General features: G+C 38.2%; 2 protein-coding genes and 1 pseudogene across 10 annotated transcripts; 2 read left to right on the forward strand and 1 right to left on the reverse strand.

Annotated features, from left to right (window-relative positions):
- Positions 1 to 992, forward strand: part of LOC107829002 (subtilisin-like protease SBT1.8) — a 2,635-nt pseudogene extending 1,643 nt beyond the window's left edge.
- Positions 993 to 37,916: 36,924 nt separating this feature from the next.
- On the reverse strand, positions 37,917 to 42,685 carry LOC107828500 (importin subunit alpha-1a). 9 transcript variants are annotated; one of them, XM_016655824.2, is made up of 9 exons: positions 42,666 to 42,685; positions 41,947 to 42,128; positions 41,560 to 41,691; positions 41,293 to 41,472; positions 40,983 to 41,212; positions 40,820 to 40,850; positions 39,921 to 40,058; positions 38,647 to 38,771; positions 37,917 to 38,559 (listed from the first exon to the last, which is right to left on the reverse strand). In XM_016655824.2, exons 2-9 carry the CDS (start codon positions 42,097 to 42,099, stop codon positions 38,178 to 38,180), a joined length of 1,371 nt encoding a protein of 456 aa, XP_016511310.1. In that variant the 5' UTR covers positions 42,100 to 42,128; positions 42,666 to 42,685; the 3' UTR covers positions 37,917 to 38,177. The 9 variants fall into 9 exon arrangements, with proteins under 9 accessions (XP_016511310.1, XP_016511309.1, XP_016511315.1 ...); XM_016655823.2 differs by lacking the exon at positions 42,666 to 42,685 and adding an exon at positions 42,253 to 42,654; XM_016655829.2 differs by lacking the exon at positions 42,666 to 42,685 and adding an exon at positions 41,777 to 41,841 and having other exon boundaries at positions 41,947 to 42,653.
- A 3,737-nt stretch (positions 42,686 to 46,422) lies between these two features.
- LOC142177349 (uncharacterized) lies at positions 46,423 to 47,223 on the forward strand. Its single transcript, XM_075245824.1, has one exon. It carries the CDS (start codon positions 46,423 to 46,425, stop codon positions 47,221 to 47,223), a length of 801 nt encoding a protein of 266 aa, XP_075101925.1.
- The last annotated feature ends 24,866 nt before the right edge of the window (positions 47,224 to 72,089 follow it).

The following is a 72,089-nucleotide window of genomic DNA, read 5'->3' on the forward strand; positions in this document are numbered from 1 at the left end:
CATCCCCTGTTGTCGCTAGATTTAGCTCAAGAGGGCCAAATGCAATTGCTCCTCAGATATTAAAGCCTAATGTCATTGGTCCTGGAGTGAATATCTTGGCAGCTTGGCCTGAAAATGTAGGGCCAACTTCACTTGATGTTGATACACGAAAGACTTCATTCAATATCATTTCTGGCACTTCTATGTCTTGTCCTCATATTACAGGAGTTGCTGCATTGATAAAAGCTGTACATCCAGAATGGAGTCCAAGCGCGATAAAATCAGCAATCATGACAACCGCGTACAATCACGATAACACCAACTCCTCGTTTCGTGATTCTGCAGAGGACGGTATATTTTCCAATCCATTGGCTCATTGATCAGCCCATGTAAATCCCCAGAAAGCACTCTCCCCGGGACTCATATATGATATCAATATTTAGGATCATATCAAGTTCTTGTGCTCCTTAGACTACCCTATGGATCAAATACAAGCTATTGTCAAAAGAGTTAACTTCACTTGTGCAAACAAGTTTGCAGATGCTGGGCAGATCAATTACCCTTCGTTTTCTGTCTTGTTTGGAGTTAATTCAACGGGAGTTGTTCGTTACACTCGGGAAGTGACCAATGTTGGAGCTGCAGGGTCAGTGTATGAAGTAGCCATTGATGCTCCTTCATCTGTTACGGTGACAAGCCACCAAAACTTGTATTCAAGAAAGTAGGAGAAAAACTCCATTACAGTCACCTTTGTGTCCAAGAAAGGTGTTAAAACAGGAAATGCATTTGGTTGGATTTCATGGAAAAATGCTGAAAATCAAGTGAGGAGTCCAGTTGCATATTCCTGGATGACACACCTCAATTAGATTGGAAACGTACCTTTTTCCCAGTGCAACATTTGCTTGTATGGTGCTAATTAATGCTTTTTTAACTTATGTGGTACTCTTACTAGCATATTGTACAACTACTACAAAGGGATGTATGATAAATAATTGCATCTCTGTTTAGTGGAAATGAAATAGCTAACTCTCTGAAATCCAATACGATTTTATTGGTCCCTCATCATTTTTTTCTCTCATTAATTTCTTATCTTTCACATCAATTTATTCCTGTCATGATTTTTCTTTAAAAAATTTCAATTCATGTAAATTAAGATTCCTTTTCCTAATATTTTGAAAGTTTATATTAATTATTTTTGTATTAGAATTTATATTTATTATTTTAAGTAAAGATACATTATTGGCATTCAGTTGAGAAAATAAATACACTAGTTTTTTTGTTTTTTTTTATCGTCTTCTTTTAATATCTGGAGTGGAACTTTAGAGACAACTTATTAATAATCAGATATGTATTTTAATTTAACATCTTGAAAAAAAATAAAGAGAAGATCTGATCCTTTAACTATTTTAACTGCATGTTTTCAATCTTCATGGATTTTCCTCTCCTCTTAGATAATAAGAGCTTAATCGAAAACTAGTAAAATCAGTAGGTCAGATTAACATCGAACCAAAGAAAACAAATTGAGAATTACTTTTCTTTTATAACCGTGGTGTCCGTAGTAGCTTGCGTCCACCTAGACTAATTCCACATGTATCTCCCATCACCATAGGTACGGAATAACCATGTTCACCAAGACTTGGACAAATGGGAGAAAACCACTGTGATGACCCAAAATGTCATCTTTAAATTAATAATTAATTATGTGTTCTAAGACCTTAAAAAGTACTATTTATTATTCCTCGACTTGCATGCGCAATCCGTAAAATTTCATGGAAAGTCATTATGTGAAAAAATGAATTTAAAATGTGGATTAGAGCTTTAAAACTCAATTGAGTTGACTTTGGTCAACATTTTGAGCAGACGGACTCGAATCAGTATTTTGACAGTTCCGGTATATACGTATCGTGATTTGGGACTTGGGCGTATGCCCGAAATCAAATTCCGAGGTCCCTAGCCCGAGATATGGAATTTTGAAGAAAAATTAAAATGTTTAAGTTCGAATAGTGACCGGATGTCTAATTATCTGAAAACGACCCCGGAATAGAATTTTGATTATTTCAACAGCTCCGTATGGTGATTTTGGATTTAGGAGCGTATTCGGAATTTTATTTGGAAGTCCGTAGTTAAATTAGGCATGAAATCGCTAAAAACAAGAATTTAAGTTTGGAAGTTTGACCGATGAGTTGACTTTTTGATATCGGGGTCGGAATCCACTTCTGAAAATTTTTACAGCTCTGTTATGTCATTTATGACTTGGATACAAAATTTGAGGTCAATCAGACTTGATTTGATAGGTTTCGACATCGAATGTAGAAGTTGGAAATTCTAAGTTTCATTAAGCTTGAATTGGAGCATAATTTGTGATTTTATCATTGTTTGATGTGATTTGAGGTTTCAAATAAGTTTATATGATGTTTTAGGACTTGTTGGTATTTTGGGTTGAGGTCCCGAGAGTTTCGGATGGTTAACGGATCAAAAGTGGGACTTAGCTGCTGCAAAAGCTGCTGCAATTTTTCTGCTGGAAATGCTGTCAAAATCGGGCTGCCAGTTAAAATCGAGCTCCCTGACAAAATCAAGCTCCCTGTCAAAATCGAGTTCCCTAACAAAATCGAGCTCCCTGACAAATCGAGCTCCCTGACAAAATTGAGGTCCCTTATAAAATTGAGGTCCTTGACAAATCGAGGTCCCTTACAAATCGAGGTCCCTGACAAAATCGAGGTCCCTGACAAATCGAGCTCCCAAGATCGAACTGGACAGATCTGTAAGTTATAAAAACAGTGACATTCAACATTTGCCAATTTTGACAAACTTCAGCTTGAACAGAGGCGACTTTTGACAGACTTTCAAGGAAAGACATTTGGGGTAAGTGATTCCAACTCGGATTTGATCTATATATACAAGTATATCATTGTTTTCACCATAAATTAGTGTTTTGAGATTTAAATTTGGGAAATTTTTAGAAATCTCATAGAAACGAATTTTTGAGATTTCGGTATCGATTCGGAGTCGGATTTGAGTGAAACTGGTATCGTTGGACTCGTAATTGAATGGGTTGTCGGATTTCATAACTTTTGCCAGATTCCGAGTATGGGTAGTTTAGGACTCAAAGCATGCCTTACTTGTGTAAATTGAATTCTTTGATTAATAAATATTAATTGATATATATCAATATATTGTGAATTGTTAGATAAAGATATTAAAGGATGGAAATCTCATATGCTTAATTTTTGTTTAAATCAATTAATTATTAAAAGAAATTATTCTCCTCCCAAATTTATCTTATAATAAACATACTCTCCTTCCGGAGGCATATAAGAAAATGTCCTCCTTTCTTGTGGAGCGGGCCGAACGCCTCGGCAGGATAGATGCATCTATGGATCGCGCCGTATGTCCCTCAGCAGTGTACACGACACTCTGGATTGGGCCGTACGTCCTCGGCAGAAATCGTGCTTAATAATAATAATTACACGATACTTTAATAATTTATTTCAGCTTATGAAGCTAGTTAATAAATTGAAGAATCTTTGGAATTTAATGAATTATTATTCTGCATGTTAAGGAATTAATTGTTACTCCCGTGAATGAGGTTTACTTGATAAATTGGAAATTATTTGAATTGAGGGAATTTAATTAATATATTGAGAATTGTTACATTTGAAGGAAATTTGATTATTTCTGCTGATTAAATAGATTATTATAAATTCTGTAAATCATGCTGATTTAAATATCCTAGTTTTATTTCAGTTATTATTATTGACCCTTGGTAAGTGTCAAAGTCGGCCATCTCGTCTCTACCACTTCGAGATTAGGCTTGATACTTACTGGGTACACGTTGTTTACGTACTCATACTACACTTGCTGCACTTTTTTGTGCAGGACCTGAGACAGGTACTAGTGGAGGACCTATCATCACATACCCACGTCATTCCGAGGCATAGTGGTGAGCTGCCTTTCTGAGCCATTCTGCAGCTACCAGTGTCTCTTCTTATATTTACATTCTGTCTATTTCATTTCAGACAGTATTTGGAGTTTTGTATAATCTACTAGATGCTCATTCACTTGTGACACCAGGTCTTGGCACACACATTGGTAGAGTTTGTGTTTATATTTTTTTGGTTTTAAATTTTATCAATGTATGTTTAATTTATTAGTTGTCTTGCCTAGCTATAGTGTTGGGCGCCATCATGACCTACAAGTGAAATTGGGTCGTGACAACATGGTATCAGAGCACTAGGTTCACGTAGGTCTCACAAGTTATGAGCAGACCTAATAGAGTTTTGCGGATCGGTACGGAGACGTCTGTACTTATCTTCGAGAGGCTATATGGTGTTAGGAAACTACCTTTCTTCATATTCCATCGTGCAATTGATGTAGTACTAAATATCCCTCTCTTATTCTCTCACAGATGGTGAGAATACGCTCTAATGAGATTTCAGACCAGGGAAGAGCTACTCCCCCAGTTGCTAGAGGCCGAGGGAGGGCTCCTGCCCATGGTAGAGGGCGAGGACGTCCTAGGACTATTCCGGTTATGTCGCCAGTGGATCCAGCAGAGAATCCCATTATTGAGAAGCAGGGTGAGGTTCCTGTGGCAGAGCCAGCTCCGGTGGACTTCACATCTGCACCGGGATTTCAGGATATCATGGGTCATATGCTGCGATTCATGGACAATATGACTCAGGCCGGTTTATTTCCGGCAGACCCAGCCACATCTCAGGCGGGCGGGGAAGCACAGACCCCTACCACGCAGGCTCATGGACAGGCAGCTGCTGTATATCAGACCCAGGGTGCACTACTCGTGGGTGGAGTCCAGCCAGTGGCAGCAGCTACACCTGAGCCCAGGCCAGCTGTAGCCGCCGATCCTCAGAAACTATTGGACAGATGGACTAGACTATATCCTCCTGTCTTCGGGGGTGAGCGACATGAGGATCCACAGGATTTCTTTGATCTTTGCAAGGATAGAATGTACAACAAGAGGATATTGGAATCCCATGGGGTTGATTTCGCTACTTTTCAGCTAGAGGGTAGAGCCCGTAGATGGTGGCAGTCTTATGCTCTTGGCAGACCAGCAGATTCTCCTCCCATGACTTGGGACAGGTTCACTCGTATCTTCTTGGACAGGTATATTCCACCCTCCCAGAGGGAAGAGTTGCGGTTTCAGTTTGAGCAGCTCCAGCAGGGTCAGATGTCAGTGACTAATTATGAGGCGAGGTTTTCTGAATTATCTCGCCATGCACTAACGATTCTCCCTACTGAGGCGAAGAGAGTGCGAAGGTTTGTAGCTGGTTTACATACTGGTATTCAGGCCGCTATGGCTCGAGAGGTTGAGATGGGTACTTCTTATGAGCGAGTTGTGGAGATAGCTCGGAGGATTGAGGGTGTACGTCAGCGGAGCCGAGAGCAGATTATGAGAGATAAACAGTTCAGGTACTCTGGAGAGTTCAGAGGTGCTCCGTCCGGGGGCAGAGGTCAGTTCGTGAGGGGACACTCCAGTAGACCCCCATATCCAGCACCACCACCTCCTCGAAGTGCTCCAGTAAGACCTTATCTCAGTGCTATCCCAGAGAGTTCTTATCGCCCACCAGCTATTCAGGGTTCTTTCCGTGGGTATTCCGGTCCCCAGGGCCAGACACTTAGTCAACAGCCCATCGCACCGAAGAATTGTTACGAGTGCGGGGATCCCAGTCACATGCGGAGGTTTTGCCCCAGGCTTCGAGGTAGACCAGTACAGCAGGGTCAGCAGCCTATGCTTACCGGACCAGTTTCTCCACCAGTAGTCTGAACACCGAGAGGCGGAGGATAGGTGGGTAGGGGTCGTCCTAGAGGTGGAGGTCAGCCAGGCGGAGGCTAGACAGTTGGCGCTCCAGCTCGGTTCTATGCTTTTACGGCTAGACCAGATGCAGAGGCCTCAGATGCCGTGATTACAGGTATTATTTCTGTTTGTGGCAAAGATGCCTCAGTATTATTTGATCCAGGATCTATGTATTCATATGTGTCATCTCTATTTGCTCCATTCTTGGGCGTTTCTCGTGAGTCCTTGAGTACTCCTGTTTATGTGTCCACTCCTGTAGGCGATTCTGTTATTGTGAACCGGATCTACCGGTCCTGTATTATTACATTCTGTGGTTATGAAACTAGAGCAGATCTCCTATTGCTTGAGATGACCGATTTTGAAATTATTCTGGGCATGGACTGGTTATCTCCATATCATGCTATTCTTGAATGTCATGCCAAGACTGTTACCTTGGCTATTCCAGCATTGCCTAAGTTGGAGTGGAAGGGTTCGCCTGTTAGTTCATTTAATCGAGTTATTTCTTTTATAAAGGCTCAACACATGGTTGAGAAGGGTTGTTTGGCTTATCTAGCCTATGTTCGGGATACTACTGCAGAGACTCCTGCTATTGATTCAGTGCCTGTAGTTCGGGAGTTCCCCGATGTATTCCCGTCAGATCTTCCAGGTATGCCACCTGATCGTGATATTGATTTCTGTATTGACTTGGCTTCAGATACCCAGCCTATATCTATCCCACCGTATTGCATGGCTCCGAAAGAATTGAAAGAATAGCTTGAAGAGTTACTAGCCAAAGGGTTTGTAAGACCGAGTGTATCGCCTTGGGGTGCACCAGTATTATTTGTGAAAAAGAAGGATGGAACAATGCGGATGTGTATTGATTATCGCCAATTGAACAAAGTCATTATTAAGAACAAGTACTCCTTGCCGCGTATTGATGATCTATTTGACCAGTTTCAGGGTGCTAGGGTATTGTCTAAGATCGACTTGAGGTCGGGGTACCATCAGTTGAAGATTCGGGATTCGGATGTTCCGAAGACTGCTTTCCGTACAAGATATGGTCATTATGAGTTTCTGGTGATGTCCTTCGGTTTAACTAATGCCCCGGCAGCGTTTATGGATCTGATGAACAGAGTATTCATGCCATATATTGATTCGTTTGTCATTGTCTTCATTGATGACATCTTGATCTACTCACGTAGTAAGGAGGAGCATGATCAGTATATGAGAGTAGTGTTTAAGACATTGCGGGAACAAAAGCTATATGCTAAGTTCTCTAAATGTGAGTTTTGGCTAGAGTCTGTAGCATTTTTGGGACATATCGTATCGGGCGAAGGTATTAAAGTTGATCCCAAAAAGATTGAGGCAGTTCAGAATTGGCATCGTCCCACTTCGGCGACGGAGATTAGGAGTTTTCTGGGTTTGGCAGGTTATTATCGTCGGTTCGTGGAAGGTTTTTCATTTATTGCAGCACCTTTGACCAAATTAACCCAGAAGGGTGCTCCATTCCGATGGTCCGATGATTGTGAGGTGAGCTTTCAGAAGCTCAAGACATCATTGACTACAGCACCAGTGTTAGTGTTGCCTTCCGGTTCGGGGATGTATACAGTGTATTGCGACGCTTCGCGCGTTGGCTTGGGTTGTGTATTGATGCAGGAAGGGCAAGTTATTGCATATGCTTCACGTCAGTTGAAGCCCCACGAAAAGAATTATCCGGTACATGATTTGGAGTTAGCTACGATTGTTCACGCTCTTAAGATTTGGAGGCATTATCTTTATGGGGTGTCTTGTGAAGTTTACACTGATCATCGCAGTTTGCAGCATTTGTTCAAGCAGAGGGACCTAAATTTCACACAACATAGATGGCTGGAGTTACTAAAAGATTATGATATTACTATCCTGTATCATCCGGGCAAAGCAAATGTGGTTGCAGATGCCTTGAGCAGAAAGGCGGAGAGTATGGGTAGTTTGGCTTTCATTTCAGTAGAGGAAAGGCCATTAGCCTCAGATATTCAATCCTTGGCTAACAGATTTGTGAGGCTGGATATTTCAGAGCCCAGCCGAGTTCTTGCGCCCAATCTTCACTATTTAAGCAGATCAAGGCTCTCCAGTATGATGACCCACACTTGATGGTTCTTCGTGAAACGGTACTACGAGGTGGTGCCAAGGAAGTCACTATTGGTGCAGATGGTGTTCTGCGACTCCAGGATCGTCTGTGTGTTCCTAATGTGGATGAAGTGAGGAAAAAGATCTTGGAAGAGGCACACAGTTCTAGATATTCTATTCATCCAGGTGCTACGAAGATGTATCATGACTTGAGGCAGCATTATTGGTGGCGACGAATGAAAAAGGACATAGTTGATTATGTAGTTCGGTGTCTAAATTGCCAGCAAGTTAAATATGAGCACTAGAGGCCAGATGGCCTACTTCAGCAGATGACCATACCAAAGTGGAAATGGGAACGAATTACTATGGATTTTGTAGTTGGGTTGCCGCGGACCTTGAGGAAGTTTGATGCAGTTTGGGTGATTATTGACAGGTTGACTAAGTCGGCACATTTTATTCCTGTTGTGACTACGTATACTTCAGAGAGGTTGGCCCAGATTTATATTCAGGAGATAGTTCGGTTGCACGGTGTACCAATTTCCATCATATCATATAGAGGCCCTCAGTTTACTTCATATTTCTGGAGAGCAGTACAGAGTGAGTTGGGGACCCGTGTAGAGCTCAGCACAACCTTTCATCTGCAGACCGATGGACAGTCAGAGAGGACAATTCAGATTTTGGAAGATATGCTCAGGGCATGTGTGATTGACTTTGGAGGTCAGTGGGATCGTTTCCTGCCTTTGGCCGAGTTTGCTTATAATAACAGTTACCAATCCAGCATCGAGATGGCTCCATTTGAGGCTTTATATGGTCGGCGATGTCGTTCACCTATCGGATGGTTTGAGCCAGGTGAGGCTAAGTTATATGGTACTGATTTGGTAAGGGATGCCTTGAAAAAGGTAAAGTTGATTCAGGAGCGACTTCGTACAACACAGTCCAGGTAGAAGAGTTACGCAGATCAGAAAGCGCGTGATTTATCATTTTTGGTAGGCGAGAGAGTTCTCTTGAAGGTTTCGCCGATGAAGGGAATTATGAGATTCGGGAAGAAGGGCAAGTTGAGCCCAAGGTTTATAGGCCCATTTGAGGTGTTGAAACGAGTTAGGGAGGTTGCTTATGAGCTTGCATTGCCTCCCACCCTATCGAGAGTTCATCCGGTCTTTCACGTATCTATGCTCCGAAAGTATTATGCCGACCTATCACATGTGTTAGACTTCAGCACAGTTCAGCTAGATAATAGATTGGGTTATAAAGAGGAGCCAATTGCCATTGTTGATAAATAGGTTCGCCAGTTGAGGTCCAAGAGGGTTTCTGCAGTAAAAGTCCAGTGGAGGGGCCAACCAGTCGAGGAAGCGACTTGGGAGGCCGAGGAAAATATACATAGCAGATATCCAGATATATTCAGCACTTCAGGTATAATTCTAAACCCGTTCGAGGACTAACGTTTGTTTAAGAGGTGGAGAATGTGATGACCCAAAATGTCATCTTTAAATTTAATAATTAATTATATTTTCTAAGACCTCAAAAAGTACTATTTATCATTCTTCGACCTGCGTGCACAATCCGTAAAATTTCATGGAAAGTCTTTATGTGAAAAAATGGATTTAAAATGTGGATTAGAGCTTTAAAACTCAATTGAGTTGACTTTGGTCAACATTTTGAGCAGACGAACTCGGATTAGTGTTTTGACAGTTCCGGTAGGTCCGTATCGTGATTTGGGACTTGGACGTATGCTCGGAATCAAATTCCGAGGTCCCTAGCCCGAGATATGGAATTTTGAAAAAAAAATTAAAATGTTTAAGTTCGAATAGTGACCGGATGTCTAATTATCTGAAAACGACTCCGGAATAGAATTTTGATGATTTCAACAGCTCCGTATGGTAATTTTGGACTTAGGAGCGTGTTCGGAATTTTATTTGGAAGTCCGTAGTTAAATTAGGCATGAAATGGCTAAATACAAGAGTTTAAGTTTGAAAGTTTGACTGATGAGTTGACTTTTTGATATCAGGGTCGGAATCAAGTTCTAAAAATTTTTACAGCTCCGTTATGTCATTTATGACTTGGGTGCAAAATTTGAGGTCAATCGGACTTGATTTGATAGGTTTCGACATCGAATGTAGAAGTTGGAAATTCTAAGTTTCATTAAGCTTGAATTGGAGCATAATTCGTGATTTTAGCGTTGTTTGATGTGATTTGAGGTTTCAAATAAGTTTGTATGATATTTTAGGACTTGTTGGTGTTTTGGGTTGAGGTCCCGAGGGCCTCGGGTGATTTTCGGATGGTTAACGGATCAAAAGTGGGACTTAGTTGCTGCAAAAGCTGCTGTAATTTTTCTGCTGGAAATGCTGTCAAAATCGGGCTCCCTGTCAAAATTGAGCTCCCTGTCAAAATCGAGCTCCGTGACAAAATCGAGCTCCCTGACAAATCGAGCTCCCTGATAAAATCGAGGTCCTTGACAAAATCGAGGTCCCTGACAAATCGAGGTCCCTGACAAAATCGAGGTCCGTGACAAATCGAGCTCCCAAGATCGAACTGGACAGATCGAGCTCCCAAGATCGAACTGGACAGATCTGTAAGTTATAAAAATAGTGGCAATCAACATTTGCCATTTTTGACAAACTTGAGCTTGAACAAAGGCGACTTTTGACAGATTTTCAAGGAAAGACATTTGGGGTTAGTGATTTTAACTCGAATTTGGTCTATATATACAAGTATATTATTGTTTTCACCATAAATTAGCGTTTTGAGATTTAAATTTGAAAAATTTTTAGAAATCTCATAGAAATGAATTTTTGCGATTTCGGTATCGATTCGGAGTCCGATTTGAGTGAAACTGGTATCGTTGGACTCGTAATTGAATGGGTTGTCGGATTTCATATCTTTCGCCGGATTCCAAGATGTGAGCCTCGCGAGCGAAGTTTTAATTAATTTCGGGATCTTTTCTTTAAAATATAGTATTTTTTTTTAGAATTGATTCCTATAATATTTAGTGATTGTATCGAATTATTTTGGCTAGATTCGAGCCAGACGGAGTTGGATAATCGTGAAAAAGGCCTTATAGTAGATTAAATAGGAGCAAGACGAGGTAAGTCTCTTGTCTAATCTTGTGAGGGGGAAATTACTTCATATGTGATTAAGATTAAACAATTGTTGCTAAATTATGGGGGCTACGTACGCACGAGGTGACGAGAGTCCGTGCGTAGCTACTATTAATACTAAAGTCCGGATAGTTTAGGACTCAAAGCATGCCTTACTTGTGTAAATTGTATTCTTTGATTAATTAATATTAATTAATATATATGAATATATTGTGAATTGTTAGATAAAGATATTAAAGGATGGAAATCTCATATGCTTAATTTTTGTTTAAATCAATTAATTATTAAAATAAATTATTCTCCTCCCAAATTTATTTTATAATAAACATACTCTCCTTCCGGAGGCACATAAGAAAATGTCCTCCTTTCTTGTGGAGCGGGCCGAACACCTCGGCAAGATAGATGCATCTATGGATCGCGCCGCACGTCCCTCGGCAGTATACACGACACTCTGGATCGGGTCGTACGTCCTCGGCAGAAATCGTACTTAATAATAATAATTACACGATACTTTAATAATTTATTATAGCTTATGAAGCTAGTTAATAAATTGAAGAATCTTTGGAATTTAATGAATTATTATTCTTGCTTGTTAAGGAATTAATTGTTACTCCTGTGAATGAGGTTTACTTGATAAATTAGAAATTATTTGAATTGAGGGAATTTAATTAATATATTGAGAATTGTTACATTTGAAGGAAATTTGATTATTTCTGCTGATTAAATAGATTATTGTAAATTCTGTAAATCATGCTGATTTAAATATTCTAGTTTTATTTCAGTTATTATTATTGACCCTTAGTGAGTGTCAAAGTCGGTCATCTCGTCTCTACCACTTCGAGATTAGGCTTGATACTTACTGGGTACACGTTGTTTACGTGCTCATACTACACTTGCTGCACTTTTTTTGTGCAGGACCTGAGACAGGTACTAGTGGAGGACCTATCATCACATACCCACGTCATTCCGAGGCATAGTCGTGAGCTGCCTTTCTGAGCCGTTCTGCAGCTACCAGTGTCTCTTCTTATATTTACATTCTGTCTATTTCATTTCAGATAGTATTTGGAGTTTTATATAATCTACTAGATGCTCATTCACTTGTGACACCAGGTCTTGGCACACACATTGGTAGAGTTTGTGGTTATATTTTCTTGGTTTTAAATTTTATCAATGTATGTTTAATTTATTAGTTGGCTTGCCTAGCTGTAGTGATGGGCACCATCATGACCTACAAGTGAAATTGGGTCATGACAACTACCTAGTATTTTCTCCCCCACTAGTATTGAAGTTGAGACCTCAACATCAACGAGATTATGAAATGAAAAAGGATGAATTTACCGTATTAACTTGCGACCTACCAAGACAATGACTCAAGAACTCATTATTTATTTTTTCATCAAATGTAAAATGTTCGATTGTTTAAGAGAAACATTAAACATATTGATACCGTAAAATGTACTGAATCAACAATTGTCAAAACACAGTAGGAACCAGGGGCAAAGCCAAGAAATTCAATAAGAATGATCAAATTTTTAACACCTTTTGCCAATGGGCTATGCAAGGGTGTTCAAAGTCTATTTTTTGATAAAAAATAAGTAATAGTTTACCTTATACATAGTATAATTTTCGGTGAAGGATGTTCAGAAGACCAGCCTTCGTCGTACATAGCTTCCCCCTAGTAAGAACAACTAGCAATTACACCATAAAAATATTAAGAAGTCCAAACATAGTGCTAATGGAAAATGAAGCCCTAAGGTGGGTTGATATACCTAAGGGTAGAATTATAATTTTAATAAAGTTTATTGAACCGTTAATAAAATTCGGCAAACCGAAACTCAAACTGATTATCCAAATGTCAAATAACACAAAATTGTTACCTAACCATTTTAATTAACCCAATAGTAATAATCCAATAAGTTTTTTTCGATTTCGGTCCATCGATTTTACTTGATATATGCCCCGCCTTAAAACAGAGGTCCCGATGGAAACATCCAAAAAGAATAACACACTTATAAATTTAGAAACAATTAACTTTATATTTCCTGTCTCTCTTAACTTTATAACCACATGTTTAGGGCCACGAGTCTCAAATTTTAAATCACAAGTTTCAATAATTTTCGTGTTTTTCTTTAAGAAGATTTTACATAGAATACAACATAATTAAGACTTATTTAAATAACTTGCAACTACTTCTCAAAAATTATATATAATACAATTTATTTTAAAATTTCACCTTTTTAATTAAATTATACATAACTTTTCATCCCTAATATCTCTCTTATAACTCATTATTGAACCTAAAAAATAGGGATTATACCAATTAAAGCATGTCACTGCATTAAATTTAAAATTATCATATTTTCTCTCTCATCAAATAATATCTCACCAGCAGTCACTCTCATATCAAATTCTCAAACTACTTTCTTATATAGAAAAGGCAAAGATGGTCAACCAAGGGCAGACTTGTCATTATACCTGCCACCATCTTTGCCTTTTTAGTAGAAAAGACACAATGGTCGACCAAGAGTACCTTTGTCATTTGTTTCTGTCATAAAATCTATTAAGACACCTGTTCTCACTCCATGGTCATTTTTATTTTTTTCATAAATCTAGAAGTATCAGTTTTTTCATCCAAGCAATAGATACAGCATGAATTCAAGAAACATTGATTCTTTCATCGGTTTTCTTCTGGCTTTCAAGTACAGCTCTTTGAGCTCTTTTCATCTTCTCAGCAGTTGAGTGTTGCAATTTCAGGTTATTTCTCTCTCAATTTTTCTCTTATTTTTTCCCGGTTCTCTTCTAATTTTTTAACTTCATGTTTGTTGTTGGTTATTATTCTTCTTTTTTCATCCTTAATCTACTTTCATTCTGTCTTTCCAATTTCCATATATAGTCTTCGCTCGACATTTTCTATCTATAGATGGAAGGAAAGATTGGAACTTAGAGGAGAAGGATTTGTTATGGGTAAAATGTAGGAGTGTCTTTGGAAGTAGACAATGATTAAAAAAAATATATTATGGTAGTAATTTTATTTGCATTAAGACATTTTTCTGAATTTCGAAAATATCCCTTCAAATTAAAGGAATAGACTAATGATATTCGTTTCTAGATAGAATAGCTGTATTTTTTTCAATTTGATTTGACTCTTTGGACCAGAAATTGGAACTCTTGAACAGTAAAAATGGTGGTCTTTTTTGCTATGGGTTTGAAAGATGATTTTTCGGATTCCCAGGTGTTGGAAATTAGAAATATAAATTGATATAAACAATAAAGATGCTAAGATCACCTTAGGCTTTTTTTCCTTTTATATTTTCATTAAATTTTGTTTCTTAGTAATAAACTTATCATATTTTCCAACAGATACTTATGGTTTTCTTTTTTGAGCGTTTATCGCTTTTGAAACACCATAGACTTCTCAGACTTTTCAATAAAACAATAATAGTTGTATCTAATTTTTTCTTTTTCTTTACACTGCTTCAAGTACCGTGTTGCTTCATCTATCTTCGGCAACTCTTACAGCGTGACCAAAGTGGTATCTACGTTATCAGGTACTTTTCTGTCAGTTGGCATACTTTTTTTAAACAATTTTCATATTGATTTTTATTCAATTATTTGTACTTTCATTTCCTTCTTTTTTGAATTTGTAAATGAAAAGGATTAAATATTAATGCCTTTGGAATATGATATAGGAGTTCACTGACTTTTCAATTCTTGCACAAGTAAAATGGGATTAAATACCTATGGTAATTGTTGAGTAGAGATTAAAGATGATACCGAAGTAGAGACGTACTAGAGTGCTTGTGCGTCTGTTTAAATATTGTAGTCACCATATTCTATGAGGTAAAAAGTAACATATCATATTAGATGGAGATAGCCATTGTGTATTTCCCTACGTCACTCTTTCTGGACTAAATTCTGAATGATAAAGTTTAATTGTGATTGTACAATTAACTGGTTTGATGTTATTGCTGCAACTCTGACTTCCTGACAGTATATTTATGTTGTATGATAGAAATTGAGATGTCACAACTTATATTTCTACTATTGCCTTCTTAATACTAATCTGTCAATTGATTCATTCAGCTATTAAGGTCATTCAATACTTTCTTTACGTACTCAGCACAAAGTTGCATTATACTCCGAAAGCTCGAGTTGCAATGACATGCTCGACTTTCTCTAGGAAAGCTAGAGTTGCAAATGCCAAATGACATTTACATATTTTAATAACAACTACAATGCAGTTAAAAGCGTTGCATCTTGCGTTGTACGCTCTTTGACAATTATCAGTTTTCTTCATGGATTACATAGTAACCTAAAGAAGCTTCTAGCATTGATAAACAATTGTTAATTTCTCTTTCCTGTGTTATTTCTGAACTAACAATATGCAATATGCTATGTGGAATATCAGTACCATATAACAATCTACCTTGTTATATTACCGGTAAATCTATTCTCCTTCAATTCAATGGAACTTGTTAACTCGAATAAACATGTTTACGCCAAATAGAAATAACACTATGTTCTGTATTTCATCACTTTCTCAACAAAAAAAAAAAAACAAGACCCATGTTTTGTATTTGATAATATTTTTAGGAAGCTCTTCTACCCGATCCAGAGCAAGATTATACTTAACCTCCACTTATGATATTTACGAAGATTAGAATGTACTCTTAGTTGTAAAATACCATAATGTCAATTGATTGCTCTTTCAAATTAAAGCTGGTTAGATTCGGCAATTTTAGTAGTAATATTTTTCATTTGCTGATGCCAAGTGTGCGGAAGAGTTCCCTCCAAAGTTGTTGTTTCTTTATGGTGATATTTTCTTGGTAAATGATTTTATATTTCCAAAGTATATCAAATTTTTAGTCAAGGGTTTATCTCATTCATCTTCTCCAAATGTAAGATGTATTGTTGTTTGGATCCACCGCCCTATTTAAGAAGTTTCAAATGCAACATCTTCTTATGACATATTCTCTCTTTAGGTAAGGAGTCTCTCATTATGGTTTACAAGAGTTAATAACTCCAAAATCTCATCAAGTAAGAGTTAATAAGTCTAGAGCCTCATTAAGAAAATATTTCTCAAGATACAGTTCTTTGACATGATGATTCTTTTTCCATATATGCAAGAATTACCTTAAGAATTCCTATACAAATTCGTCGCCCTTTATGATTCAGGTTTAATATCTTTTGTCCCATTTTTACACTCTTATATGCAAAAGTTACCAAGAAGTTTAAACCAGCAAGTTGTCATAAACAAATTTGCACTTGAATTCTAGGGTAGTGTTCCCGTGTACTCTTTTTTAAATAATGCGATGAGAAAAAAAGTACCATTGTTAAGCATAAAAGACATAGTCAGTTAATTTATCTGATTTGTTTCACTTGATTTCATGAACCATTTTTACCACTTTGTTGGTCTACATTTTAGGCCTTAAGGAGAACGCACAGAGGTAAAGAAAGGTAATATAAAACAGTATAGAAGATAAAGTGGAGAAGCACTTAGCTTTTTAATGTTATTCTCGGTATTATGTTTCAGTACTCTGATTGCTCTATCGAGTATTTTCTTTAGCTTCATTAGAAGGTGAAATAATAACACGCTTATGTATTATTCCCAATTTTTTTGTGAGACTGAAGTAGGAGTTGTAATGTGATAATCTAGAAAGAATCGAAACCACTTAGATATCTATGTGTCTGTTTTGTGAGAGGGTAGACACTTGACAAAATACATTCAGGCCCCAGGGAGGATTGTGGCACTTCATTTTTCAGAAGAGTGTCACAGAGGTTTTGGAGACGTCAAGCATGTAGTCGAAAAGAATGCGCCTACTTTTCAACTTTTTTTGTTGTAAGACTCAGAAGAAGTTTAAAAAGTACACATGCAAAATGTAATATTTGAAGGGAAGAACATTAATTAGCATTTTGAATCATTTCAGATAGTGAAGTTCCAAAGAGTTTTATTTTTATTTAAATTGAATTACTGCCTGAGCGTGGGAATCACTATGAAACTCAAATAGGGAATACATGCATTACAAATAGTCAAATATAATTACTCTTTCGCCTATCTCTAAGCGTTTTCTTAAACAACAGTCATGAGAGTCAAAATCAGGTTTCGTAAAGGTAGAATCACCCAGCTCTGTATCACTAAAATCAAAGTTCTACTTTCGAGCCCCGAAGTCGTTTCTTAACAAGGATCACAGAAATTTTATTTTGTCCAAGTGAAATGTTCCTTATGCACTTTTACGCAATTCTTTTTGTTTTAAATGGATGGCATATTCATGTTCCATGCTTTCTCTTTCTTTTAGAATTCTAGGACTATTCATTAGTGTTACTTTCAATTTTTTTTCCTGGAAGCATCTTCTAAGAGAGGCTTTACTGCCATTAGGCAAATTAGTTTGGAAAACTAGTGCTCAATTATCTTCACAAAATACCTGCAGATTTGATCCAAATCGCTAATATAATTCATCAATTTATCTATAGCATGCTCAAACTACTACTCCGAATTTATCTGCTTGAATTTCTTTGCTATGAAGCTAACATGTCAAAAAATATATTGAATCAAATATTAAGCCCGTGCTCAGCACGGGCATCCCATATCTAGTCTCTTTAGAAACGGTGATGAAATTGAAATTGGAACCATTCTTATCACCCAACTTGTCTTCTCCCCACAATATTATATATTATATCTCGAATATTGTGTAATACTTATTTATGTATATACACTTTACTATAAATTAAAGGTAGACTATATTAAAATTGTTCTATGCATTTTTGCAAAGTGTTAATTAATATTTATATATTGTATAGTTATATATAATATACTATATATATATATATATATATATAAATATTGAGATATGCGCCATCACGACAGGTGAGATTTTGGATCGTGACATATATAGATGATGAAAGGATGAAAGAATAGAGAAATGTTCATCCGAAATTATGCAACGTGAGTCCCTATTTTTATGGAGGATGTAGCGTGGGTATGAGATAGTGTTATAATGGTATCCTAATGTATTTATAGTGATAATTAATGATTAATAAATAAAAAAAATTAGGAGCTAATTATGGGATACGTTGCAAATTAGAATTCCCCTTTATTAGGAAATCTACCTTTTTTAGTGTATATATTTTAACATTTGTTGTAGAATATGTTATTCTATTACTAGTTGTAGATTATGAAATATTTTTAGAATCTATAAGTAATTATGAAAATCTCCCTTTTCTTAAACTTCATTCCGATTCAAACCGTCACATAAATTAAAACAGATTGAATAGTAGATTAACTAATCAAAACAACACAGGACAAGCATGAGTTGGTGCATGTGGCACCGTAGAACGTGTTGCGGGAGGATCTACCAAAACGGGCTCACAGTACAGAAGATTAAGGAAAACTAAGAAACTAAATCAATACAAAGAGAAGGCACAAAAAGGACCCCAATAAAACTAAGGCTGGAATAAGAAAGGCATTATGGAACAAGAAAGGTGTTATAAAATATAACTCAAAGTAACAATATGAAACAAGAAAAAACAAGCTAAGAGATATATGAAGAAAGAGAGAAAAGATTCTTATTTCTTCTTCAATTGTGTGTATTTTCCTATCTATTACAAGGCCTTTATATAGGCATAAAAAGTGAAGAAAATGTGTCATTGAATATGTCATTAAACATAGAAAATATGTCATTGAATATGTCATTAAGCATTTGAGATGAAGATCATGGAGGAAGAGTAGACATCTACCATAATTTGATATTTCTTATAGCACTCCCCATTGGATGTCCATAGATAATGTGCCTCGTTAAAACCTTATTAGAAAACAAATCCTAGTGAAAGAAAAAGAATACACATATTTAGTAATATGCTTTTTGGTTGCCTCATTAAAAACCTTGCAAGAAAAATCCAGTGGGACAAAACCTTGTAAGGTAAAAAATAGTACAACGTATATTAACTCCCCTTGATGAGAGCATCAGTTCACATACTTGAGCCTTTGCATCCCAATTTTGTACACTAGTTTCTTGAAGGTTGACGTCGGTAGAGATTTGGAGAATAAATTAGATATATTATCACTTGAACGAATCTGTTGCACATTGATATCACCATTCTTTTGAAGATCATGTGTAAAAAATAACTTTGGTGAAATGTGCTTTGTCATATTTCCTTTTATGAATCCTCCCTTCAATTGGGCTATGCATGATGCATTATCTTCATACAAAATTGTGGGTAGTTTGTCACACTTAAAACCACATTTGTCTCGAATAAGATGTATTATAGATCTCAACCAAACACATTCTCGACTTGTTTCATGAATAGCAATTATCTCAGCATGATTAGAAGAAGTAGCCACGATTGATTGCTTAGTCGATCGCCAAGATATGGGCAGTGCCTCCACATGTAAACACATATCCTGTTTAAGATCGAGTCTTGTGTGGGTCAGATAAATACCCAGCATCGTCATAACCAACAAGATCGGGATTACAATCATTGCCAAAAAATAAGCCCATATCGATAGTCCATTTTAGATACCACAATATGTGTTTGATTCCATCCCAATGTCTCTTTGTAGGAGTAAAGCTATATCTTGCTAAGACATTAACTAAAAAAGTTATGTTAGGCCTTATAGTGTTAGCAAGATACATTAGTGCACCAATTGCACTAAGATATGGTACTTCAAGACCAAGAAGCTCTTCATTCTTTTCTTGAGGTCGGAATGGGTCCTTATTCACATCAAGTGATCGAACAACCATCGGAGTACATAATGGATGTGCTCCATCCATGTAAAATAGTTTCAATACCTTTTTTATGTAGGCAGATTGATGAACAAAAATCCCGTTTGCCAAATGTTCAATTTGCAAACCGATACATAATTTTGTCTTTTCGAGATCTTTCATCTCGAATTCTTTCTTTAAATAATCGATTTCCTTTTGGAGATCTCTAGGAGTTCCAATAAGGCTTATGTCATCAACATATACGACAAGTACAACAAACTCCGATGTTATTTTATTTATAAAAACACATGGACAAATGGAATCATTTATATAACATTCATTTAATAAATATTCACTAAGGCGGTTATAGCATATTCTTCATAATTTCTTTAGACCATACAAAGATATTTGTAATTTGATTGAAAATATTTCCCTGGACGTTGAATTATGTGCGTCGAGCATTTTAAATCCTTCAAAAAGTTTTATGTATATCTCATTATCAAGTGAGCAGTAAAGGTAGGCTGTAATCACATCCATTAAATGCATGTCAAGATTTTCATGGATAGCAAGACTAATGAGATAACGGAACGTTATAGCATCCATAACATGAGAATACGTCTCTTCATAATCGACACCAGGCCTTTGTGAAAATCCTTGTGCAACAAGGCATGCCTTATATATTTGTACCTCATTTTTCTCATTCTTTTTATGTACAAAAATCCATTTATAGCCAACAGGTTTAACACCATTAGGTGTTTGGACTACAAACCCAAAAACTTCACGTTTCGCAAGTGAATCCAACTCAGATTGGATTGCTTCTTGCCATTTTGGTCAATCACGTATTTGTCGATATTCTCCAACGGATTGAGGTTCAAGATCCTCATTATCTTGCATAATCCTAGATGCAACATTATATGCAAAGACATAATCCACAATTTTATTTAATCGATTCAAATATGTCTCAATATCGATTGGGTTTATTGATAGTTCCTTATTTTCTTGAGTCTCAGGATCATTAATTTCTTCATGAATTTCAGGATTGGTTAAATCATGGGTTTCTTTATGAGACTCATTCGTAGTGTGATCTTCATCATTTATTTTCTTTTTTTCTAGGATTTCGATCCTTAGAACCCAACGGTCTGCCACGCTTTAGGCATGCTTTTGACTCATTAGCTATGACACTAGAAGATTGTCCAACAGAGACATCAATACGGATTGGAACATTCTCTGCAGTGATATGTGATTTCGTTATCCTTTTCAGAACCGTAAATGCATCTGGCATTTGATTTATTATTTTCTACAAATGGATAATCTTTTGCACCTCTTTTTCACAAATAGAGGCACGTGGATTAAGATGAGACAATGATGTATTTTTTCACAAAATTTCACGTTTGGTTTCACCAATTTCTCCCCCTAATTTTGGGAAAAATACCTTATCGAATCGACAATCTGCAAATCGAGCAGTGAACAAATCTCCCGTTAATATTTCAAGGTAGCGAATAATGGAGGGCAATTCAAACCCAACATATATTCCTAACCTTCTTTGGGGACTCATCTTTGTGCGATATGGCAGTGCTACAGGCATATATACGACGCATCCAAAAATTCTTAGATGGGATATATTAGGTTCATGACCCAAAACTAATTACAACGGAAAATATTTATGATACTTTGTCGGTCTGAGAGGAATTAGCATTGTTTCATGCAAAATGGCATGACCCCAAACAAATGTGGGTAATTTTATTTTCATGAGTAACGGTCTTGCTATCAATTGCAGATATTTAATCAAAGACTCTGCAAGGCCATTTTGAGTGTGAACATGAGCTACATGATATTCCACTTTTAGCCCAATTCATAAGCAATAATCATTAAATGCTTGGAAAGAAAACTCAGCAGCATTATCAAATCGAATAGACTTAATTAGATTATCGAGAAACTGTGCCCGAAATCGAATTATTTGTGCCATTAATTTTGCAAACGCCAGGTTGCGAGACGACAATAGGCACACATGAGACCATCTAGAAGATTCGTCTATTAAGACTATAAAATACCTAAACAACCCACTAGGTGGGTGAATACGTCCACAAATATCCCCTTGTATACGTTCCAAAAACGAAGGGAACTCAATCCCAACCTTTGTTGGTGATGATCCACTAATAAACTTTCCTTGATAACAAGAAGTGCAAAAAAATTTATTATTTAAAAGAATCATTAAATTCTTTAATGGATTCCTATTTGAGTTCTCTATAATTCGTTTAATCATAATTGATTCGGGATGTCCCAATCGATCATGCCAAAGTACAAAAGTATTGGAATTAGTAACCTTTTGGTTTACGATAGAATGTGCCTCAATTGCACTAATTCTTGTCCAATACATGCCACAAGATAAAGATGGGAACTTCTCAATAACCCTTTTCTGGCCAAAGATATTCTTGGTAACGATGAGATATTAGATATTATTCTCATTTATTGTCTCAATATGAAATCCATTTCGGCGAATATCTTTAAAACTCAACAAGCTCCTCTTGGACTTGGAGGAGAACATTACATTCTCTATAATAAGTATTGTTCCCTTAGGCAGAGTTATAGTAGCTCTTCCAGAACCTTCAATTAATTTTGTACTACCATATATTCATCAACATCTATATGGTGAATATCTCTTTTAAAGAGAAAGTTATACCATTATGGTCATGGTCAAAATTAGATGCAAGATCTGTTTCTTGCATTATTGTTGTCCTTTAATAATCACATTACCAAAATATTTTAGCGTACAATAGGTATGTGACCAATGACCATTCATGCCATAATAATGACATTATTTTCTTATTTCATCTCAAACCCCCTTCTCGAGGTGAGTGTGGTATATTTACTACCAGTGGCACGTTCATATTCTTGCAAGAATGAATATGTATTCATAATGATTATCACATTATTTTCACATTCACTTCAGGAACGAAGCATAATAATTCATGCGTGCTTTATAAAATCTCATGTCGTATCAATGACAAACATCACTTTCACAAAGTGAAGGATTATTTTGAGAGCCATTATTATTCTCATTACCATAATGATGACGATTATAATTTCATCCATTACCACGTCCACATCCATTCATACCTCCACAGTATCATCATGTATTATTTTAGACTTATGGGACGGGTTTCCACTATTGATGGCTGTTGAATTTAATTTGCATATGCGAACTTTCATTAATTGAACTCAATCAAATAAAAAGTATCAAGCAAATATAGAGAAACACATGATCAATTAAAATCTACATGTCCTTTGTGATAATTATCTCACTTTAAGATGGAAGAGATATGTGATAAAATAGAAAGAAAAAATATGTGCTCTCTCAAAAGTCTTCACTTTGTGTTTCTTAATATTAACAAATAGGAACATAATACTTGTTACAGAAAAAATATTTATCGTTCTTTATACCAAAAATTCTTACATGGTTTGATAAACTTTCAAGAAAAACTTTTTCGTAAAGCAAGTTTGTTTATGTATGGAAACATAAATAGCAAAGTGTAAAGAAACTTGAAAACTAATTAGAAAAGGATAATCATGATGACCGAATATATGATGGCGTTATACACCTTATACCGTCATCGTTCTTATCGTATTATTAATATTAAATGACGCTACCGGCACTGGCCGCATCTTAACAACTCAGTTAGCTAGAATTTCGTGCTAATAACGTGTTATAAAATATAACTCAAAGTAACAATATGGAACAAGGAAAAACAAGCTAAGAGATATATGGAGAAAGTGAAGAGATTCTTATTTCTTTTTCAATTGCGTGTATTTTTCTATCTATTACAAGGCCTTTATATAAGCATGAAAAATAAAAAAAATATGTCATTGAATATGTGATTAAACATAGAAAATATGTCATTAAATATGTCATTAAGCATTTGAGATGAAGATCATAGATGAAGAATAGACATCCACCATAATTTGATATTTTTTATAACAAAAGACATTAAATACGAATAAATTTACTTTTTCGCCCATTTAAGCCAAAGTGCACACATGAATAGTTACAAAACAAAACCTTAGAGCGCAAAACAAATAATTTAAGATTCCAATGAGACCCTTGCAGCTGATAAGTATGTTCACGATGAGGTTTCGTAGACAGGCCAGTATTTACACAATATGTCATCAGCCTCGAGTCCCATGGTGTAACGACCCGGCCGGTCGTTTTGAGTATTACAATCCCGTTTTCCCATTTACTTCTCAAATTGGGCTTTACAGTTGTTGTGTGACTTGTCGGGGTAATTGGTTCGGGTCCAGTGAGATTTTGGAATGAATTGGAACATCTAGTTCCAAGATGTAAAGCTTAAGTTAAAATAGTGACCGAATATCGATTGTTCGAGAATATGTGGTATCACATTAAGCACATGAGCTCCAAATTTAGTTTTTATTAAAATATTAGATCCGTATTGAAATTACGGAGCCATAGCAAAAAGAATCATTGAATTCGGACATCGTATGAGAGAGTTATGCCTATTTCCGTGTCGGGAATAATTTTCCATCGCCGCGAGCGCCCAGGGTAGCGTGGGGCGCTAGCCCTGGCGCTGGAAATTTTGGGATGCTGGAAACTGCGCCACAGACAGTGCCCCACACTACCTGTGACGCCCGAAATAGCTGAGGGTCTATAAATAGGGGTTCTTGCCATTTTTACTCATTTTTGAGTTTATGGAGCTCGGTTTAGGCGATGTTTGGGCGATTTTTATGGGAAAATATTGGGGTAAGTGTTCCTTATCCTATATTGATTTTGTATCGTAACGGGTGTTCAGATTTTGTAACTTTTATCGGGTTCCAAGACGTGGGCCCCACGGGCAATTTTTGAACTAAATTTCGGATTTTTATGAAAAATTAGCATTTTCATATGGAATTGATTCCTATACCTCGTGTTGATTATATCAAATTATTTTGACTATGATTCGAGGCATTCGGAGGCCGAATCAAGAGGAAAAGGTTTATTGGAATAAAGAATTTGCTTGGATTGAGGTAAGTAACTCTTCTAATCTTGGAGTTGAGGGCATGAACCCTGAATATATATGTATTTTGTGAATTGTTGGGAGGTGACGCACATGCTATGTGACGGGCGTGTGGGCGTGCACTATAGAAATTGTGACATAATTGTTTATGTGGAATTTTATAGTTAAATAACCTTGGTATTTTTCATGCGATTTTATGTGTTAAAGAAATTGAGCTGAAAAGCATATTACAAATCATGTTGAGGCTATGTGCCAGTATTATTGGGACCCACAGAGGTCATATTACTGTGAATTATTGTGTTAAATTGAAAAGTCACACTCAGTCATATTCATTTTATTGCATATCATAACTCAGTTTTATGACTCTATTTTGATGCATAAAAATATTTTGGGCCGAATGCCCTGTTTTACTAAGATGCCCGAGTGGCTTGAGAGGTTTATGACTGAGTGAGGCCGAGGGCCTGATTTATATTTCATATTCATGGGATCGGGATGCATGTTGCATATTTATGGGATCGGGCTGCACGCCGCAGCATGTTGCATATTTATGGGATCGGACTGCACGCCGCAGCATGTTGCATATTTATGGGATCGGGTTGCACGCCGCAGCATGTTTGATATCGGCCGAAGGCCTGATTGTGAGGATATTAATACCATAGCACGTGAGTTATCCGCGTAGCATGTGAGTTGACCGTGCGGGTCCAGGTATTTATACCATAGCGCGTGAGTTGTCCGCGTAGCACGTGAGTTGACTGTGCGGATCCAGGTATTGATATGATGGCACGTAAGTTGTCCGTGCAGATTATAGCGCTTGGGATGAAGGATCCCCTCCGGAGTCTGTACACACCCCTAGTGAGCGCAGGTACCTACTGAGTGCGAATGCTGAGTGCCGAGTGATGAGTGACTGGGAGGCATGAGTGATTGTGAGGTATGCCCGAGTGGCAAGAGTGATTGTGAGGTATGCCCGAGTGGCACGAGTGATTGTGAGGTCTGTCCGAGGGGCTGTATATGAGTGATGTTCTGTCCGAGGGGCTGTTTATGATTTTATCATTGAGTTGCATCGCATTGGCATGCACACATGACATACATGCATAGAGATGTATTTTTTCTCATGCTGTACAATATCACATCATTCATGATTTCTCACACATTTTTGACAGATGGGCATAGTGATGCATTTGTTTTACACGGGTTATCCGGAAGGAAAATAAAACATCTTATTTATTATTGACAAGATTTTGGGAGAAATTTATTGTTTTCAAACTATTTATATTATTGAAAACTTAGGCAAACGATTTGGGTTTTCACTGAGATATTTGAAAGGAAGAACATAATTTTTGAAATCATTATTTGGTTGAGTATTTTATCCCTGGGTTATTTCTGGTATTATTTGCTTTATGTTGTTATGGATTATTGTGTACTATTGGTTTTGGACCCAACCTTGGTAGAAGCTCGTCACTACTTTCAACCTACGACTAGGTTTGTTATTTACTCAGTACATGTGGTCGGTTGTACTGATACTACACTTCTGCACATTGCGTGCAGATGTTGCCTGTTGTTGTTGATGTGCTCGATGGTTGCGGGATTTGAAGATGTACCTGCGTTCCTGTTGTAGCTGCCTCTTGTTCAGGGTAGCCTTAGATTTATAAAAGCTCTGTTTATGTATTATTCAAACAGACTATATATTTATTTCATTTCCGCTTTGTATACTCTATTCTTAGAAGCTCATGATTTGTACTACCAGTTCTTGGGGAGATGTATCGGTTTTAGATATTCTCTTTAATTAATTTCATATAAATTAAATAGTTGAAAATTGACTTACCTAACGGGTTGGGTTAGATGCCATCACGACTAGTGAGTTTTTGGGTCGTGACACATGGTCACAGAAAAATACATGCCCTTAAGATTTTTCAATCCCCCAGCCTCTTCGATCCGCTTAGCATAAATATTAGTGCAGTCAGGTCCCTTGTGCTTTTCCCCATACTCCAATATGTTTTCTACTCCTTTTAGACTGATGGTGCAAATTATTTTATTACCAAAAACGTCAAGATAATGACACAGAGGACCTATGCAGCAATCCACCAATTCACTAAAGCCAAAAGCACGAAAAAAAACATCAGAGTTGGTAAAAATATCAGTATACCAGAGAGATGAACCGAGAAAAAGAGGTTACATACTTGATGTACGACTCATCACTGATACCGATAATAGAATTTGAAATTGTAGTAGCAGCAACATCCATTTTTTTAGTTTCAGCCAGATGGCGTAGACGGTCTATTAATACAGTAGCATCAAATACAGCCTACTCAAAAATTACAGACAACTATTTAGATAAATGGCTACGCAGAAAAGGTTTTGTTAAGATCGGATTACCGGGTAGTGCGGAATTTAGCCAAACAACGTTATAATGACAATAACAAAGACAATGCAAGTTGATAATAACGGCAATTAAAGAAGATAAAGAAGACACAAATTTAACGTGGTTCGATCAAGGTGACCTACGTCCATAAGCGGAGAGGGGCAATTTTACTATACCAACAAGAGTACAAAAGAGAGTACAAAATTAGAGTAAATACTCTAATTAATCCCAAATACCCCAAGAGAATAACCTCACAAGATCACTCCAAAGAAAGGGTTCACACAAGTGTTTCCCAACACTCACTCTCTTACAAAATACTCTATAATGAAATAAAGGAGGAGAAAGAAAGACAAGAGTGAAAAGCTCTTGAATTGGTGTGTTTGCAAATGAGGAGAAGCTACTCTATTTATAGCAAGAAATCTTTGGCCTAATAGTAGATATTATGTCATGGCAAATGCCATGATCCACAAATTTTGTTATAATGGATATTTGTCATGAAAAATGTCATGAAAATTTGGCCATATTACAAATCTCCACCTTGGCCTAATTTCGGCTTATATATAGTAAATTTGCTCCACCTTTTCTGTAAAAATTCCAATGGGCAAAATCATTCTTCATAAATGTCAATCAAGTTCAGGCAAAGCTTGAACTTGGACACTTGAAGATGTTTTGTGAACATGTCAGCAGAATTGTCTCTAGTGTTGATCTTCTGAACAGAGACTTTTCCTTCAGCAATGGTTTCTCGGATGAAATGATACTTTATATCAATGTGCTTCGTCCTTCCATGATACATTTGATCTTTAGTCAAGTGAATGACACTTTGACTATCACAGAAAATGGTAATACCACCTTGGTGTAAACTGAGTTCCGCAAATAGACCCTTAAACCATAAAACTTCTTTGATAGCCTCGGTCACTGTCATATATTCTGCTTCGGTAGTAGATAAAGCTACTACATGTTGTAATGTAGCTTTCCAACTAATAGCGCAACCACCGATGCAAAATACATAGCTTGTCAGTGATCTTCTTTTGTCAAGATCACCTGCATAATCTGAGTCTACAAAACCAACCAAAGTGTTAGTATTTCTCCCAAACTCCAAACATGTGTTTGAAGTACCTCGCAAGTATCTGAGAATCTATTTCACAGCATGCCAATGTGCTTTACTAGGGCAAGCTATATACCGGCTTACCACGCTCACTGCTTGTAAAATGTCTGAACGTGTACAAACCATTGCATACATAATACTGCCGACTGCACTGGAATAAGGAAGTTGTGCCATGTACCTCTCTTCTTCCTCTAACTGCGGAAACTGAGCAGTTGATAACTTAAAATGAGCAGCAAGAGGGGTACTAATTGGTTTAGCATCTTTCATGCCAAACCTCTCCAAGACTTTCTCCAAGTACTTCTTCTGGGTCAGAAATAGCCTGTTGGCTTTTTGATCTCTTTTGATCTCCATGCCAAGGATTTTCTTAGCTACTCCCAAATATTTCATCTCAAATTCACTTTTCAGCTGACTTTTCAAATTGTGAATTTCTGTTAAATCCTTAGCAGCAATGAGCATGTCATCAACATATAATAATAATAATAGGTACACAAATGAACCATCATTTTTAACTTCCGGAAGTAAACACAACTATCATACATGCTCCTCGAATAACCATGACCCAACATAAAGGAATCAAACCTTTTATACCATTGTCTTGGAGACTGCTTTAATCCGTACAAGGATTTCTTCAACAAGCAAACATGATCTTCTTTTCCTTCAATTTCAAATCCTTCGGGTTGATGCATGTATATTTGTTTCTCAAGTTCGCCATGTAAGAAAGTTGTCTTAACATCAAATTGTTCTAATTCCAAATCATACATGAAAACGAAGGCTAGCAAGACACGAATAGAGCTATATTTAACAACACGTGAGAAAATATCATTAAAATCAACTCTTTGTACCTGACTATAGCCCTTTGCAACTAATCATGCCTTATACCTTGCATCTTCAACCCCTAGAATGCCATCTTTTTTCTTGAAGACCCATTTGTAACCAACAATTCTTTTTTCTGATGGCGGCTTCACAAGAGACTAAGTATCATTCTTGTGGAGAGACTCAATTTCTTCATTCATTGCAATCAGCCACTTGACTGAGTCAGCACCACAAACTGCTTCTGAATATTTTGATGGTTCTCCATTTTCTTCAGTTTCCTGTGCAACTAAAAAAGCAAATGCAATATAATCTCCAAACTTAATGGTTGTTTATCTTCTCTTCTTGGTCTATGTTTGGCTATAGAATACTCATCTTCTTCTGGTTCAACTTCAGGAGTCTCAACTTCAAGAATTTCAGCTTCTGTCTCAACTTCAGGAGTTTTAACTGTATTTTGCTCCAAAGTTGATGAGCTTGGCTCAGAAGGAATGCCAATCTCAATCTCCACCTAGTTATGTGTACTCTTTCCTTTATTTGTATTACAAGAACTAGAAGACTTTTTCTAGAATGTAACATAGAGGATTCATCAAAGGTTACATCTCTACTAATTATAAATTTAGGTGTCGTGGGATCAGGATATCATAGTCGGTATCATTTCACCCCAGATGCATACCTAAGGAAAATGCACTTTTTAGCCCTTGGCTCTAATTTTCCATCATTTACATGCATGTATGCAGGGCAACCAAATATCTTTAAATCAAAATAATTAGCAGGAGTACCTGACCACATTTCCTCTGGAGTCTTAAAATTCAAAGGTACAGAGGAGTTGGTTGACAATATAACAAGTTGTAGAGATAGCTTCTACCCAAAAGGTGTTTGTCAACCCAGCATTTGAAATCATGCAACGAGCCCTTTCCAAAAGAGTTATATTCATCCTTTCTGTCACGCCATTTTGCTGAGGTGTCATTCTCACAGTACGATGTCGAGCAATTCCTTCATTCTTGCAAAATTCGTTGAATTCATCATTACAAAATTCCAATCCATTATCTGTTCTAAGCCGCTTAACCTGTTTTCCTGTTTGCTTCTCAATCAAAACTTTCCATTGTTTGAAATTTAAGAAAACATCACTTTTATTTTTCAGGAAATAAACCCAAACTTTCCTTAAATAATCATCAATGAAAGTTAACATATACCTGGTACCACCTTTTGATGGGGTACGTGAAGGACCCCAAAGATCTGAATGAATGTAATTCAAAGTACCTTTTGTTCTATGAATCATTGGAGATTTGAATCTGACTCTTTTTTACTTCCTGAACACACAATGTTCATAGAACACCATATTTTCGGTACTTTGGCCACATAAGAGACCTCTTTTGCTGAGGATGGAAAGACTTTTTCACTTGTATGCCCCAATCGCATATGCCACAATTTGGTGATGTCAGAATTTGATTTATCTGATATTGAAACTGCAGCAGCACCTGTAACAATAGATCTCAAAAGAGTATACAACGTACCAAATCTGTGTGCTTTCATGATCACAAGAGCACCATGAGAAATTTTCAGAACTTTACCTTCACTTATGTACTTGCACCCAAGAGATTCTAGAGTGCCCAAAGAGATGAGATTTTTCTTCAAGTCAGGAACATGTCTAACATCGGTGAGAGTTCTCACCACACCATCGTGCATTTTAATTCAGACTGTACCTTTTCCAATAACTTTGCAGGCAGCATTGTTGCCCATCAAGACAACTCCACCTCCAATAGATTCATATGTGGTAAATAAATTCCGACTGGTACACATATGATAAGAACAACCCGAATCTAAAATCCACTCATTGTTAGATTTAAAACTATTATTAGTTGCTAAAATAATAGTTCCCGCAGTCTCATCAGCAGCTACACTTGCTTCGGCAGTGTTAGTATTTTTGTGCTCATTTTTCTTTTCTGTATGCTTTTCTTTGTTTTTCAATTTAAAGAATTTAGAAATAATGTGACCTTTCTTATGACAATATTTGCACATGACATTTCTGTATCTGGATTTTGACCTTGATTTAGGTTTCTCACTACTTGAATCTTTCTTATTGGATCTACCTCTTATGAATAAGCGTTCCCCTTGGTTCCCATTAGTTTTTCCAGTAATATCTCTATCTATTTGTTCTTTTGATTTCAAAATAGATTTGATATCTTTATAAGAGATATTATCCTTTTCATAAAGCATAGTATCTCTTATATATTTAAACGATTGGGGTAAGGAAACAAGCAATAACACAGCTTGATCCTCATCTTTGATTTCAGCATCTATGTTACTTAAATCCATAAGAAGAGAATCAAAAGTATCAAGATGTGTAAGTATAGAGGTACCTTCAGCCATACGAAAAGTGTAGAGTTTTTGCTTTAGTTAAAGCCTGTTTTCTGCTGTTCTTTCCATATATAGGGTTTTAAGCTTTTCCCATATGCCTTTGGTTGAGCTTTCTACTGCAACTTCACGCAAAACCCCGTTTGAAAGATTTAAAACAATACCTATTTTTGCCTTTTTGTATATGACGACAAACTCCTCGTCCGTCATTTTATCTGGCATCTTCTCATTTCCTTGCAGTGCAAAATCTAAGCCATCCTGAATAAGGATAGCTTCCATCTTTAATTGCCACATTTTAAAGTTTGCACTTCGGTCAAATTTCTCAACATAAGACTTTGTGAAAGTCATTTTGGATATTTAAACTAACCCGATTAGATCTGGCTCTGATACCAATTTGTTAGGATCGGGTTACCGGGTAGTGCAGAATTTATCCAAACAATGTTATAATGACAATAACAAAGACAATGCAAGTTGATAATAACGGCAATTAAAGAAGATAAAGAAGACACAAATTTAACGTGGTTCGATCAAGGTGACCTACGTCCATAAGCGGAGAGGAGCAATTTTACTATACCAATAAGAGTACAAAAGAGAGTACAAAATTAGAGTAAATACTCTAATTAATCCCAAATACCCCAAGAGAATAACCTCACAAGATCACTCCAAAGAAAGGGTTCACACAAGTGTTTCCCAACACTCACTCTCTTACAAAATACTCTATAATGAAATAAAGGAGGAGAAAGAAAGACAAGAGTGAAAAGCTCTTGAATTGGTGTGTTTGCAAATGAGGATAAGCTCCTCTATTTATAGCAAGAAATCCTTGGCCTAATAGTGGATATTATGTCATGGCAAATGTCATGATCCACAAATTTTGTTATAATGGATATTATGTCATGGCAAATGTCATAAAAATTTGGCCATATTACAGGTTTCATCAACTGAAAAGTCGATCATTAAAAGAAAAAAAGAAAAACAAAATTGTGGGTGGAGTGGGGGTGGGGGTAGGGGTGATGGCTATGACAAAACATCTCCACGACTCAGAAATCCAATTTCTATTTCCAACTATTTCATTCTCATATACAGCTACTTGAGTGTTCTTTGTATTTTGCATCCCTAGTGTATGCACTATTATTTATTCACATCCTTATCCTTTTACTTTTTACGATTCACCCCCTAATCTTTTCATTTCTTTTCAGGGAAATAACAGCTTTTGTCCCTGTGTTATTGCCTAATTCCAGTTGTGGTCCATGTGTTATTTGGTTAGCACATTTAACCTCTAAGTAAACAAAATGACCGCTTATATTTGTTTTACTAATGGAGACTAACAGTCCAAACAAAATGTCTAATACTGGGAAGGGCAGTTTGGGTATTACAGCAAGAACATTTTTAAAAAGACCCAATTATACGAAAGTAGAAACAATTAGAACTATTTCCATGATTATCTTCCCTCACATTCATACACCAGCCCTCTTGTCTTCTTCCATTTGGATGTGAGTTAATTCTGATCCATTGATGATTGTTTCTTAACGCCATGCTTAATTCTACTAGATATTTCTTCTAGCTAAGCAGCATTCACAGTATCAGGAAGACCTAGAACAATCAAGTCCTTGGTATATTATTTAACAAACAATGTAATAATGATATTTGTTTTTGTTATTGTTTTGCAAGAATACTTAAGGAATCTTTTGTTTTCTGTCACTCATTTAATGAGTTTTTAGCAATTAAACTCCAAGACTTGATCATAGTTGCAAAGGTAATATTTGAGGGAATCGTACCTTTTCACCACTTGCTAGTGAATGGTGTACGTGGTCAGAGTGTAGAATTAGTAAATTCTAAAACCATCTTAAATTTAGTACATAAGGAGTGTGAGGAGAATCAGTGGAACCTCTACATGGTCTACCACATCCCTATATATTCTAAAGGTCCCGGATAAAGTAAAATTTCTAAAGAAAAAAACAATTCTTATCAATAATTATAACTTCAGAATAATCTTTCTAACGTAAGTGAGAGGTACCTTTGTAAATTTTACCTTTTTTATAAAATAAAAGTTTTCACTCATATACAATAACAACAACAACAACAACCCAGCAAAATCCCACTAATGAGGTCTGGGGAGGGTAGTGTACCTTACTCCTACCCCGAAGGAATAAAGAGGTTGTTTCTGAAAGACCCTCGTCTCAAGAAAACAAAAAGACAAAAGGATAAAAGGAGACAATATTAGTATCACCACAGCAATCATAGGAAAAATAAGAACACCATGAAATCTAGAAGAAAGATGCAAAGCAAGTGATAGCTAGTAAATAGGTCCTGCACTGAAAAGCGAAATAGTAAGACACAACATTATCACTAGTTATCTTAGACAAAAACCCTGCATGGCTAGTCCCACAATGGTACGAAGTATGGTAAGACTCAACTACTTCCTAACCTACAACCCTAATACTCGACCTCCATATCTTCCTATCAAGTGTCATGTCCTCGGAAATCTGGAGCCTCGCCATATCCTGCCTGATCACCTCTCACCAATATTTCTTAGGCCGCCCTTTACCTCTTCTCGTTCCCTCCACAACCAGCTGCTCACACCTCCGTACCGGAGCATCTAGGCTTCTCCTCTGAACATGTACGAACCATCTAAGCCTCCGTATCATCAATGGGAGCCACGTGCATCTTCTCCCGAATATCATCATTCCTAATCTTATCTATCCTAGTGTGCCCACACATCCACCTCAATATCCTCATTTCTGCTACTTTCATCTTCTAGATATGTGAGTTCTTAACGGGCCAACACTCAGCCCCATACATCATGGTCGGTCTAACCACTGCTTTATAGAACTTACCTTTGAGTATCGGTGGCACTCTCTTGTCACACAGGACTCCAGATGCTAACCTTCACTTCATCCATCCTACCCCAATACGGTGTGTGACATCCTCGTCGATCTCCCATCCCCCCTGGATAACCGAACCAAGGTACTTGAAGCTGCCTCTACTCGGGATGACCTGTGATTCAAGTCTCACATCCACGCCCACTTCCACCAACTCAACCCTGAACTTACACTCTATGTATTCCGTCTTCGTCCTGCTCAGCTTGAAACTCTTAGACTCAAGAGCATGTCACCAAACCTCCAGCCTCTCGTTAACACCGGCTCACGACTCATCAATCAGAACTATGTCATCGGCGAATATCATGCACCATGGCATCTCCCCTTGAATATGGTGTGTCAACGCGTCCATCACTAGGGCGAATAAGAACGGACTGAGCGTAGAACCTTGGTGTAACCCCATTATAACCGGATTTGCTCAGAGTCGCCTCCTACTATTCTAACTCGAGTCTTAGCCCCATCATACATATCCTTAATTGCCATAATATAGGGAACCGACACACATTTTGCCTCCAGGCATCTCCATAGAACTTTTCTAGGTACCTTGTCATACGCTTTCTCTAGGTCAATAAACACCATGTGCAAATCCTTCTTCTCTCTGTACAGTTCCACCAACCACCTAACAAGGTATATAGCTTCTGTAGTCGAACGACCCAGCATGAACCCGAACTGGTTGTCGGATACAGACACTGTCATCCTCGCTTCAACCACCTGCTCCCACACTTTCATGGTATGACTCAGTAATTTGATACCCCTATAATTGTTACAACTATGGATATCACCTTTGTTCTTATACAATGGAACCACCGTACTCCACCTTCACTCATCTGGCATCCTTTTGGCCTTAAAAATAACATTAAACAACCTAGTCAACTAGTCCAAACCTGCTCTCCCCACACACTTCCAAATTTTCACTGGAATCTCGTATGGCCCGGTCGCTCTATCCCTGCTCATCTTACGCATAACTCGCACTACCTCCTCGACCTCGATACTTCTGCAGTACCGAAAGTCACGGTGACTCTCGGAATGCTCCAATTCGCCTAGCACAATATCTCGATCCCCTTCTTCATTCAGAAGGTTATGAAAGTAAGTCTGCCATCTCCTCTTAATCCGGGCATCTTCCATCAATACTCTACCATCTTCGTCCTTGATGCATCTCACTTGGTCCAAATCCCGAGCCTTTCTCTCTCTCAACTTGGCCAGCCGGAATAACTTCTTCTCCCCACCTTTTCCCCCAGTTCCTCGTACATACGACCATAAGCCGCAGTCTTAGCCTCTGTGACCGCCAGCTTAGCCTCCTTCCTAGCTACCTTATACCTCTCCATGCACGCTCGCCTATCATCCTCTCCATGCATGCTCGCCTATCATCCTCTCCTATGCTCACCACTAACTTCAGGTACGCTGTCTTCTTCGCTTTCACTTTACCTTGGACCACTTCATTCCACCACCAGTCTCCTTTGTGCCCACTAGAGACGCACGTCGAGACCCTTAACATCTCTCTCGCAGCCTCCATAATATAGTTTGTTGTCGCTGACCACATAGTGCTCGCGTCACCACTACTCTTCCACGCTCCCATAGCCGACAACCGCCTCTCCAACTCTTGGGCTTTATCCTTAGTTAAGGATCCCCATCTGCTTCTCGGTCTTCCTCGCGCATACCTTTTCCTCATCTTTAACATAATACCAACGTCCATCACCAAGAGCATATGTTGCGTCGTGAGTATCTCACCCGGAATCACCTTGCAATCCTTGAACAACTCTCTGTCACACCTCCTGAGGAGAAGATAGTCAATCTGAGTCTTCGCCGTCACATTTTGAAAAGTAACCAAATGCCCCTCCCTCTTTGGAAAGTTAGAGTTCGCAATCACCAACCCAAAAGATTTAGCGAAGTCCAACAACGATGTACCTCCTCCGTTCCTCTCCCCAAAATCGAAGCCTCCATGCACCTCGCCATAACCACCTACGGTCAACCCAATATGCCCATTGAAATCCCCTCTTATGAATAGCTTCTCAGCAGGCGGAACCTGGCGCACAATCTCATTTAACCCCTCCCAGAAGCGCCGTTTAACCTCCTCATCTAGGCCCACATGCGGCGCATAGGCGCTAACGACGTTTAGGTGCACTCTTCAACCACCAACTTAATAATCATCAATCTATCATTCATTTGTCTAACCCCAACCACAGACTCTCTAAGTTCCCTATCCACCAAGATGCCCACTCCATTCTTACCTTTCTGGACTCCTAAGTACCAAAGTTTATACCCGTCTGCGTCCTTCGCCCTCGACCCTATCCACCTTGTCTCTTGGACACACGCTATATTGACTCTGCTCTTCCGGAGGATCTTCGCCAACTCTATAAACTTACCCATCAAAGTACCTACGTTCCATGAGCCAATTCTCAACCTACAGACACCTTTGTTCCCTTTACCTCCCTTGCATCCCTCCCCACACCCTAACCCATGCCCTACCTCCCGCCCCACCTCCCGCCCCACCTCCCGCCTCACTCATATATAAGTGGTATATAAAATGTAGCGAACCTAGTCAAAATTTTTAGTTTAGCAGTTAAGATTATACATGAAAAGACACAAATGACCATTGATTTAGTGAGTCTTTAAGGGCTTATAGCTTCTAAAGACAAAGAAAAGTTAACAGTTTGTTCGTTCAGTTTTCTCATTCAAGGGACGCAAATGATGTTTAGTAAAGATGGTCTAAGGCTAATATAGGTGCAAATTACCACTTATTCACTCTTGCTTTAGTCATGTACTCGTTCTAACGTCTAGCTTCATTGTATTACCGGCTAAACCGTTAATAAAATTGGGCAAACCAAAATCCGAACTGATAATCCAATTGTCAAATAACACAAAATTGTTATTTAACCATTACCCAATAACCCGATATTAATAATCCAATAAGCTTTTATTGATTTCGGGCTATCGATTTTACCCGATATATGCTCAGCCTTAGAGCAGAGGTCCCGAGAAACATCCAAAAAGAATAACACAGTTCTACATTTAGAAACAACTTAGCATTTCCTAGAAAGCTATGATAACCACATGTTTACGGCCACAAGTCTCAAATTTTAAATCAATGGTTTCAATAGTTTCATGATTTTCTTAAACTCCATTTTGATTTAAACCGTCACTTAAATTAAAACTGGGTAGTAGATTAACAAATCAAAACAGCACCAGACAAGCATGAGTTGGTACCTGTGGCATTGTAGTACGTGTTGCGGGAGGATTTATCAAAACGGGTTCACAGTATAGTGAATTAAGGAAAACTAAGAAACTAAAGCAATACAAAGATAAGGCACAAAAACGGACCCCAATAAAACTAAGGCTGGAACAAGAAAGGCATTAAATGCGAATAAATTCACTTTTTCGTCCATTCAAGCCAAAATGCACACATGATGACATGAATAGTCACAAAACGAACCCTTAGAGCGCAAAACAAACAATTTAAGATTCCAATGGGACCCTTGCAGCTGGTAAGCATGTTCACCATGAGGTGACTGGTTCTCATTTATAAGATGGTAGAAGTAGAAATGTATAAATATAATAATGGAGAAATTTGTCAAAAAGTTATTCCTTTCGATTTTACTCCATCACTGTCATGTCAAGACCAGGTAATCCCTCCCCCCTTTTACGCCATCTCTGTCATATGAAGATGGAAATTATGTCAAGAACAGGTTATTAAGTCATATGAAGGAAAGTATGTTGTTAGATGCTGAAAATTTATGACAGAAATTAAGGTAAGGAAATTACTATTGGCAATAGATTGTGCAAGAATATTAAACACAACTTACAACCAACAAATCTGTCCGTATGGAGCGGACAAAACTCCCAGATACTAATATTGACAAACATTCACAATGCCCTTAAAACTAATCCTGACTAGATATTTATAGAATACATATTGTTTAAAATAACAAGAAAAATGTAAAGCCTAATCAGATAGTAGGTTGGAATATTTGGTAACTGCTGGAGAGAATTAATGAGGCAGTTTCTTCATGCTGGAGGGAAGTTGGACTTGGTCAAAGCTGCACAAATCTTACTTCCTCTTTCACGTCTTCTTCTAAAATAAGTCTTCAAAGGTGGGATTGTATCATATGTCAAGACACATTTGCATGAGGTTGCGTTGGCAGGCCAGTATTTACTCAATATTTCATAAGCCTGGAGTCCCATGGTCAAAGAACAACACATGCCGTTAAGATTTTTCAATCCCCCAGCCTCTTCGATCCGCTTAGCATAAATATTAGTGCAGTCAGGTCCCTTGTGCTTTTCCCCATACATGTTTTCTACTCCTTTTAGACTGATGGTGCAAATTATTTTATTACCAAAAACGTTAAGATAATGACACAGAGGACCTATGCAGCAATCCACCAATTCACTAAAGCCAAAAGCACGAAAAAAACATCAGAGTTGGTAAAAATATCAGTATACCAGAGAGATGAACCGAGAAAAAGAGGTCTCAGACTTGATGTATGACTCATCACTGATACTGATAATAGCATTTGAAATTGCAGCAGCAGCAACGTCCATTTGTCTAGCCTTAGCCAGTTGGCGTAGACGGTCTATTAATCCAGCAGCATCAACTACAGCCTGCTCAAAAATTACCGACAACTATTTAGATAAATGGCTACGTAGAGAAGGTTTCATCAACTGAAAAGTCGATCATTAAAAGAAAAAAAATTGTGGGTGGGGGTGGGGGTGAGGGCTATGACAAAACATATCCACAACTCAAAAATCCAATTTCTATTTCCAACTACACCAACTATTTCACTCTCATATCCAGCTACTTGAGAGTTCTTTCTATTTTGCATCCCTAATGTATGCACTATTTTTTATTCACACCCTTATCCTTTTATTTTTTATGATTTACCCCCTAACCTTTTCATTTCTTTTAAGGGAAATAGCAGCTTTTGTCCCTGTGTTATTGCCTAATTCCAGTTGTTGTCCCTGTGTTATTTGGTTAGCACATTTAACCTTTAAGTAAACAAAATGACCGCTTATATTTGGTTTACTAACGGAGACTAACAGTTCAAACAAAATGTCTACTACTGGTAACGGCAGTTTGGGTATTACCGCTAGAACATTTTTAAAAAGACCCAATTATACGAAGAAGAAACAATTAGAACTCTTTCCATGGTTATCTTCCCTCACAACCATATACCAGCCCTCCTGTCTTCTTCCATTTGGATGCGAGTTAATTCTGATCCATTGATTCTTAACGCGATGCTTAATTCTACTAGTCTTTCTTCTAGCTAAGCAGCATTCACAGTATCAGCTCAATGACATCCACTTAGCAGTTAAAAATGGAAAGATTTTATGGTTAATAAGAGTTTCACTAGACAATGCCTTGACACATCTAAACTAGAGCAGAAAAAGAAAGAGTTCTAATAAAACACAAATCTTTCAGCATAGAAAGAATCAATCTTTATAACCAAAAAAATAGCAAACTCCGAAAATGGGCACTTTAAAAATGAAAACTTGTAGAACACCAACACAAACAGGCAATGGATTTCAGCCAGTGTTATCAAAGGCGAAAAGCGCAAAAAAGCTTTACGGTCCTTTTGGGGCTTTAAGCGCAACTAAAGCGTGAGCTTTAACGAAAAAGGCGCAACTGAAGAAAAAGTAAAAATATGTATATGTAGTCCAAGACTAATAATTATAAGCATGAATAACAAATATATGGACAAAGAAATTAAAAAAAAATTACGATAAAGCGAAATATCAATTCAGCCAACATACCTTTGCCCGTTGACTCCTCCCAAGAGTAATATATGCTATACACAGGCATACCAACCTTTCCTCTTTTCGTCTATCTAACAAGTCCGACAGGCAATGAAGGACGTCACGGCCATAAATGCTACGGGCTTTCATCAGTTCCTTACAAAATTCAGATCTTCACTTGGTTAGTAGGGAAAAAGGCATGTTTTACAGTCTAATTTGCAAGGAAGAAGAATGCCCATTGACAGCAAATGCTCTCTATGTGAAGAGCAACCCAAGGACACAAACAACCTATTTCTACATTGCAAAATCACTGCTCAATTGTGGGATATGTTTTTCATCATTTTGGGCTTAAACTGGACAATGCCTAGAGATATTTAGTTCGGAAGTTTACAAACACATCTTTGAGTGCTGAAGATGCTTTTCAACCTAAATCCAGACGACTCCAAGTTTTTCTTTCTTTTTTTTTTCTTTTAATCAAGGACATGTTTCTTATTACCAACTTACATGCATAGATATTTTGTCCCAAGATCAAATCAAGATCTAAAAAGGCTAAGTTAGTGAATACCAATTAGAAAAAAAATAAAACATAATGTAGCCAAAAAATGCAGCCTAGATGGCCAGTGCTGGAAGGTGGACTTGCCCATGACTTGAAGATGGCAAAGAACCTATTTTCACATCAAATGGTGGGCAGCTTTACCAAATGGGTGGGTTCTTCGGAGGCTATTAGAAATTAAGCAGTAAACACATCAAATTTGACATTGAATCAGGAACATGCTGAATTATAATCTCACTACATATTGTTTAAGATGTTTCTACCTTTCAATCATTTTATCTTATCTTAATTTGTTCCTTTTTTCATTGATTAGTTCATCAAAGTGTTTGGGTTCAACCACAAAAGCTCCTAAAGACCCGCATACCTCTTTCTGGCTGTCATCTCCTCGGCAAGTACTTGAAAGGATATGGATGGCAGGGGCGATTACAGAAGGAGAAAGATCGAATGGCGTATATATCAGATACAATCGTAGTAAGCTAGCTATGAAAAAGTAGGTTAAATGAGGAAAATAAAAACACTCCACTCACTCTAAGAGCTTAAGCAGCACCGGAAAAAAATACGCCTCAAAGACGTCCCTAATAATATCACTCTGGCTCACAACAGAATGACTGATGCTACTTTTGCTATTGCAATATGCCCTTAAGTTCACATCAATACCACCAGAGAGGTAATAAAGTGCCCAGCATGCGTTTCTCAGCACCTCTCGATCATCATTTGAAGCAACAAGGAAACAAAGAGATTGGATTGCTGGTTTCACCTGACAATTGAATTGTAATCAGTATTGTTTTGCACCAAATAATTGCAGACGCAGAAAAATTTCAACAGTAATTAACAGACCTTCACAAAAGGCACTTTTGGTGTGCCTCTAGAAAGCACTGATATAGTCTGCGTGGCTTTTCTCAGCAATAAAATGTTGCAACAGGTTAAAATATGCAGTAAATTATCCAAAGCCATGCACATAAGAACATAACCACGACCTACAGGGGAGAGAGCAACAATTCCCAGTTTCTCCATCGCCTATAGTTGGAAGGAAAAAACAATCAGTCTGCTAATAAGCATATCTTCAGTCTATACAAAAGAGGGGTATGCCAATTTAAAACATACCTGCTCACAAACATTTTCAGCTGGAAAACGCAGAAGATTTAAAAGAATTACCACCAAGTTTCTATCAATCACCAAATCAATTACCTCCCTCATATCAGGAATACTGTCCATGACAGCGTTAGCAGCTTCAAGCTATGACCCAGAAACCATAAGAATAAAGCAGGTGTGAAGCTACAACCAGAAGACACTTTAAGGTGATCAACACATAACTCTCTACCTTGAGCACAAATGAATCCTCTCCCCGTAGAATTTCGTCAAGTAGAGGAACAACTATACCAGACTCTAGAGCATGTACTAGAAAAGTGACATCTGTTAATAAAAATTTGAAAGTGATATGCGAGTTTAATAAAATCAGCAAAAGCGAAGCTGGAGCAGTCTTAGCCATACCGTCATTGAACAATATCGGAGTTTTTGGATTGCCCACATCTTCTTCTCCTCCTCCTGAGACTCAAGACCTTCAACTATTGATGAAAGTTTTTGCTGGAAACCAACAAAGTTGACAGGAAGACCCTCCTCGGCACCACTTGTTAGCATAGACATCTTGGTAAAATTCCTTTAAAAAGTGAAAACTGCAAGAAAGATAATAGGTAGTATTACGGAAAGAGTACCCTTGAAGGGAAGGGAAGTGAGGAAGATAATTGAATGGATATAACTAACGGAAAACAAGAAGAAGCAAAGAGTTAACAGTACTACCGGAAAACACCTAAACGGAGCAAACAGCTACAAACACAACACTAAAACGAATGCAGGGATGGGCTGATTAAAATGTCAAAAACAACAACTAAGAACCCCTAAGAACACTGACACCCAAAAGGACTTGCAACGATGAATTATACTATTAAAATTCTTAGGTCAAATCGACGTTTGACGAAACTCAGGACACTGTTAAGGCATGGGTCCTTCGACTCAACCCTAAGAACCCCTTGGACTGAAGACTTCAGCGATGGATTTAATGGGTTTTGGTCGAAATAGGTTGATAGCGAAATTAGGACAAATTAGCAGAGAAAGAAGAAGAAGAAGAAAAATAGCGCAGTAACAGAAGAAAAATAGTGCAGTAACAGAAGAAAAAAGATGGCTATCCAGAGCAGAGAAGAAGAACATCATACCTGGAACTTAGCCTCAAGAAAAAAGAAGAGCTTCTTCAAAACCAGGGTGTTTAAAGGTCGGGTTGGTAGGCGGTGGACCAAAAAAAATCTGCGTTAGCGGGTTGTTAGCGGGCCGTATTATTTTGGATTTTTTTTGTCCGTCCGGATTCGGACTTAGAGGGTTATTAGCGGACTGTTAGCGGGTTGTTAGAGGGCTGTTAGCAGGTTGTTAGCGGGCCATGAATTTTTTTTTTTAAGTAAATTTTATTTTTCTTATTCAATGTTATTGATACTTAACTACTTAAGTGTTTGTAAACTTTTAAGACTTAGAATTAAACTTTGAAGTTTAAAATTTGAAATTTAAAATTTGAATTTTATAATGTTAAAATTAAAATTTGAAAGTAAGTGGCTACAAAAAATTATTTAATAAGACCTATATGTAAGGATCAAGCTCCGAAGACTTTCATTTGATATTTTTATTGAATAATATATAATATTTCAAATTAAGTTGCAAGTTCTTTTTTGATTTTGTTATTTTTGAACTTGCAAATTAAAATTTTACAACAATTATAAAAAAATAAATAGTACATCACATGCTTTGCATCATTTTTGTAAGTTCATCCATGTCAACATGAGGTTTTTGGTTTTCGGTATTGGTTGAATCGGAACCATAAACCATTATATCTCCAATTTCTTGGTCCTCCGCTTCATCTACCTCGTCACGCCCTTGATTTCGTCGTTCTGATCTTATCCAATCTCTGAAGCACACTAGAATTTCCAAAGCGTTGTTACCCAATGAATAACGGGTATCTCCTAGTTGCTGCCTTGCTTGGCTAAATGCGCTCTCTAATGCGACTGTTGAAATCGTCACATTTAGCACGTCTCGAGCCATGGCCGAAAGAACAGAAAATTGATTTGAGTTGCTCCTCCACCAACCCAATGGTAGAAATTCCTTTGTGCGGGGCTCTGCTGACTTTTGCAAGTAGAATTGAAGTTCATTGTTATTCCTGCTACTGGTTTGTTGATGGCTTGATGCTCCCCTATTGTAGACCAAATCAAATAATCTTCAACACCATCATTATCATCCAAAGCACTGGTCCCAGATATTGAAACTGAACTTGAAGGAATATTTGCATCTACAGCAGAAGAAGCATCAACAATGTTAGCATAATAATTATATAATGTTTCTAAATGTTTGTGTAGATAAGAAATACAAGTGTCAATATGAGGAGTTTAAGTTGGTCCATAAAAAAAATAAAAAAAAGTTAATAAACGGGCTGAACCGGGCTGTAGCTCGTTAACGGATTAACCAGCTGAACCGGATTGTAGCCCGTTAATAACCCGTTAATGGGCTTAGCGGATTCCGGTGCACCGCTATCAAAAAATTATTCGTTTGAAACCTGCTCCCTACCCAACCCGTCCCAGCCCGCCCCCAAGTTATAGTACCGGGCTGAATCGGGCTGGACCAAACTGAACCGGGCTGTAAACGGGTTAGCCCGGCCCGATTAACAGGTATATTCAAAACCCTAGGTCAAGTCGGGGACAGCCAGGGACTTTTGTAGTCCAAGAGTTTCCAATAAAATATTAAACTTTTCAAATAATTACTTCAGGTCCTCACCTTATATTTTAAAGACAATTTTACTTTTTGTTCTAATGGTCTTTAAAAGCTGTTAGAACCTCCTACCCTAACTTTCCACTTTGAGGAATTGGGAAGCGGAAAGTTAGGTAAGGGATTCTAGAGAGAGACAGGGGCAGCAACTTCTCTCTAACTTTATCTTTTTTTTTTCGATATTCCCAATTTGCATTCTAAAAGCAACAAACGGTCACTTAGGGTAAATGCCCCCAATTCCACCTCCGAGAAAGGTCTCGGACCCCACCGGCACCGCCGGAACCCTCCAACAGGCAATATGTTATTTTTCCCCCACTGATTCACCCTAATGCCCCTACTCCACAAATGTTCCGCCACCAAATCGGAGGCCCCATGATTACTGAAAACAATCATCTTGGTGATAATCCACTAAAGTATGCATCTGCTATTGGAGGTGCCGTTAGTATTTCAAAGAAGAATGTCTATTTCAAGCACATGCCATATGAGATTTTATCAGGAAAGGCAGTAGTCAGTTTCACAAAAGAAGAACATGAGATTTTGGCAGAGACTTGTCGTCTAACTATTGTGGGAAATTCTCTAGAACCAGACCAATCATCGAAATAATTCGTTCTGAGTTTATTAGAACGATTCCGCTCAAAGGTGCTGTCAAAATCGGTGTGTATAATTTGAAGAATATTTTCATCAATTTAGAAGAAAGTAGTGGAATTAACAAGGAGCAAGATACCTCAACTATGGAGGTGGAGATTAGAGATGAAGAAGGATGGACCACTGTAGGCAAAAATAATGGGAGGAAGATGTGCAGAAATAACAACAAAAATCTTCTTCTTTCAAGGGAGCTAGCAGAAATTCAAAATCTTCCAAAAAAAAAAATACATAAAGGGTCATATGAAAATAATGCTACTAATCCAGAATCACAAGGGAAAGAACAAATTTTGACTACTGATATAATCAAGCAACCCCCGGTACTTACGGAAGAAGTAAGGAGCCCGAATGATCAAATGAAAGGCACTTCTACTAGGAAGGTCAGAAGGCATAGGAAGTCCTCCTTTTGAGAAAGTGGTTCCTCCTTATGAGAAAAAGAAGAAGCAATCTGGAAGTGAAAAGTGCAAGAGTATAAGACTATAATCAATCCCAACAATGGAATGTTGAAACATACGACCTTGTCAAGACAAGAGTGAATGGTTAAAAAAACTTGTCTATACAAGCTTCCTCCATGATTGTGAGGCCTCCAGAAGATCCGGATGGGAACCAAGGTTTAGCTAATAACACGAAAGTTTACAATTCGATTGTTCTCACTGGTGATTCCTCTAGAATTAGAGTTGAGGAGCATTATAAGTTTAATGATGTAAATATGGAGAATGCCCGTATTAAGTCTGGTTCACGGCTTGATGACAATGAAGTGGATAAATACTCCCACTTTGAATCTGAATCATAAGAAGAGGTAGAAGAGACTCAGTTCCAAAAGGTGCAAGCCTCCTTATCTGAAAATGAAGTTGATGTCATAGTCAAAAATTGCATGGAAGTAGATCCTGGAGCTGACTTGAATTTAACTCAAGAGCATAACAAGATTGCTGAGGTCAACAATCTATCTCCCAGGGGTCTAGAAAGAGGGAAGACTAGTTGGTCCAACTCTCAAAAGACTATCTCTATCAAAACTCAAAACATAGTTCCCTGCATAAATCTTTCAAATGATTGACACTCTTTCGTGGAATATAAGGAGTATTAGAACTCAAAATGCCTTTGATTGACTCAAAACTCTCAAAGACCAATATAAAATCTCCCTCATTTGCCTGCAAAAACCTAAAGTGAGAGTGGGTTATATGAACTGTTACATGAGACAACTCAATATGAATGGATGCTACTCAAATGTTAACAATAAAATTTGGTCTTCTGGTCCAGTGATTTTGTTGTTGATATTGTCAAAGACACTGATTAACTAGTAGCTTGCAAAATATCTCATATTTGTACAAATACTCAATTCCACTGTTCATTTGTTTATGCTAAATATAGGACAATTTTGAGGAAGGATCTTTGGACTGACCTGCTCAATCTATCCAACACTCTTACAGGTTATTGGGCTATGATGGGTGATTTTAATGTTATCACAGCTCCAGAGGAAAAAAGAGGAGGCAATTTCTATAGAATCAACAAGAGTTTTGACTTTCTAGAATGCCTAAGGGAATGTGGTATGCAAGGTATCTTGGCAATGTGATTACATGGTGTAATAACATGGGAGCTCCCAATACTATATGGAAGAGACTTGATATGATGGTTTATAACTCACAATGGTATGAATTGTATGGTAGGACTACTGTTACCCACCCTGCTAATACATATTCTGATCATGTGCCACTTCTTATCCAATTCAGCTTTATTAAAAAGGTTAATGTAAGGTACTTTAATTTTCTCAATTTCTGGCCGGATCATGAGGATTTCTCTAATGTCGTCAAAAGTATATGGGAAGAGGATATCCAAGGTAATCCTCTTTGGTCCTTATACCAGAAGCTTAAAAGGACTGCCTCCAAACTCAGTTCCTGGTCAAGAGAAGCTTATGGAGACATTCATGAAGAACCTAGAAGACTCGAGCGAGAAATTTCTAACCTTGAAATGATTCTGATGAATGATAACAGCGGGGGCAATAGAACCAAGTTGTACAAATCAAAGGCTGAATATATTAGATATCTCAAAATTCAGGATTTTATATTGAGACAGAAAGCTAGAGTTAAATGGCTCTCTGAAGGTGATTCTAATACTTCTTACTTTCATAATGTGATCAAGGATAAAAGAAGGAAATTGGGCATCAACAAGATTCAGAATGAATATTTACAATGGGTGGAAGGAACTAAAGAAGTCTCTGAAGTTGCATCGAGATATTTCCAGGGAATTTTTAGTCAGAAACCTGAGTATAATGACTACTCTAAATTGAATATTATTGACCCAGTTGTTTCAGAGGATATTAATAAAAATTGATTGCTTTTCCCACAGAGGAAGAGTTGAAAACATGAGTTTTCTCTATAGGCTCAAATAGTTCTCCTGGCCCTGATGGATTCACTGCTAAATTCTTCCAATCTTGTTGGTCTATTGTTTCCCCTGATATTATCCGCTCTTTCAAATCTATTTTTTGTGGTGCTAACATTTCTAAGTGGTTTACTCATACTTGTATAATTATGCTTCCTAAAGTCCCTTTTCCCCAATATTTTAATGATATTAGACCTATTAGTCTTTGCAATATGATAAGTAAGATTTTTGCTAAACTCCTTAACTCTAGACTAAGTTTTATTTTACATGACTTGATCAGTTGTAATCAGAATGGTTTTGTAAAGGGCAGATCTATCAGTGAAAATATCTTACTCACCCAAGAAATCATTCAAGATATAGGGAACCCAAATGAGGAAGGAAATGTTGCTTTAAAATTAGATATGGTCAAGGCATATGATAGGGTGTCATGGCCATATATTTGTATCCTTATGAGAAAACTTGGATTATGTGAAATTTGGATTGACATAATCTTTAGACACATTTTCAATAATTGGTATTCCCTTATTGTCAATGGTACTAGACAAGCCTTCTTCAAGTCTGAAAGAGGGTTAAGACAAGGAGACCCTATCTCCCCTTCTCTTTTTGTTATTTGTGCTGAATTTCTCTTTAAAAAAATTAAAGTATATAACTACTCTTGAGGAGTTCAAAAGCTTTCACATGAATAGAAATGGTCCTTTAATAAATCATCTTGCCTTTGCTGATGATGTCATTCTTTTTTCTAGTGGTTGCAGGAACTCTCTACTGATGTTGATATACGCATTATCAGTGTATCAAAAGGTCTCAGGAGAACTAATCAACAAGTCAAAGTCTTGCTTTATTCTAGCCCCTAATGCACAGGTGGAGGAAATTTCAAGGGTGAAAAATATTACTGAGATAGAACACAAAAGTCTTCCTATCAAATACCTGGGTTGCCCGTTGTATGTTGGAAGGAAGAAGATTTCTATTTTCTCTGAGATTATCACTAGGATCCTGAATAAGATCTCATGGTGGCATTCTAAGTTTCTATCCTCTGGGGGTAGAGCGGAGTTAATTAGACATGTCTTATTAGCATTGTCTACACATCTACTAGCTGATATTCATCCTTCAAAGGGTATTCTCAACCAAATATAGAGGATGCTTACCAGGTTTTTTTGGGGAGGGTCGACTGAGAAGAAAAGATATCACTGGGCTTCCTGGGATAACCTGTGTTTTCCATATGAGGAAGGGGTGCCAAATTCAGGAAACTTAATGACATCTGCAATGCATTCACTGCAAAATAGTGGTGGAACTTTAGAACTGGTCAATCATTATGAAAGAGGTTCCTAATGGCCAAATATTGTGAGAGAGTTCATCCACTTATAAAACAGTGGTACTCCGAGCAGTCCCAGTCATGGAATGCAATGTGTAAAATTAAAAAGCTTGTGGATAAGAAAATTCTTTGGAAAATTGGTTTTGGAAATGTTGCTTTCTGGTTTGACAATTGGTCCGAGTTAGTTCCATTATACAACTTTCTTCCGGAAGGTTACAAACCTAAGAATATTACTCTCTCTAGTATATTGCTTAACAATCACATAAACTGGAGAGGATTAGATCTTTTTCTTCCGCAACATGTGGTGGATAAAGTGATATTTTCCCGATAGCACTAAGATCCACAATTTCTGATAGTCTAGTTTGGACAACGGATAATAGTGGTTCTTTTTCAATTGCTTCAACTTGGCAATTATTTAGAAAGAAAAGGCATAAGTCATGGATTAATACTATGAATTGGCAGAAATGTGACCCATTCAAGATGAATTTTATTGTATGGAGATCTCTGAGAGATAAGATTCCCACAAATGCTAAAGTAGCTAAGATGGGCATCCCTACTTCCTCCAACTGTTGTTATTGTAGATTTTCAAGTTTAGAAACTATTGACCATCTTTTCTGCAGTGGCCTCTTTGCGCGGGAGCTATGGAGAATCTTGTGTGGTCCATTGGGCATTGCATATTCAAACATCTCTTTCCGGCAACTCATCATCAACTAGTGGAGATGTGTAAAGTCACAATTCATGTCTATGCATTCATTGTTAAATGCCTTCCTATTATCACATCTTGGGAGATTTGGAGAGTTAGATGTAGCGCCAAGTATGACTCTACCACGACTAGTATGAGAATAATAATTTCTCTGATTGCTTTTTCAATGTCCCAACTTGTCAATCTTCAATTCCAGCAAATTCAGTTGGTTCCCAACTGGAAGAAGATTAGTCAGCTTTTGAGAAGTACTATCCATTTTGAGAAATCCATTATTGTTAAATGGATTAAACCGAAGTCATCATATGTTAAATTAAATTCTAATGGTAGTTGCAAAGAAGGAAAGTCTGGAGCTGGGGGTGTGATAAGGGATAAAGAGGGTTGCTTTATCTTTGCCTACTCTTTAGTACTTGGTTCAGGAACTAGCAACTGGAAAGAAGCAGTTGCTCTTCACTACGACATCAAATGGTGTCTATTTAATGGTTATCATCTTATTAGTGCTGAAAGCAACTCTAAATTATTAGTGGATTATGTTAATGGCCGTAATACAATTCCCTGGAATATTGAAAAGGAGGTAGAAGAACTTAAAAAGTTCATGGATCAGTTGAGATTCTCTCTTAATCACTGTTATAGAGAGGGAAATCAAGTTGCAGACAAACTTACATTCATTAGTCACTCTATCCCTCATTCCTAACTGTTTTGAGTGTTTTCTGACCTTCCTCCTCAAATCAAGGGCCTCATGAATATGGATAGATGGGAATTGCCGGTATTTCGAAGGACTAGACTAAACAAAACATGCATTACCTTTGATCCTCCTTGACAATGCAGCCTTTAACAGTAGGGATAGACTTCATGGTAGTACTTTTTTTGAATAGGTTGGATCTACTTCTTCCAAGCACATAACTTGTGTAATGTTTCTCATATGTATTTACTTCTCATTTGTAAAAGTTGGCATCTGCTGTCATACAAGGGTGATCTAGGGAGTTAGCTAGGTTATCTATACTCCCTCAGCTCAATGTATATATATATATATATATATATATATATATATATATATATATCCCGCCTTGTCACGCCGCATGTGCAAATATCAATAGTAACAATAGCACGGCAGAAACCTCGCGCATTACAACAGGTATAACAACAACAACGACAATAAATCCGGATTCACGTCACGTAAAAAGCATTCTCTATGAAGGATTTTTTTATTCCCACACTCGAACCCGAAAATCCTGGATAAGAAAGAAGCAGTCTCATCCGCTGTACTTTATTTTACCCGTTACTTTCTTCTATTATTCTTATCTATTAACCTAAAAAAATAGTCATTTTTCCGCTAGATTCTTTTTTCTTGTTGCTCTCTCATTCTCCTTTTTCATTTGTTGCTTATTATAGTTTTGTATTATTTTATATTTGTATTATAAAATTTGAGAATTTCTGAAAATTCTTTTACTTATATGTAGGCATTTCTTTTACATTATATTTAAACTTTAATGAGCTCATACGTGTTTAAAAAGTCGGTGTTATCAGTCATGATCGGGTTATCTTTAAATCTCTCATTTGATACGTGGCATGCGGTCAGGGCTAGGATGACTCTCTTCCTGAGGTATATGGTGAGGCACCACTCCTTTTCGTGATAATTATCATGTTATTTTCTTAATTTATACTAGTCGGGTATTAGCCCAAGTGCTTAATTCTATTATTTGGTACAGAGGCTTCATAGATAGTTGTAAAAAGTTGTAGTAATGAGGTTGTACACGACATACATGAAAATATATTTATTTTACTTAGTCTCATTATTATTACATGAAATGCGTCATGTGTGATCTTGAATTGGAAAATATTTTATCATTTTAACTTGAAAATGTAAATGATTTTTGAGAAGCTTCTGCATAAAAAGAAATTAGTTTTTATGCATATGATTTGAGCACATCACATGGTTTGGTTCGCTCGGATCGGGTAGTGTGTCGGGTACCGGTCACGTAATTTTGGATCGTGACACACTTGGTATCAGAGCATTAGGTTCTAAGTCAAGTTGTCACTACCCAAAATCTAACTAGTCGTGATGGCACCTAACCCAACTTGCTAGGTAAGCCAATTATCAACTATCCAATTCCAATGATATTTAATAAGGCAATTAATTAAAAAAATATATGAAACTAATACATTTTCCCAAGAACTAGTACAAATCATGAGTTTCTAAGAATAGAGTTTACAAAACTGGTACGAAATAAATATATCATTTGTTTGAAAAGTACATAAACAGAGTTTTATGAATCTAAGGCTATCATAAACAAGAGGCAGCTACAACCGGGATGCAGGTACATCTTCAATTCTGGCTACCGTCGATCACAACAACGTCATCAGTCAATATCTGCACGCAAGGTGCAAAAGTGTAGTATGAGTACAACCGACCATATCTACTCAATAAGTAACAAACCTAACCTTAGGTTGAAAGTAGTGACCAGCTAACACAAAGGTCAGGTCCAACACCAATATTTCACAACAGTTCATAACAACATAGTACAAGTGACAAAAGAGGTATCTCAGAAATAAAATGCCTAGTTCGTTCATAGTTCCAGAAAAATAGGCATTACTTTTCAAGTATCTCAGTAAAAATCCAAATCTTTTACCGAAAAGCCAAAATACGAGTAAGTTTGAAAACTGTGATTTTTCTCAAAAATCCTTTAATAATAAATAAAATATTTCATTTCCTTTCCCGATAACCAGTGAAAAATGCATCACTATGCCCATATGCCAATATGTGTGAGAAGTCATGAATGACGTGATACCGTACATTATGAGAAAAATACATCTCTATGTATGTATGTCATGTGTGCATGTCAATGCAATGTATCTTACTGATAAAACCATATGCATACTCTCAGAGTATCAATTCACCTAGTTCTCCCCATCACTCAGTCCTCCCCATCACTCAATCCTCCAAATCGCTCGACACTCGGCACTTGGCACTCGCACTCAGTAGGTACCTGCGCTCACTGGGGGTGTGTATAGACTCCGGAGGGGCTCCTTCAGCCCAAGCGCTATAAGACGCACGGACAACTCACGTGTTGCACGGACAACTCATGTGTTATAGTATAAATATCTGGATCTGCACGGACAACTCATGTGCTGCACGGATAACTCACATGTTATATAAAGTCTATAAGGCCTGATGCAGGCGGGCAGCCCCGATCCACATAATAATAATAATAATAATAATAATAATAATAATAATAATAATAATAATAATAATAATAATAATAATAATAATAATAATAGTAATAATAATAATAATAATAATAATAATAATAATAATAATAATAATAATAATAATAATAATAATAATAATAATAATAATAATAATATATAAAGCCAACATGGCCTGCTGCGGCGTGCAGCCCGATCCCAAAAATATCCTCACAGTCAGGCCCTCGGCCTCCCTCAGTCATCAATCTCTCCAGTCTCTCTCTCATGGGCTCACAATGTCATGAAAATAGCCCAAAAATAATGATATGATGTACCAAAAACATAACAAGAGAGACTGAGATATGATATGTAATGAAATGGATATGACTGAGTATGAATTTTTAATTTAAAACAAATAATTCACAGCAATATAACCTATGTGGGTCCCAATAATACTAGCACATAGCCTCAACATGATTTTTAATATGATTCTCAGCTCAATTTCTTTAACACATAAAACTGCATAGAAAATGCCAAGATTATTTGACTACAAAATTCCACGGAAACAATTATGTCACAATTTCTATGGTGCACGCCCGTCACCTAGCATGTGCGTCACCTCCCAACAATTCACATAATACATATATTCAGGGTTCATACCCTCAGCTCCAAGATTAGAAGAGTTACTTACCTCGAACAAGACAAATCCAATTCCGAGCAAGATAAAAATGCTCCAGAAATTCCATTATGCGAGTAATAACTCCAAAACGGCTCGAATCTAGCCACAATAAATTTGATTCAGTCCGCACAATTTATAGAAATTAATTCCATATCAAAATACTAATATTTTCCTACAAAATCTGAAATTACACTCCAAAAATTGTCCATGGGGCCCACGTTCTGGAACCCGGTAAAATTTATAAAATATGAACGTCTATTCAACCACGAGTCCAACCATAAGAGGGGTTTCAAAATTTTTCAACTTAATTCACCAATTAAATGTTAAAAATAACCATGGATTTGGGTAATTTGACCAATATTTAGTTAAGAACACTTACCCCGTTGTTTTCCTTGAAAATCTCCCAAAAATTGCCTCTTCCCGACATCCAAATCGGAAAAAATGAAAAATGGGATGAAGTCCCATTTTCAGAACTTAAACTCTCTGCCTAGTCATTTCTTCTATGTGATCGTGGACCAAGTCCCGCGATCGCAAAGTACACATTTCCACTTCCAAAAATTGACCCTATGCGATCGCGAATTAGTTCATGCGATCGCGAAGCATAAAAGAAACTATCCCCAAATTTGGCCTTCGCGAACGCGGTTGAATCCACTCGAACGCGAATCACTAATGCACAAACCTACGCGATCGCGGACTGATCCACGCGATTGCGAAGACCGACTTTTCGTGACCCCCTGGTGCCTTACTTCCTCTTCACGAACACGGCTTTGCCCACGTGTTCGTGATGCGTTCTCTCTTCCCAGCTACGCGATGAAGATTCTCCCCATGCGATCGCATAGAACAAAAACTCAGCATCCCCAATTAACCCTACGCGATTGCAGACCTTCTCACGCGATCGCGTAGAAGGAAACCAGATACAGATATCAGAAAATTTTCAGCAACACTCCAAATCTAAAAATTGATATGTTTATCATCCGAAACTCATCCGAGGCCCCCGGTACCTCAACCAAATACACCAACAAGTACCAAAATATCATAAAAACTTAGTTGAAGTCTCAATTCACATCAAACAACGCTAAAAACACGAAATCACACTTAGATTCAAGCCTAATGAACAATGAAATTTCAAATTTTAACAAACGACGCCAGAACCTATCAAATCAAGTCCGATTGACCTCAAATTTTGTACACAAGTCATAAATAACATATTGGACCTATTAAATTTGCAGAATCGAATTCTGACCCCGATATCAAAATTCAATCCCCCGGTCAAACTTTTCAAAAATTCAACTTTTGCCATTTCAAGCCTAATTCTACTACGGACCTCCAAATAATTTTTCGGACACGTTCCTAAGTTTAAAATTACCATACGGAGCTACTGAAATCATCAGAATTCGAATCCGAGGTCGTTTACACATAGATCAATATCTGATCAACTTTTCCAACTTAAGCTTTCCATTTAAGAGACTAAGTGTCTCATTTCACTCTGAATTCTCTTCGGATCCGAACTAACTAACCCGATAAGTCATACAACAGCTATAAAGCACAAACAATGCAGTAAATGGGGAACGAGGTTGTAATGTTCAAAATGATCGGCCAGGTCGTTACATTCTTTCCCACTTAAACATACGTTCGTCCTCGAACGTGCCAAGAGTTGTTTCCAAGCCATCAAATCACTATTCCATATTACCATGCATGTACCCGAGGGTGATCCCACGTCACCCTATTCCACATAGGCCTGACAACACAATACAACTGATAATCCTTAATTTAACCTTAGCCCAAAAACCTTGGAATTCAATTCCCAACCTTACAGAATTTCTTTTCAAGACACGAATCTTACATTTACACACTGTATGAGTATGAACAAGCTGCATCGAGCTATAATTATAATCACGAATATAATCACCCATCATATTACATAACTCTCCCACTCGTAGAACCATTCTTGATCACAGTAACTACTCCAAACCAACCAAGTAGTAGTATTAAATCCCATATCGAACAAAACCCCATCCTAACACCTTCGTACACTATTGATAATAAAAGAAACACGCAGAATCTCGTAACCCCTTATCAGATCAACAAGTCATGGAGCTCTCTCGCCCCAACCAGAACCATAATCCCCTTTTTAGCCGACTTTCAATGTCATCTTCGCAAATATACCGTAATCGAACTTGACAGTACCCATTATGGGTTATATTACCTTATATTATTAAACACAACTATCCCAAAGACATGCCACACCAATATAACTCAGAGCCTCAAACCGTGCCATCCGTGCACCAATATGCAAAAATCAAATGTACTCAGTCATGGAAAATGACTCAAATGAGAGAACTTCCCAGCAAGATTAACAAGTACCGCCACAAAGAAATGCTGAAAATCCATCACACACCGTAGAACCATCATACGATTCTAACACAAGGTTCATACCTTAATATAACTCCGCTGCAATGCGTGACCCCATCCAAACGCTGGTCTATATTATCTACCTCGAGCCACCCTGCTCAAAAATCAATAACGACGGAGAGACAAATGACAAAATGCTACACGAAACCTGAAAGAACATAACCATTACGCAATCGATCATGCAATACCCAAATACTCATCTTGCTCGAATTCCGCCATGATCCCCCCTCCCTCCAATAGAACCGCACCATGTGTGCATATAACCAATGAATCATAACTCCTCGTAGCATAGAAGAGTAACTCACAGATTATTTCAGAACAAGAATAAGCTCAACATCAACCGAATGGCACATCCCTCAACAATAGCAGTATGGAGCCAACCAATCCGACCCGGTGTAGAATACACATCCTAATTGGGCCTACTAAAGGACCCCCAAATCAACTCTAGTCACCCACAAATAGACAAATAACCCTCTAAAAATCCACAACGACTGAGTCATAATACATACTATTATCTGGCTAGCTTCGGCTACGGCTTCACAGTCCGCAACCATGAAATAATCTGCTCTTGACAACTCCCAGTCTCCCAAACCCTAGAACACACGAATCACCATTTATGATCCAATCTTTACCGTCCGAATGACTATCACATCCTCCATGCATGATCATCCCACTCGAAATATTTCCATAATTCTTCTGTATCACATAGCAATAATTTGAATATCAGCAATCTAACAACCAGGACAGTGTTGCAATACCTATGAAATGTCCATGATTCAAAACATAGTGCGCCTTTTGAAATGTACACTCTATTCACGAAATACCAATTATTTATAGCATTCATCTAAACATCGAAAATCGTTCATGACCTCTAAGAATTTATGACCTCCCTTTCGAAACTAAATTGTGACCTTGCACACGCCAACCTTAATCTCACATAACACACTGCATCTATCATGCCATCATATAAAAAATACGAGAACCTCATAATCATTATGAGTCACAAGTAGAATACATATCCGATCAGCTAGAAGCCTTCCATTTGATCCCATCCGGTAGAAAATTACAATACTCAACATGCTCCTCAGGTCGGTAGGAAATACCCATCTCAAACTGTGGTAGAAATCCTCAAGAATGACTTGGAATCCATTTACACATAATCAAACCATAAGATTTAAATCTCTCTAACTCAACCAAGCCATGCAGGTCGCCAAACCCAAGAGTATTGCCACAAAGCACCTATAGAAACCCCCCACATCATAAGCACCCAAAGAACCGATCATATCCAATATCATACTGATCCAACCTACTACCAAGCTGTCTTATTTCTCTGAGTCCCTTCCGAATTTGTCTTCTGATTGATATTTTTCCTTGCTAAAATGCTATGATCATTAGCCATAACTCACCCCACAAATCTTAGCATAGAACCATAACGCCCTACGACCTATAAGCAAATGTATTCTTCTTAAGCACCTCCATTGCCACAATTATAACTCTCTCTCTGAAAATACCTTATGTGAATTTGAAATTGTTCTTCTTACCTTCCTTATACTAAAATATAGAATCCATAGTCATACAGAATTTCCGCAAGTCCAGCCACCATCAAATGCAATTCTCAGATTTTATCCATACACAAGTCCGGAGAAATTCTCAATTGCTATATATAAACCTCGAACCTATTGGAACTTTCTCGAGAGTCTCCCCCTTTGTTCAATTCCAAATTACACCGCCCAAATGGGCTGAAAAACACATGCCCCATTAGCACAATATCACTCAAAGAGGTAATCATGCCTTAAGACCACCGATCAAATTCATACTCCGTGCGCACTACATCATTCACAAATAACTACTCACTAATCCCATGATTTTCATATACTCATAAAGCGCAATATAACTCGTAACTCACAATTTCCATACTCTATTACTGTCATAATACCGTAGTTAGTACAATAAAAATTCTTCTCAAGATCATACAACGCCAACCTGAAAAATACCTCAATCGTCCGCTAGACTCGAAATCATTCTCTTGTCTCTCAAGTTAACTTTCTCAACCAGATTCAAATTCAAATCCCAACACATATGCCCCATCGGCAGAAAAGAAACTCTCTACTCACATCATAAGGAACACACCTACGTAGATTACTCCGCAGGGAATAACCCACATGCTTAACCTTAAATCGGCATCTTGTTATACCCTTTTGCAGTTACAATTACTATAAAATCACATAATCTTTCTGAGTCCAAACTCATTAACCATACACGAGAATTTAATTTGTCCCAAAATTCAACAACGTGAAAGATCCTTCAAAACATTAATACTCGAGACTTTACGTCGCATCAAAACGACAATCAAGAACCCAATGTCCTTTCCTTTACATTTCAAAGAAATACTTCTCGACACATTCAAACAATCTGAACACATCTCGCGGTCACATCATACTCACCACATAGTCATTTCACCGCTCATCGAGCCACAAATTCTAATCGTAAAGACATTATCAGACATATGAGTCCAATTATACAAGTTACAACTGAAGCTACCGAGCTTAAGCTGCGGTTTAACCATGGCCTCAAGTTCTACATACTGTCCCATCACCAAAATACAAAATATACATCTCGAACCTCGTTCAGAGAATCACAAGTCGGCGATGCACATCTGATGCCAAGCTCTCATGTGCCTATACGAATGCGTGGAAGGAATTCAAAGAGTTATATTTCAAGATGAATCAATTCTGCACGATAAAGAAAGAAATATGGAAAATTACCCGAAATGCCATGTAGCCTCTCGAAGATAAGTATGGACGTCATCGTACTGATCCGCAAAACTCTACTAAACACTTGCTCATGACTTGTAGAACCTATGAACCTAGAGCTCTAATACCACCTCCAAAATCCAACTAGTCATGATGGCACCTAACCCAACTTGCTAGGTAAGCCAATTTTCAACTATCTAATTCCAATGAAATTTAATAAGGCAATTAATTAAAAGAAAATATATGAAACTAATACATTTCCCTAAGAACTTGTAGTACAAATCATGAGCTTCTAAGAATAGAGTTTACAAAACTTGTACGAAATAAATACATCATATGTTTTAAAAGTACATAAACATAGTTTAATGAATCTAAGGCTACCATGAACAAAAGGCAGCTACAACCGAGACGCAGGTACATCTTCAATTCTGTCTCCCGTCGATCACAGCAACGTCAATATCTACACGCAAGGTGCAAAAGTGTAGTATGAGTACAACTGACCACATGTACTCAATAAGTAACAAACCTAACCTTAGGTTGAAAGTAGTGACGAGTTAACACAAAGGTCAGGTCCAACACCAATATTCCACAACAGTTTATAACAACATAGTTATAAGGACCCGGTCGATCATTTTGAGAATTTAAGTCCCGTTCGGCGGTATAAGGCCCCGAGCAGCTTCGTATTATGTGAATTAACTTGAATGCGTGGTTGAATTCAGTTACCGGATGATTCGGAGTGATTTGGGACACTTAGTCCCTAAACTGGAAGCCTAAGTCTTAGGATTTTGACCGTAGTCGGAGCTGTGAAGACGACTCCAAAATGGAGTTCTATCGGTTCCATTAGCTCTGTTGGGTGATTTTGGACTTAGGAGAGTGTTCGGACGATGAATTTGAGGTCTGTAGCTAATTTAGGCTTGAAATGGCGAAATTCAAATTTTCAGAGATTTTGACCAAAAGTGGACCTTTTAATATCGGGGTCGGATTCCGATTTCGAAAGTTGGAGTAGGCCCTTAAGATTGAATATAACTTGTGTGCAAAATTTAGGGTCAATCAGATGTGGTTTGATAGGTTTTGACATTAGTTGTAGAAATTAGAAGTTTCAAGTTCATAAAGTTTGAACCGGAGGGTGAATTGTGTTTTTAGCATTGTTTGGTGTGATTCGAGGGCTCGACTAAGTTCTCATGGTATTTTAGGACTGGTTGGTATATTTTGTCGAGGTCTCGGGGGGCTCGGGTGTATTTCGGGTGGGCTACAGGTCATTTCCTCCTATTTTGAACTGTTGTTTTCTGTCATCTGATGTTCTTCTTCGCGACCGCGAAGTGCCTTTTGCGTTCGCATAGTGTTCTGCTAACCCGCCTAATATTCCATCTTCATATTCGTTTTCAAGCTCTCGTGTTCGCATCGTTACTTCCGCGTTCGCGTAGTAGAAACTAGGCTCTGAGTACTGGTGATCATTTACTCTACGCGTTCGCGTAGGTTCCTGTCCCTTGTGCTTCACGTTCGCATCCCATTGCTCGCATTCGCAGAGGGTCTTCTGGCAGCCTTCATTTTTCTTCTTCGCGAATGTGATCACCCCTTTCGCGTTCACGATGCTTTAAGACTTGGGCAGAATAAATAGTACTCTATTCCGAGGGTTTGCCATTTTCACCATTTTTGGAGTTTGGAGCTCGGTTTTGAGCGATTCTTTGTGGGGTTTTCAAGCAAATCGATTGGGTAAGTGTTATTCACCTAGAATTTAATATATTCCATGATTTTATCTTTATTTTTATTATTTAATTTGTGTTTTGAGTTGAGGAAAATGGTGGTTTTTGAAGAAAAATTTTAAAATGAAAAATCATGATTTGAGGGATGAAATGGTATCGGAATTTGATGATTTTAGTATGGTTGAACTCGTATCGGAATGGGTGTTCGGGTTTTGTGAAATTTGTCGGGTTCCGAGGTACGAGCCCGGGGGTCGACTTTTGGGTCGATTTTTAGATTTTGATAAAGATTGAGGCTTTATGATCCGGGATGATTTTTTATGAGTTTTATTTGTGCTTTGAAATTATTTTGGTTATATTTTCCGGAGGTCATTTCACCCGAGAAGTTTATTTTTGAATATCGGTCTGTCTTCTTTGAGGTAATTATCTTGCCTAACTTTATTTTGGGGAACTACCTATTAGGATTTGAGTCTTCTATGCAAATTGTAGTCTGTATACGGGAGGTGACGAGTACGTGTCCAGACTTATTTGTGAAAAATTGGCCTTTTAGGGATTCTTAGGTCCTTGAATTCACTGAATATGTAGTTGTTCTCGTTATGATTACGTTTCTAAATTTCTAATTTCACTTCCACTTGTTTTAATTGGAATTAATTGCTTCATGATCCACTCTTGTTGTTCATTTGAATCATATGTGCCTTAATTGAAATTGTTATCTCTTCTATTGCAATGTTGTCTTTTCCCTAACTGCTTATCTTTATTTGAAGTTATAATTATATCTTCAGAAATTATTAATCCTTCATTGAGGCTATAATTATCTTTCGGTTGCTTATCCCTTATTGAATTTGTTGTATCTCTTTCTTAATTGCCCAACCTTAAAAGAAGTTAGATATCTTATATTTTAGTGACTTGTCCTTATTTGGAATTATTCGCCTTGTGTTAGCTCCCTTGTTGTCGAACTGTACATTATGGTCCGTTGTTACATAATATTTCCTTTCTTGTTGAGTTGTTCTTATTATGACTAGCATTCTCTATTGTGGCTACTCCTTGTGAATTAGTTCCTCCGTTTCTCTGAGTTCTGAAATTTCTGAGTTGACTTATTTGTCGTACCCTTGTATTATTGTTATTGTTGCTATTGTATTTATTATGGTGATGCACGAGGTTTCTGCCGTGCGATAGTTGTTATGGGGTTGCACGAGTTTTCTGTCATGCTATTGTTACTATTGATATTTGTACATGCGGCGTGACTAGGCGGGATATATATATATGGGTTTATGCGGCAAGACAAGGTGGGAACATTATTATGAACGTGTGGTGAGACAAGGCGGGCATTTACTTTATTGCTGCACATGTGGCGAGACAACGTGGGATGTGTCAGAGATTGATTTGTGATGACTTGTGATGGCATGGGGACATTCTTGTTGTTGATATTTGTGTAGTGGTATACTTACCTGTGTGAGCTTTATCTTGTGGAAAGTTGTGTGAAAACATTGTACGTGTTGTCCATTTCTTTACCTGTACTTACTAGCTGGCATGAACTATGTTAGGACACTTGCACAAGCATACATGTAGTTGAGCACTCTTATCGGTTCAAAGTTTTCCAACTTAATTCACCAATTAAATGTTAAAAACAACCATGGATTTAGGTAATTTGACCAATATTTAGTTAAGAACACTTACCCCATTGTTTTCCTTGAAAATCTCCCAAAAATTGCCTTTTCTCGAGCTCCAAATTGGTAAAAATGAAAAATGGTCAGAACTTAAACTCTCTGCCCAGTCATTTCTTCTATACGATCGCGGACCAAGTCCCACGATCGCGAAGCACACATTTCCACTTCCAAAAATTGACCCTATGTGATCCCGGATTAGTTCACGCGATCGCGAAGCACAAAAAAACTGCCCCCAAATTTGGCATTCGCGAACCCGGTTGAATCCACGCGAACGCGAATCGCTGATGCACAAACCTACGCGATCGCGGACTGATCCACGTGATCGTGAAGACCAACTTTTCGTGCCCCCCTGGTGCCTCGCTTCCTCTTCGCAAGCGCGACTTTGCCCACGCGTTCGCGATGCATTCTCTCTTCCCAGCTATGCAATCACGATTCTCTCCATGGGATCGCATAGAACAAAAACTCAGCAGCCCCAATTAACCCTACGAGATCGCAGACCTTCTCACGCGATCGTGTAGAAGGAAACCAGATACATATCTCAGAAAATTTCCAGCAACACTCCAAGTCTAAAAATTGATTCGTTAATCATCCGAAACTCACCCCAGGCCCCCGGGACCTCAACCAAATACACCAACAAGTCCCAAAATATCATATGAACTTAGTTGAAGTCCCAATTCATATCAAACTATGCTAAAAATACGAATCACACATAGATTCAAGCCTAATGAACGCTAAAATTTTAAATTTCAACAAATGACGTCGGAACCTATCAAATCAAGTCTGATTGACCTCAAATTTTGCACACAAGTCATAAATGACATAACGAACCTATTAAACTTTTCAGAATCGAATTCTGACCCCGATATCAAAAAGTTAACCCCCGTCAAACTTTTCAAAAATTCAACTTTCGCCATTTCAAGCCTAATTCCACTACAGACCTCTAAATAATTTTTCGGACACGCTCGTAAGTCTAAAATCACCATACAGGTTACTGAAACCATCAAAAGTCGAATCCGAGGTCGTTTACACATAGATCAACATTCGATCGACTTTTCCAACTTAAGCTTTCCATTTAAGAGACTAAGCTAGCGTTTGTCCATAGATTCCCAAATTTATTTTGAAAAATCTGTTTTGGGTGAAGTTTGGCTTGAAGATGAAAATGTGTTTGGACATACGTTTTCAAAACATATTTTCCAAATTTATTTTGAAAAAACATGTGTATTATTAGGGATTTGGCTCAAAACCAGCTCTTGGGATTTGGGATTTGGCCAAAATATAGGTAAAATATATGGCCAAATATGTGTTTGCCAAATAAAACCCAAGTTTATTTTAGCAAAATCTATGGCCAAACGGGTCCTAAGTGTCTCATTTTCATTCTGAATTCTCTCCGGACCCGAACTAACTAATCCAATAAGTTATACAATAACTATAAAGCACAAACGGAGTAGTAAATGGGGGAACGAGTCTATAATGCTCAAAACGACCGGCCGTGTCGTTACACGAGTCCTAGGAGGTGAATGGAGATTGGCGTCGATAAGCATTTGGACATGTTGCAGTGATATATTGGTAAGGTAAGGTTAGGTACAATTCAAATCGGATAAAGGGACCCTACTTAGCATGAACATGGATAAAACAAGCTGCTTAAGAGACATTGAGGAAACAAAAGTTTCTATGTTTTTTTTAAAATGGAAACAAGTTTTATAAATGACTGTAATATTTACAAGAGATTGTGTGAAGCGGAATCAAAACCCAAAAGAACTGATCTCCCTAATCTATTATGTTCGATTACATTTCTTCTAGCATATCTAGTAATGAATTGACATCCTCCCTCTATCTTTCTTTGCACCAAAATAAAATAACAAAAGATAATTAAGCTTAACGCACACAAATTTCCATGATAACTTCCATTTGATATTGTTTTTTATGCATATGCACAATCAATTCTAGAGGTAGACAATAGAAAGGGTAGAAAGTTCTAGGCTTTGTTCTCCAATGTCCAGGCACTACAAATAATTCACATGGAAATAAAATGGCATGGATACATTCTTGGACTTCATTGAATCCCTGTGTTAATTAAAGAAGTGGGTCCCTTTTTACGCCTTTGGCTCCTTAGTCCTATACAACGGCTACCTCTTTTATCAATCAAACAAAGGACAAAGCTGTGACATATATATGTACTGAGATCAAGGTATTTTTATAATAGTGATATGGTATTATGCATGATCCTGCAACCTCTTACAAGGGGTCCACAAATAAAAAATAATCCACCAATTTACACAAAATATGTTAGTGTGGTTCTTAGTAAAGTTTATTATCACATATCCACTTATTGTCAAATCTTAGAGATGGTATGCCTTTTTTGCTTCCTTTATCATTTTGTTATCCTTTTGGGGATAAATGTCAGAAATGGATATAATATTTTACCACGTAAGGATGTCCGTATCGATCCCACGCAAATTAAAATGACTTACTACCCACATCTAATAATATTAGGTTCCACCTTTCCTAAAAGACGTAACACTTCCTGTTTCCTCCAACAAAACAATAACCTGATGGAAAACCTACTAGAATGTTCTAACTTGTGCATCTTTTTGAGCGATTTTTTGGTCCTTGGGATACTTTTAGAAATCTCACGAGAATTCATTCACAAATCCATCCATCTCTATTCGCCTTTTATTTCATTAAGAGCATGCAATCACACCTCAACTTGATCCTAAAAGGATTAGTGATATCTATCACCCGCTGTTAATTTGCGCCTTCATATGCTACCATCTTAATTATCTTTACACATTCTCAGTAGGAATCTCCCTTTCTTGCAATGTCCATTCCATCCTTGCCAAAATTTGAATAATAGCTAGTATGAATAAATACACAATCCTTTTGGTTACTATTTATTCATCACTTTGTTACTCATATTATCAATAAATCTGTAAGCCCTTTCCTCATTCCTCAATATCTCAGGAATTTCCCTTTGCCTCTTCGGTTAATCAAATGTTCCACTAAAGTTAAAGAGTAACAAAGACTTCAATTTTCATCACATTTGAGAAGACCTAGAACAATCAAGTCCTTGGTAGATTATTTAACAAACAATGTAATAATGATATTTGTTTTTGTTATTGTTTTGCAAGAATACTTTAGGAATCTTTTGTTTTCTGTCACTCATTTAATGAGTTTTTAGCAACTAAACTCCAATACTTGATCCGTCACAACCCAAACTTTCCTTCCGTATGACGTCGTGACGGCACCTAGTCTCTGTGACTAGGCAAGCTTAACATTTGCGGAATTATGAAATAAAAACATAAATTTAACAACTAACTATTCAAAAATACACAGCAATCCCAAAAACCGAAACATCGTAAATCACAAACTACAGAAGGAAAATCTAGTGTCTCTATACATCAGAGTCTAAGAAATGAAAAATAAAGATTATGATGGACATGAGAAAGAGTAGAAGGGGACTCCGAGTCTGCGGACGTGGAAGATATACCTTGAAGTCTCCAAAGCTATCCTGACTCACTGATAGTGTGGCTGATAAGGAGCACCTGGATCTGCACACGAAAAACATGTGCAGAAGAGTAGCATGAGTACACCACAATCGGTACCTAGTAAGTGCCAAGCCTAACCTCAGTCGAGTAGTGACGAGGTCAGGTTAGGGCCCTACTGGTATATATATAATAAAACAAGATAGAATGAAATACCACAGTAAAATAAAGACTGAAATTTAACAAGAATGAAATCATAGAAGGTAACAACTTAGTACACAAACACAACAGAGGATCTCCCGAAATAACGTTCCGTAGTCCCAAAGTAAATATGCAGTACAAGGGGATCTCCCGGAATACAGTTCCGTAGTCCCAAAATAAATATGCAGTACAGGGAGATCTCCCGGAATACCATTCCGTAGTTTCAAAGTAAATATGCAGCTAAAAAATAAAATTCAATAGTTACGACACGAAATTCTACAGTTCAACCTAAGTACCGGTTAAGGAAAGACAGGTAATTTCACTAAACATGCTGCACGTAGTTCAAGTAAATCGTTAGGGCAAGTAGGCATGCTATTCTAATCTAGCAAGATACTACACATGCTGATAAAACTCAAATAAGAAAGAAATCAGATTATTACTTAGTAGAAAAATTGGGTTTTTACACAATTAGCCTGTATACGTACTCGTCACCTCACGTACATGGTGCTCATATATCAAAATAGTTCCAAATCCTAAAGAAATTTCCCCCACACAAAGTTAGGCAAGCCACTTACCTTGAACCAAGCTCAATCAATCGGTAGTAATGCCTTTTCTACGAATATCCGACTCTGAATGACCCAAATCTAGCCAAAAATAATTACATATCATAAATACAACTATAATAAACTAATCTAATTAATGAAATCAAAATTTTAATAAAAATTTTAAATTCCGTCCTAAAAAGTCGACCCGGGCCCACGTCTCGGAATCGAGTACACAAAATATGAATACCCATTCACTTACGACTCTAACAATATCAAATTTACTAAAATTCGACACCAAATGGTCCTTCAAATCTATAAATCAAACTTTCCAAATCTCTAGTCTCAAACTCTCAAATTCCACCATAAATACACACTAACTAGGTGGAAAAATAAATGGAAAAATAAGATTATTGATCAAAAATAAAGCATAAGGGACTTAGCTCAAGAAATCCCTCGAAAATGCTCTCAAAAATCATCCTAAACCAAGTTTGCAAAGTCTAAAATGACAAAAATCACGAAGCCCTTCGGTTTTAAACACTGCCCAGGCATTTTCGCACCTGCGGAGCCTGGGCTCGCACCTGTGCATGCGCTTTTGCGAAAAATGAGCGCTTCTGTGCAAATCACTTGCCCCTCTACCTCCGTACTTGATATGAAAGGGCCGTACCTGTGCGTGCGCGCCTGCGGAAATCCCGTCCGCTTCTGCGGTCTAACTTCGCACCTACAGACAACTTTGTGCATTTGCGGGCATCACAAATGCGGCCTTTTCCACGCACCTACGACCTCTGACCAATCCACCAAACTCCGCTTCTGCGCCAATTTGCTCATACCTGCGGGTAGCCTTGCGCGTGTGCGAATATAGCAGAATCAGCCCAACACCAAAAAATCTTCCAAGTCCAAAACTGATCCGATAACCATCCGAAAGTCACCCGAGGCCCCCGGGACCTCGACCAAACATACTAACCAATTCTAAAACACCATACGAACTTAGTCGAGACCTCAAACCACATCAAACAACCCTAAAATCACGAATCACCCTCCAATTCAAACTTAATAAACTTGAAACTTCAAATTTCCACAACCAATGTCGAAACCTATCAAACCACATCTGATTGACCCCAAATTTTGCACACAAGTCATATTCAACATTTCAGACCTACTCCAACTTCTGGAATCAGATTCCGACCCCGATATAAAAAATTCCACTACCGGTCCAAAACTCTAAAAATTCAACTATCGCCAATTCAAGCCTAAATAAGCTACGGACCTCTAAAACACAAATTGGACATGCTTCTAAGTCCAAAACCACCTAACGGAGCTAACAGAATCGAGGAAACTCCATTCCTGAGTCGTGTTCATACAGTTCAGACTACGGTCAAAATCCTAAGACTTAAGCTCCCGTTTTAGATACTAAGTGTCCCAAAACACTTTGAAACCAAAAATAAAACCTCCTAGCAAGTCACATAAGCAGAAAAAGGTACGTGAGAAATAATAAATAGGGATAAGGGCTATTACTCTCAAAATGACTGGCCGGGTCATTACATCCCCCCTCTTAAAATAATCGATCATCCTCGAACGAGTATATAGACATACCTGAAGTGGTGAAAAGATGAGGATAACGGCTACGCATATCCTGCTCGGTCTCCCAAGTTGTCTCCTCGACTGGCTCTCCCCTCCACTGAACCTTCGCGGAAGCAATATTCTTTGACCTCAGCTTTCTGACCTGATTGTCTAAAATAGCCATTGGCTCCTCAACATAAAATAGATCCTTATCCAATTGGACTGAGCTGAAATCCAATACATGAGACGGATCGCCATGATACATCCGGAGCATCGAAACATGAAATACCTGATGAACTCCTGCTAGACTGGGAGGTAAGACAAGCTCATAAGCAACTTCCCCAACTCGCCGCAACACCTCAAAGGGACCAATAAATCTTGGGCTCAACTTGCCCTTCTTCCCGAACCTCATAACGCCCTTCATAGGCGAAACCCGGAGCAAGACCTTCTCTCAAAAAATAAATGCAACATCGTGTACCTTTCGGTCCGTGTAACTCTTCTGTCTAGACTGGGTTGTGCGAAGTCTATCCTGAATCACCTTAACCTTCTCCATGACATCCTGAACCAAGTCTGTACCCAATAATCTAGCCTCGCATGGCTCGAAATAACCTACTGGAGACCGATACCACCTACCATACAGAGCCTCACACGGTGCCATCTGAATGCTCGACTGATAACTATAGTTGTAGGCAAACTCCGCAAATGGCAAGAACTGATCCCAAGCACCCCCAATCACCCCCAAAATCTATCACACAAGCATAGAGCATATCCTCTAGTATCTAAATAGTGCGCTAGGACTGTCCGTCCGTCTCAGGGTGAAATACTGTGCTCAACTCAACTCTAGTACCCAACTCTTGTTGTACGGCTCTCCAGAACCGTGATGTAAACTGTGTACCCCAGTCAGAGATGATAGATACCGGTACGCCACGAAGCCTACTATCTCACGGATGTAAATTTGAGCCAGCTGCTCGAAAGAATAAGTAGTCATCACAGGAATGAAATGAGTTGACTTGGTCAACCTATCCACAATCACCCAAACTGCATCAAACCTCCGCTGAGTCCGTGGGAGTCTAACAACGAAATCCATAGTAATCCGCTCCCATTTCCACTACGGAATCTCTAACTTCTGAAGCAACCCACCCGACTGTTGATGCTCATACCTCACATGCTGGCAATTTAAGCACTGAGCCACATACTCCACTATGTCCTTCTTCATCCTCCTCCACTAGTAATGTTGCCTCAAGTCCTGATACTTCTTCGCGGTGCCCAGATGAATAGAGTACCGCGATCTATGAGCCTCCTGAAGAATCAACTCACGCAAACCATCTATATTAGGCACACATAGCCTGTCCTGCATCCTCAATATGCCATCATCCCCAATAATGACCTCATTAGCATTACCGTGCTGAACCATGTCCTTAAGGACAAACAGATGAGGGTCATCATACTAACGCTCCCTGATACGATCATAAAGATAAGATCGAGAGACCACACAAGCCAATACTCGACTCGGCTTAGAAATATCCAATCTCACAAACTGGCTGGCTAACGCCTGAACATCCAACGCCAATGGTCTCTCTGCTACTAATAGATATGCTAAACTCCCCAAACTCTCTACCCGATGACTCAAAGCATCGGCCACCATATTGGCCTTCCCTAGATGGTACAAAATAGTGATATCATAGTCCTTAAGTAGCTCCAACCACCTCCGTTGATGCAAGTTAAGATCCTTCTGCTTGAACAGATGCTGTAAACTCCGGTGGTCTGTGTAAATCTCACAAGGAACACCGTACAAATAATGCCACCAAATATTCAAGGCATGAACAATAGCTGCTAACTCAAGGTCGTGGACATGATAGTTCTTTTCATGCACCTTCAGCTATCTGGGAGCGTAGGCAATCACCCTACCATCCTGCATGAACACCGCGCCGAGACCAATCCGCGATGCATCACAATATACAGTACAAAAACCCGAACATATAGGCAATACCAATATTGGGACTGTAGTCAAAGTTGTCTTGCCTCACATTCCTCTGTCCACCTGAACGGAGCACCCTTTTGGGCCAGCCTGGTCATAGGTGCTGCAATAGATGAGAATCCCTCTACAAATCGACAGTAATACCCTGCCAACCCAAGAAAACTACGGATCTCTGTAGCTGAGGACGGTCTGGGCCAACTCTGCACTGCTTCAATCTTCTTCGGATCCACCTGGATCTCATCACTCGATACTATATGACCCAAGAATGCCACTGAGTCCAGCTAAAACTCACACTTTGAATATTTTGCATATAATTTCTTTTCTCTCAAAGTCTGGAGCACAGTCCTCGGGTGTTGCTGATAATCTTCCCGAGTCCGGGAGTACACCAGAATGTCGTCAATAAACACAATGGTGAAAAAGTCAAGATAATACCGGAACACACTGTGAATCAAGTGCATAAAAGCTGGTAGGGCATTGGTTAGCCCAAAATACAAACAAGAAACTCATAGTGACCATATCTGGTCTTGAAAGTAGTCTTTGGGATATCTAGCTCCTGAATCTTCAACTGATGATAACCTGAACACAAGTCAATCTTGGTAAACACTCTGGCACCCTGTAATTGATCAAATAAGTCATCAATACGAGGCAATGGATACATGTTCTTCACCGTGACTTTGTTCAACTGGCGGTAACCAATACACATCCGCATAGAACCATCCTTTTTCTTCACAAATAAGACAGGAGCACCCCAAGGTGACACACTATGATGAATGAATCCCTTATCAAGCAATTCATGTAACTGTTCCTTTAACTCCTTTAACTCAGGAGGAGCCATACGATATGGAGGAATAGAGATGGGTTGAGTTCTCAGCAGCAAATCAATGCCAAAATCAATATCTCTATTGGGCGGCATGCCCGGAAGATCAGCTGGAAACACATCTGGAAAGTCCCTCACTACTGGAACTGACTCAACTGTAGGAGTGTCAATACTGACATCTCTCACATAAGCTAGATACACGTCACACCCCTTCTCAACCATTTGTTGAGCTTTAAGAAATGAAATAACTCTGCTGGGAGTATACTCCAAGGTACCTCTCCACTCTAATTGCGGTAAACTTGGCATAGCCAGTATCACGGTTTTAGCGTGACAATCAAGAATAGCATAATGGGATGACAACCATTCATGCCTAGAGTAACATCAAAGTCCACCATACTGAGCAATAATAAATTGGCTCTGGTCTCAAAACCACTAAGAGCAATCAAACACGACCGATACATGTGGTTCACAATAAGAGAATCTCCCACATGAGTAGACACATAAACATGGGAACTCAAAGAATCCCGAGATACGCACAAATACGGGGCAAAATAAGAGGACACGTAGGAATATGTAGAGCCTGGGTCAAATAAAAGCGACGCATCTTTATGATAGACCGGGACAATACCTGTAATGACAGAATCAGAAGCGACTGCCTCTGTATGAGCAGGAAGGGCATAATATCTAGCATAGCCTCCCCATCTAGGGCAACCTCTACCTCCTCGACCCCTCCTAAATATGGGGCAATCCCTCACCATATGGCGAGTGCCGCCACACTCAAAATAAGCTATGGGAGGGCGTGGCTGTTCTTTCTGGCTCGGGCCAGGTCTGCTGGACTGGCCACTAGGAACACCCCGTGCAGGAGGCACACTAGATACTGGCGGTGCATAGTAAGGCTCCTAGGGCCTAGAAGGAGCTGGAACACCACTAGCGGCTGGAAGAGCTGAATGAACGGGGCGACTAACATAACCCCTACCATGGCGAGTTGTTGGGACACGAGCTCCAGAATAATAACCAGTCTCTTGAGACCTTTTGTCCTTCATCTCCTCTCTATCCTGGGCAAGCATGCCCTCCAATATCCTGGCAATACTTACAATCTGCTGATAAGAAATATCCATCTCCAACTCCCTGGCCATACTAATCTGGATGTTGGGGTGGAGTCCCTCAATAAACCGTCGAACCCTCTCTCGAATTGTGGCAACCAAGGCTGGTGCATGTCGGGCCAAATCACTAAAGCAGATTGCATACTCTGACACAGTTATAGATCCATGTCGCAACTGCTCAAACTCCATGCGCCATGAGTCCCTGAGGCTGAGGGACATACTCTCTCAAAAACATGTCCGAGAACTGAGTCCATGTAAGTGAAGCTGCCTCATCCGGACTACTCAGCTCATAAGCACGCCACTATTGATAGGTTGTTCCTCTAAGCTGGAATGTAGTAAAAGAAACCCCATGTGTCTCCGCTATGCCTATAGTACGGAGAATACGATGACACTTCTCTATAAAACCCTGAGCATCATCTGTAGCCAATCCGCTGAAGGTAGGTGGGTGGTATTTCTTGTACCTCTCAGGTCTGAGTTGCTCTACCTCAAAAGCTGATGCCCTAACTTTGGGCTAGGCTGGAGCTACCGGCTGCATTGGTACAATCTCTGGAACCTGGTTGAAACAATCTCGGTACCCTCGTTTTAAACACTGCTCATGCATTTCCGCACCTGCGATGCCTGGGCTCGCACCTGTGCATCCGCATTTGGGGAACAAATTGCGCGCCTACGGAGAATGCCAACCTTTTAAAACCTCGCATCTGCGGCGCCCTTCTCGCATCTGCAGGTTCG

Source organism: Nicotiana tabacum, chromosome 23, assembly GCF_000715075.1.
Source record: "Nicotiana tabacum cultivar K326 chromosome 23, ASM71507v2, whole genome shotgun sequence".
NCBI lineage: Eukaryota > Viridiplantae > Streptophyta > Magnoliopsida > Solanales > Solanaceae > Nicotiana > Nicotiana tabacum.

Excerpts from the sequence above, each read along its gene's own strand:
- LOC107828500 (XM_016655819.2), bottom strand. The coding sequence starts at position 41,944 with ATGGCTAAGACTGCTCCAGCTTCGCTTTTGCTGATTTTATTAAACTCG. Across the intron at positions 40,851-40,982 it reads GTGCTGCTTAAGCTCTTAGA|TACTTGCCGAGGAGATGACA; the intron begins GTGAGTGGAGTG and ends TATCCTTTCAAG. Across the intron at positions 38,560-38,646 it reads AGTGATGAGTCATACATCAA|TGAATTGGTGGATTGCTGCA; the intron begins GTCTGAGACCTC and ends TTTTGGCTTTAG.
- LOC142177349 (XM_075245824.1), top strand. The coding sequence starts at position 46,423 with ATGCCTAAGGGAATGTGGTATGCAAGGTATCTTGGCAATGTGATTACA.